General features: G+C 30.4%; 3 protein-coding genes across 24 annotated transcripts; 2 read left to right on the top strand and 1 right to left on the bottom strand.

Annotated features, from left to right (window-relative positions):
- Positions 1-29,922: 29,922 nt before the first annotated feature.
- Positions 29,923-61,267, bottom strand: LOC121117940 (epsin-2). Of its 21 annotated transcripts, none has more exons than XM_071888398.1 (12): positions 47,586-47,850; positions 47,277-47,367; positions 45,449-45,641; positions 45,293-45,380; positions 36,669-36,974; positions 36,412-36,588; positions 35,238-35,346; positions 35,071-35,182; positions 34,596-34,987; positions 30,910-31,125; positions 30,620-30,832; positions 29,923-30,387 (listed from the first exon to the last, which is right to left on the bottom strand). In XM_071888398.1, the coding sequence occupies exons 5-12, from the start codon at positions 36,945-36,947 to the stop codon at positions 30,203-30,205; spliced, it is 1,683 nt and encodes a 560-aa protein (XP_071744499.1). In that variant the 5' UTR covers positions 36,948-36,974; positions 45,293-45,380; positions 45,449-45,641; positions 47,277-47,367; positions 47,586-47,850; the 3' UTR covers positions 29,923-30,202. The 21 variants fall into 21 exon arrangements, with proteins under 21 accessions (XP_071744499.1, XP_071744492.1, XP_071744493.1 ...); XM_071888391.1 differs by having other exon boundaries at positions 36,669-36,998; positions 45,449-47,235; positions 47,302-47,367; positions 47,586-47,849; XM_071888392.1 differs by having other exon boundaries at positions 36,669-36,998; positions 45,293-45,641; positions 47,586-47,849.
- Cerk (Ceramide kinase) lies at positions 56,272-59,302 on the top strand. Of its 2 annotated transcripts, XM_071888402.1 has the most exons (4): positions 56,272-56,432; positions 56,951-57,897; positions 57,952-58,368; positions 58,624-59,302. In XM_071888402.1, exons 2-4 carry the CDS (start codon positions 57,138-57,140, stop codon positions 58,989-58,991), a joined length of 1,545 nt encoding a protein of 514 aa, XP_071744503.1. In that variant the 5' UTR covers positions 56,272-56,432; positions 56,951-57,137; the 3' UTR covers positions 58,992-59,302. The 2 variants fall into 2 exon arrangements, with proteins under 2 accessions (XP_071744503.1, XP_071744502.1); XM_071888401.1 differs by lacking the exon at positions 56,272-56,432 and having other exon boundaries at positions 56,728-57,897.
- Positions 61,268-63,493: 2,226 nt separating the features above from the next.
- LOC121118300 (glutamate receptor 1) lies at positions 63,494-70,422 on the top strand. The gene is made up of 9 exons (XM_040712875.2): positions 63,494-63,874; positions 65,323-65,561; positions 65,913-66,114; positions 66,946-67,424; positions 67,495-67,665; positions 67,727-67,938; positions 68,626-68,887; positions 69,356-69,778; positions 69,835-70,422. The coding sequence occupies exons 1-9, from the start codon at positions 63,623-63,625 to the stop codon at positions 70,334-70,336; spliced, it is 2,742 nt and encodes a 913-aa protein (XP_040568809.1). The 5' UTR covers positions 63,494-63,622; the 3' UTR covers positions 70,337-70,422.
- The last annotated feature ends 1,667 nt before the right edge of the window (positions 70,423-72,089 follow it).

Here is a 72,089-nt window from a genome sequence, read left to right as displayed (position 1 = left end):
AACTTTTCCACAACGAAAAACAAAAAATAATTTAAAAATGAGTGACCAATTTTAAAATTAAAGAAAAAATAATCATTGAAATGACTAATAAATTGCCAATAATGTGATTTGTATATTAATTAGAAAAAAGAGTTAAATGGCGCAAAAACACCGAAAAAATTATGGGTTCCTTCGATGTTTTGGTGAGATTTTTAAAGATCCATGGGTACACCCAAGTAAGCAAGAATTAAACTATTTTTTGGTTTTAGAGGGTTTCCTGGGATGTATTGACGTTGATTTTTAGCAATGCCACACTGCCCCTGGTCAATCCGAGGGTATTCAACAATAATTTAAGAGGCCATTAGGTATTTATTCCCTCCCCATCCCCCTTCCTTAACAATCCTCTCGATCCATTTCTTAGAAGATTGGATGAAATTTAAAAAAATGCGAGGAAATTTGTATTGCAATAATGTTACTCCCACTTGAAGGTCCTCCGCTGGGGGATGGAATAGACAAATATGTTTAGATATGTGTCATGAAATTTATAATCTGTTTTATTATTCATCATGAACCTTGAACAAAATACGGGCAATTTTCCTCCAGGGCAATCTTCCAAGGGTCATTTACCTAGTACAATAATAAGTCTATGTCAACAAAAGTAGATTTTTCTAATGAAGAAAAAAAAATTGACCAAAATCTTACGGGTAGAAAAGTTCATCTACTTATATATATATATTGGAACTCAATCAATTAATCAAATCCCTTAAAATGTCCTTTATAAATGTTGAATAGATGACCTCATGAATCGAAGAGGAGATTTATAATCATTTATTTGTTTATTATTAAAGTTGCAATTCTTTCTAACTCGCATATGGATGTCGACTTATTTTATCTACTCAAAATTTTTAATTTCAAAAGAATAGGAAAATTTAAAAAAATATATATTTTTGGTGCTTTCTGGTAGTTTTACAACGGTATCTTCAGGAAAGCAAATATGTATTAAAACCTTTTTGAATTCATAAATATATATATTCAGCTACTTTAAATCAGAAATAGTCAACAGACAAAAACAGCCGAAAATAAAACAAACTGTACGTGTGTTTGTCCCAAAAGCGAATCCTGGTATTCCCACTAACGGGAAAAATTAACCTAAGGGTAGTAATATTTCAAAATATTTCGAGTAAAATACAATGTCAAACTTTGATACATTTATTAATAAATGAAATGATATTGTAATTTTTTAATGTTGAAAAACAATATTATAATTTCAAGTTTAAAAAATACAACATCCAAAAAATGGTATTTATAAAACTTGAGACTTTTTTTTTTTTAGTCATTCAAAATGAATCTTGAAGACACAAAATTACGGTATCTAAATAAATAAATAAATTAGTAACTAGTCAACCCCCTCTCCCAAAGAAAAATCCTCTACACCTCCAACTACCAAAAAAAATCAAAAATTCCTTGATTTGGGGGATAGAGTCCCTCCAGGGCCCATGGACGCCCCTGAATAGTTATTTTGTAGTCCATTTTTTAAAGGAAAGGTTAAGAAATGCAGATAAGATTACATAAAATCAACATTTTAAAATAAAATCTAGAATCCCTTATCCCTATGACTCATATTAAATGTTGATGATCCTATCTATAGTTTAAGAGAGAAAATCACAAAGTGAGATATCCTTTTTAAAGCATAGGGATGATACATTAGACTAATGTTGGAGTAGATTTATTTTGGTCATTATGAAGATTTCTTCCTGATTTCGACAATAGATTTATTCAATGTTGGATCTTTTATTGTCATTTTTTGACGTAGTTTTTCTTTTCAACTATGTACATTGAACATTTACTGTATAGAGTTGTATAAAATATGACTTCAGCATGTAAAATATTTTTTCTAATTTTGTAATCTGAAGAGTATTTTATATTTTGCTCAGCTGTTATCATTATTTTACATTCCTCAAAGAAGAAAATCACAATGTTCTAATAACTTATTGGGTAGGAAATCTGCTCAGTACGGAGCTCTAAAAATATTTCCCCTTTACTAGAATCAAACGAACGAATGAATTTTGATCCTTGGTTGAAAAGTAGGGGCGAGTTCCTCAGAAATACAAGGTTTACCTCTGCAAGTATATATACATACGACGGGAGCCCCATGTCAAATAACTTATTTCTGCCCCATAGAACATGGCGGGTATTCTCACTACGATATTTCAAAAGTAAATTTCTGTGTCCTCCAACCCCACCTACATTACCTTAGAAGTATTTTCTAACATAATGATTAAGCGTGCTTCCAGTATTAGTATTAGCTGTGAAGAGAGGAGCCCATCATCTATGGCGAGGCAAAAGTTCGAAATACTTGGTCTTGGAGATTATGTGGATGCAAACGTCATTTTGAATAATCTATTCAGCGGTATGGATCAAAAATGGTTGAAGAACAGACTAGGAAAATCATGTATTTTTATAAACAAGTCCCGAAAAGATCATAAAGAGAGAAAATGTTATTTTTACTATAAACAATTCGACACCTTATTCCATCTATTCTTTGAATATCCCAAAATTTCACCGGTCCTTCAAGAGATCTAGAGAAACAGAGTCTCTTGGTTAGGCATATTGTAACGTCATAAATATATTAGGATATATGTAAAATGGAGTGGCTTATATCCCAAATACAGGCAATCATATACGCAGTGAAGCACAATTATCAAGAACTTCCGTGTAGCTCCATGATTACGTTTCTCCAGATATTCAAATCCTCAAATCAATGGGAAATCCAAAATTTAGAAAATATTTATGAACATTTTTTTTCTGACCCGGTTTCAGATCCTCTCGTCTCGATTATGTTCAGTAAACTGTGATCTGATTTGATTATGCAAGCTAGATCTACCCGTTTTTCTTTATTTTCTCTCTTGTTGTTGATATACCCTCCAACTTTATCTTTGTTGTACCACGCAACCTTTTCTCCGAAAAGAAACAGTATAAAGACGCTAAATCAGTTGGTAGCACTCAGCTTATTCTTCCAAACTCTAAAAATATTATTCAATATTTTTCTGGGAATTGTTCACAGCTTAAAAAGAGCTAATCTAATCAACGTTCAGAGCCTGATTATGAGAAATATTCTTAAAATATCGATTTCTGACAACAAAATACAAAGTATATTTTTGTATGAGCAAGGTGCCTTATTCGTATTAAACTTTCAAAGCTGCTTCACGCTCAAGTGATTTGAATAAAAAATAATAATTTAATTAGATTGTCAAATCAAAAATTGAATATTCAGGGGCGTTCATATAAACCTGGACCATCTTTTTTTTTTAACTATCTTACTTTTTAACTTTCCTGGACAATAAGGAAATCGTTTAACTCAATAATTTTAATTTTAAACTGAGAGGTTGAGCCATAGCTTTATATTAATTTTACCATTTTTAATTGAAAATTATTGACGATGTAGGAGACCAGGAGGGACACCATCATCGAATTTGCTTGCACGAGACACAACTAAGTCTATATCAAAAAGATGCTTAGACATCTAGAGAGCACAGTCCACGACGTCTATAACTACTGGAAAGGGGAAAGGGCATATAAAAGAAATGCCAACAAGTCACGGAGTGACAAAAATGTACTCTCATATTCTTCGTAGGCCTGAAACGTTCCTTGAATCTTCTGGCACTAAGATTAACGCTCTTGTCAAAAAGCGCAAAGTAAGCCGTACAACAGTCTCCAGAGTCATAAACACTAATCTGAGGATAATGTCATACCACCTCTACAAAAGACATATCCTCACAGACAAATTGAAGGACACTCGCTGCCCACAGAACAAAATTGCAGAGCCATTTGAAGTCCCATGGTAACCAAATCATCTTTTATTCGGATGAGAAACAATAGACTGTCGACAGATCCCACACAATCCAGAACAACAAATGGTTGGCCACTTATAGAGCTAATGCCCTCCACGTCTTTAAAGCCAAGTTTCTCACCAGCACCATGACCCTTGCGGTCATTTGGGAGTAACAGCAGTGGCATGCCCCATGTCTTCTTTGACCCAAAGGAGAGGGTGGGTGCTAACAACTGTGAACTCTTGCAGAAACTTGAGGCCAATGGAGTCGAGTTCCTGTTTCAACTAGGCTTGGACCCCTCTCACAAGGCCTGCAAGACCCAAACTGTTACATCCCTTATTGATTGGGATGTAACTAAAGGTAGTCCGGATTTACCTAATCGACACTGTAGTTTATAAATATAGACAAGTCCTTAATGAAATAAATATCAATAATTAAAAAATAATCAATTATAGTTTATTAATGTCGATAATTATTGTATAAACGAAATAAATATTAATAAATACTCTCAAAAAACCTCAGGAGAGAAAAAGGATGACACTGAAAGTGATACGTGTAAGTCTTTCTTGGAATCAAATAGAAATGAGAATCTATTTTGGAGTCATTCCTGTCTATATCCTTGCTCCCTATAACGTATATGATATTTTTGCATCGTCATTGTTGTTGTTGTTTTTGGGTGGTTTTTTTTTTTTTTTGGGGGTTTAATGCTGGTGTTTCCCTGAGAGAATTTGGAGAGGCACACAAAGATTGGTTCATAATAAAGAGACAGTCTGCCCAGGACCATAATGAAATGTAAACCACTCCTCTTGCCTCATATTATTTTTGTTATTAATAATAATCTGTTATGTCGAATGATAATTTTATAATTGATAAGGGAAACGGGAGAAGTGATTAGCACTTCTTCCATTCGAATCGCTGTCATATTTGTTATTTTTATTATTATATTGTGAAATACATTATTATTAATTATATAATGAGATCTCGATTGTATGGTTTGAAGTTTTGGGCATAGTTCCTAGAGAAAACAAGCATTAGGTGATTTTTATAGTAAAAACATTACATATTTTGATCTAAAAAATCAAAGGGAACATCAATTTCAACCTAAAATAAACAATAACCACGTATCCTTGATCGTTGAGGTACAATTACTTTAAGGTGAAATGATTAACGCCCAAATATCCCTAGGCAAAATAGTTTAAGACCAAAGTACCAGACACCATAATACGTGTATATAAAATGCACGGGTTGACGTTTAGCCTGGTAGTCGGATGGGATTGTGTGTCTTCAACTTGTAGTTTCAACAACGATCAGCTTATTCATCCCATTGTAGTTAAGTTTTTTGTTTCTTTTTAAATTAAAATGCCATATTTCTTACAAAACAAAAGTTTTCCTATTCCAGGTCTCTCAAATCTCATACAAATTCACTCCTTCTTAGGTTTCTATGCCACACATTGAACTTTTTTTTGTTTAGTAAAACATAAAAAAGTTAACATTGAATTTGATGGGAGAACCATTTTTTGGAAACTAACATTGGATGTATAATTGAGGGTGTCGGGTTCGGTCATTTCTGTGACAAGATAATATATAAATTGTGGGGTATAGAGGTTTCTATAAAAAAGGTTATGTCAAACTACAAAAAGTATATGGAAGATAATTTCCTTATAAGGGAAAAGGTGGATCGGTTTTTTTGTCTCCGCAAATTATACTGAAAGTAGTCAAAATTGAGCGTCACAATAAAACATGATAAATTGTTAGATTTTAATGTTGAAAAGTGGCCATATCGGGAACATTATAAGTCAATTAAATCAAACAAAGGTGTTTTTTTTAAATAAAGCTTAACTACTTGGGTATCTTATTTCATCTCACAATTATTTAAAACAAAATCTATAATACACTCAAATATGTCTATGAAATATTGTCCTGTATGAATATATGAAGGAAAAAATAAAAAAAATTGAAATTTTCTCCTTTCCTTAATTTTTGTTCAAGATTTTTATAGGGTGACACACCAAATTTATGCAACGAAAGAAAAATTTAAATTGAAACAATCTTGTAATAAATTTCTTAAGAAATTAAAATAACTTTTTGTACTAATTATTATTATGATGGCATAAAATATATAAATCAAGCAGAAAAATAATTATCTTAAGAAGCTAAAAAAAAATGTATATATATATATTAGTTTTTTTTATCTATTTATTTTATGTCATCAGAATTATAATAAATAAATAAAGTTCTTTTAATTTCAAAATGATCTTTATAATAAGGTAGATACCTGATCAGAAACTCAAGCTAATGCCTGAAAACTAGGCAGAAAAATGACTAAAAATGAACACTCTCCTTTAAATGCTTATAACTTTTGCATTTTTTGATCAAATAATTCTTATTTAAAAGAAAAAACACAATTATATCACTTTTAAGATTTTTTTTTCTTCAATAAATCATTTTATTAAAGATATATTTTCATTTAAAGGGGGGGGGGGAAGGCATCAACAAAAATTAAAAGAAATTTTGTGTAGACACTAGGAACGTTAGAAAATAGCTTTGAGACAGAAAAACCTGATGAATTTCTTAATAAAGCTATTCAGCCTTTAAAAAAATCTAATCGAAGTCATTTCAAATGGTATCATATTGTCGACAGTTTTTTCCTTTAGTTGCATAAGGAACCGTTTGATGAAGGACTTTCATTCATTTTATCTGGAAGATTTATTCAAGATGACAAGATTGGTTATTTTAAACCAAATTAAGGCAAATCAGGCTGTCTGTTCGGACTGTCTTAGTTTTCTTATTTTGAACACAAGTAATATTGGCCCATTTTTCAAAAACCCTTGGTCTAAAAGATTATACCAGCCAATCTTTTTGCCACTGTACAAGAAAGTCTTCGAAAATATATTCATTACAGCCGAAAAGCGATTTCACAACCTTATTAAAACTCAAAAATTTATGAAATATAATCAAAATTTTGTAAGATCTATTTGAAAAAGAAACAACAAATATATCCCTTCCCAATTGTGATAATATTAAGGCAAAAATTATTAGAAAATATTGACAAGTTTGTGTTAAGATGCACACAAAACTTTCACAAAAGAGACGAAAAGAGAAAGAAAGAATGAAGAACAACGTTCGGGCTAGTAAAAGTGCAGGTATTGATGAAATTGTGCAATATATGTCTTGATTATTGGCCAAATTGAATAATTATAATTCATTATTTAAAGTATTATTTCCTATTAATATTATTTAAGTTTGTACTATTAAATTCCCTGAAGTATTTAATATTTAAAAAGTAAAATCGGTTCTTTTTGAACTTAATATATATTTTTAAAATTTAATTTTTTATTGAACTCTTTAATAAAGATAATAAAATAAAATATTAACAACTATTTTATAAAAATTAACTATTTTAAATCATGAAAGAATAATAACTATATGTATATCAGTCGGTACAATAGCTGTAGATTGTTTGTTGTTGTTGTAGATTTTTTGTCGGTCTGCTCTTTTCTTTGAGTCCTTTAGTGTAATCCATTCACCACAGCACAAAAAAAAGATAATTATATAAGCAAATAAAAGCATTCAATACAATAACTCATTCTATAGTCCAGACTTGGCTCCAAAAGATTTTTGTTTTAACTAAAAAGAAAATAGATTAGCCGATGTTCAATGAAAATCGTCTACAGGGAGGGTCTGGAGAGGCTGTATAAAAAAATCTGAAGATGTCAAGAATGCAAATAAATAATGATAATAACGATACAATCACCCTCTCTTTACATGGTCTACGGAAACTTTATATAATATAACTATATGTTAGGTTGCGATATATTATGTTTAAACTTTAGTTGCATCGAAACTACATCAAAACAAACAATTTTCAATAAAATAACAGTTTTGTTAACCGCAATGGAAGCCAAGAGAGATACTATAATCAAGGAGTACCTTTAGGGCAAATCTCGACCAGCCATCTTAAGGAGCCTGAAGAGCCTGGAGGTCAACTTCATGTTTATTAAGAGAACCATTGAGAGGTAAGAGGAGTCCCAATCTATCAAGAACAGACCCAAATCAGTCAAACCAATGTCAAAAAGGACGCCCAGAATGGTCAAGGCAAGGGTTGCGAGAAATTTCCGGAGGAGCTTCACCAATATAGCCAGGGATTTCAACATAGGTTCAACAACAATAAAAGACCTTATCCGAGATTACCTTGGTATGTATACCTAAAAGTTGAAGCAATGTCAAGGCTAAAAGACTTTAGAAAAGCAATGTCATTCTTCGAAAGCTGAGGACTGTCACGGCTCCAGTGTTTAGTGATGAGAAGATTTTTACTGTGGAATGGGCTTTTAACCACAAAAATGATAGGATTCTGTCAAAAAAGGTGAACTGGGCTACCATGGAGTCAATGAGTGGATGAGTGTCTGCAATACGACATACAACACGAAATAATTTTAAACTCATTGCCCTATCCAGTTCCTACTCAAAATGCTCATGATTGTCTAACTACATTATTTGAATTGTTCATGATAAATGATTTAGTTAAGCATATTTACTAGGAATCGAATAGGTCCGCTGCTTAAAAAGGAAATAACAATTTTGGAATTGAGCCTCATGAGTTGAAATAATTTATTGCCGTATTGCTTCTGAGCGGATATGTTCCATGCCCTATACGATCTATGTATTGGGAAATCTGTTCTGATGTGAGGAATTCAATTGTAAGTGATCTTTTTTTTTTTAAATCGTTTCAATGAAAAAATGAAGTTTTTGCATCTAGCAAACAATGACGAACTTGACCTTGCCGATAAATTTGTAAAATTAAATTCCTACTAAAAATGGTCAACGAAAACTGCATCAAGAATTTTATTCCGGAAAGGAATGTAAGTATTGATGTATCGATGGGAAGTTATTATGGGTGTCAACAGTACATCCAAAACAAACCAGTCAAATTTGAATTATGGTTTGCGGCGACACCACTTGGTTACACCATACAATTTTACCCGCATGCAGGAAGAGACACTTATTATAAGAAATATATTGTACTTGGAGGATCTGTTTGTGTTACTGTTTCTTCAACATTATATCGAAAGGAACCAGTAAAAATGGCACGTGTGTCCATCAAAGAAAAAGGTGATTGATTCAACATAGAACAGCCAAACGTCATTTCAATTTATAATAAATATATGGGTGGAGTTAACGGATTAGACCAAAATTTGAGCAAGTATATGATTAATTTACGAAGTAAAAAGTGGTGGTGGCCTCTTTTCTGATTTTGTGTAGATGCATCGGTCAATAATGCTTATCAGCCATACTGTTTACAGCTTCTAGCCGAAAGACAAAAATAATTGATTTTTCTAGGATTTAGGAGAGAAATAGTGGAAGTATACTATAAAAGATTCAAATCAGTTAGGATAAATATTATGTCTTCAACACCCAAAACAAAATAAAAAGTAAACATTGATATTTGCTATGACAAAATGGACCACTGGGTTGTCAAAGGAAATCCGAGGTGATGTGCAAAATGTTTCAAAACCATTCAATATTATTGCCAAAAATGCAACGTTGGACTCCATACGGATTGTTTCAAAAAGTTTCATATAAAATAATTCAAATAAAGTTATATATAGGTTAATATGTATATAAATACCAATAAATAAATATAGATATCAAAATAAAAATAAATTTATATTGAATATCTAATATTGTTTTTCATTCACCTAAAAAAATATAGACAAAAAAATTGCATTTTTGGACTAACTTTTTCTCATTATTTTGTAAGAAAAGAGAAAGAGGAATATGTACCCTTATGTGAATAGTGTCAGTTTAAACTGACGTAAAAAAACTCAGGTCCTTAAGGCCCCCAAAAAGTCCGAACTTTACAAAAAGCATAATTTTACATTTAACACACCAGATGCATTAAATATTTTATAAATTTGGATAAAAAATCTTAGTTGGGATAATATGGGCTAACTGTCGACAATTTTTTGAAGCCAACTAGTATTATAGTTTTTACAGTGCAGTTTTAAAAAACTATGGATTTCTTGTATTTTTCACATTTTTGAATTACTGATATGATGGGCCCATAATCTGAAGTGAATGGAGTACTGTCGTGATTGTCGTCTCTACGTGTCACAGCGGTGGATAATACTTTTCTCCCATCATTGAATCTGAATGTCAATAAATACATAGAAGAATGATGAATCAGTCATTTGTTTGAATAATGGAAGACCATGACATAGTAATTCCGGTGATGCTATGAGTTAGGAGCACCTTAGTGAACGGAAGTATTTGTTAATTCAATGATAAATACCGTCTCCATCACTCCATATTTCTCTGAATTCATTTTTTTTTTAATTGTCTCGGAAGACTTTTTTTTATATCGGATTCGGATGCCTCAGAGGCATCATGACTTACTCATTTTGAAGTCGGAGCATTAGGACTCAGAGGCATGGGACTTGGACAAAGAAAAAGTGTGGGGTATGCCCATCTTTGTGCGACTCCGATAGAAAAAATGTTGTGACATATTTTTGTGTGCAAACTGATAGATATCATCACCATGAATTGATAATTTGCTATGAAGTTGGATAGTACCAGAGCTGTGGTACTCAAGTCATTGCATCATAGACTTGATAATGAATCAGACTCAACTCAGACAAGATAGCATGAGGACATGGAGGCATGGGGACTTTGAGTAGTCTCGGAGCAGTATATATAACTTGAGCTCGGAAAAGGTGAACTCCACTACAGTACCGAATATTATATTCATATGAAGGAGGGTTATGTTAAAAGATATTGGTTAATCCATTGGTTAAGTAATCCATCTGGATAAACTATTTGCTTTTAATAACACGCAACCTCTCTATCAGAAGTATTTCTCTTTTGATTCAATAAGTTAAATAAATTTATTCTTTTATATTCAATTAGTTATAAATAAATATTATTTTACATAGAAAATTACATATTATTTAATTATTTATGATAATTGATAACAAATAATGAAGTGATTAGCACTTTTTCCATTCGAATTGTTGTCGTGTTTGTTACTTTTTCTTTAATCTTATATTAATTAAGATTACTTATTTTAGTTATTTTGTCTCTAGTTCGAAACCATGAGTCAATAGATAAATGAAATTATTATTTATATTATAATATAAACGAAGACGAGTCTTCCAACCGGCGAACTTTATTCTAGCGTTCACTCTTTCATTCATTTTTTGAACGAATGAAGGACGATTGGAAAAAAATGAACGATAAAGGGGGAAAAATATGAAGGGCGTTCATTTTCTTATTGTCCATAAGAGGTGTCCGAAGATTACAAGATATTTTTTTCTTGATTATGGGTATAATTATAACTCTTATCTTTGATGGCCGCTAAAATATATTTTATTTAGTCTTTTTTTTTTTTTTTTTCAATCTGTTGCTTCGTTTAATTGTAGCATTCAATAGAAAATAAGTCATCTTAAGATAGCCATTTAAATCCCAAATAGGGTTTAATAGATCAAACAAAAGGTATACAGACATTAATTAGTTTTTTTGTTATAGTATCTTGTAAAGTTTTTATCCAATCTGTTCATTTAAAGTACATAATTTTTAACCCGACATTAGCACCTTCAATCTTTATTTCTACGCAATATTAAAGTACTCTGTCTTAATTTTTAACATCTCCTTTTTGTCTGGAGATTGTGGGAAGATATTCATATATTCAAATTTCATATTCTACAATTATATTGCAGGTATTTAAAAATATCAACTTTTGCACAAGACTGTACTCTGTAATTACTGAAAATATCATTCAATTATCTTGACTTTTAAAAAGTTGTGGTGTCTTACTGAAAATTCTTATTTTATTAGATGACAGATTTTGGTGTAGGAAATTCGAGTATATAATGGCTCTCCAGACCATAAATGAGAATTATTGGAAAAAAAAAGAGGTTAAAAATTCAGACAAAGGACTTTCATAATATGCAGTAATAAAGATTGAAGGTGCTTATGTCGTGTTAAAATTCATTTATATTGCATTTACAGATTGAATAAAAACTTTATAAAATACTATATAAATAAATGTATTAACGTCCATTATAACTTTTGTTTGATCTTTTACACTCAATTTGTGATTTTGAAGGCTATCTTGGGATGACTTATTTTGCAGCAAATGGTGCAATTTAACGAAGCAATGGATTGAAAAAATATGAAACCTTGGTAAAATATTAAGAATTTATCTACATTAAATATAAATGACATGAATTTGATTTCCTCATTTCAGTAATGAAAATCCAGCATTTCTATGGAGATCCCAAAACACTTCTATACTTCATGCAAGTTTTTTTCTCTCTGTAAATCGGCATTTTGTAAAATACCTACATTATTTGCTCTATTTTTGTGGGGAAGGTATTATATATAATTTACACTTACACATAGATTTTCATCGTGAACTCCAATCCAAGGTAATTAATTAACTGAAGCTCCAATACACTATTAAATCAAACCTTCATATTTTTGGGAAGTTGTCCAACAATAATTGTTTAATAAACTTAGAGAGAAGCATATGTTTTTAAAGCCCGATAGAATAAACAGCTTCATGAATGGGCCTAGCAAGCCGTGGAGGATTTATTATTGCAGTATTAAATTCAATTCATATGTCTTAAACTATAATTGCGAGTCTTTGAGGACATAATTCTAGTAGATTTTATAGCTTTATCTTCGAGTTAGTTAGATTTAGTTACTAATTTATGGGCCTCAGGCAAAGCCAGTTGAAAAATAAAAAAAAAGTGAATGGATGACGTTTAACGCTTCTCCCTAATCCTGCTTCTCGTATTTAAATTTCATTTTTAATGTATTGTGAGCAACCATGCAATCGAACAGGGCTAATCCGAATCAATTTGGCACCTTATGTAAAATATTAGCCAATAATATGTATATTCAATATGATACTGTTACACAAGGCTGAATATATCAATTGCATTAGACATTTATTATATTCTGAAATAATATAAATACCTTTAATAATATAATAAATAATTTAAAAATGTAAAATCCATAGCCAATGCAGGATATAAAAATTGATACTCTCTATCAAAAAAATAACTGTGGACAAGTGTTACAAAATAAAAATATTACAACTGCATGAATGTATATAAAGTGTATACTGTTGATATGCACTTATTATTTTTATACAAAGACATTCAGTTAACTGTTTGGAGCAGTGCATTCAGGTTGGGTTGAAGCCGAAAATATAGACAAGTGATTTAGGACCTATTTTATCCTCTCACACGGAAAGGACCTTCCCCCTCCCCTCCACCCCAAAGTCTTGCATTAATGGTTCTAACAACAAATAATAATAATAAAAAGAGAACCCACCTGTCTGGAGAAGTTAACACTATAGACAAACTAAGACCACTGTGGGTATATCAGAGATGAACTCATAGGAGGAATTTATAACCTTTTGATAAAATCATCCAAGCAATTAAAAACCATTCAGCTGGACTTTTTATACTAGATAAATATTAAATAAATTTATAAAAAGTCAAAAAGGAACAAATAAACGGCAAACAGAAAGTTTTTACAATATGATCGGAAAAAGTTTTACCGGGTTCAAGCCTGTTTCTTACAGATGACTTCTCATACGATTGGGAGTTCTCTAAAGATTTAATAATGTATGTTAGTTGCTGTAGCATTTGATGATCGAGAGGCGGATGTCAAAAGGTTTTTGATCTTCTTCATTTATGGATAAAACACAATCTCACTGTAAATTTTCAAGCGGATCAGGTGTGATGTCTCATTTGTAAATCTCTTGTATTCTATTAATTTATTTTAGATGTTTTTTTTGTAAATGATTACATCGCAACCAATTATATTTTAAATTTTACCAATTTCTGAATTTATGTTTATAATTTTAAACCTTTGACTTCATAAAGAATAAGATACCTTTTTGGGTCATCAATTTTATTGATCTTTCTTTATTAAATACATATATCAAAGTAAGTTTAAATGATTAGAAAAATGTTATTTATTAAATTCATACGTATATTTAAATATTTTTATTTTATATAAGAGGAATGATCTATTAGTTCTCACCAAACGTAGTCTTATTCCATTCTCCCTGGGTCTATTGACTTCAAACTAGTGTACAAGAATTACATAATTTGTAAAGGGGCCAAGATGTATCTTGATTCCCCATTGGCACTTTACAATAGGCCAAGTTAGTTTTCGGAGTTAAAAAATTTATATCACTCTTGTAACCCAAGGTTAATAGAAATACAAGGTTAGACCATCAAGTAATCGGGCTTGTTAAATTTTCAATCTGATGTATTGTACCGACTGCTGGGCAGTAGTACAATCTTTTTTATCAAAGATTTTCCACTTATTTCTATGCCGAAAATGGTCTTTCTTTTCTGCTCCAAAATTTCTCAATAGAGTATTTTTCCAGCAAATATGTTTGCATTGTTGCGGAAACCATGACCAAATGTGCATTTTGCTTTGATATTATACTTATAAGTGTATTTTATATTACTTAATATTAATACATATAACTATGTAGGACATATTACATAAATGCTCTTTAAATGAAAAAGTCTTCATTTTAGTACCAAAAGAGCGTAAAATTCCCTTGACATTTATGCTATTTAAAATTATATAAGTAGGAGTACTTATGCTTGTAGATATATGTGTCTAATGTGTCTACTAAAAAAGTCGAAGAGTCTAACTAGCTATTAAAAGATTTTAACATTTTCACGCTTTTTTAAGGATTTATAGAAATAAATGTGTTGCTAGGAATGAAAAGTACATTTATTTCAAATAATCATTAATATTTGGCAAATCTTCTACATAATTTATAGATTTGGGTATCTTGGCATGCTACAAGGTATGATAGTCCATCAATTTCAATCAATCAATTTGTATACAGTCCTTGTGAAATTAATGTTTCTAGAATCTAATCCAATGATTCTTATCAAAAAGACAATTTAAATTTTGTTTAAAAACGTCAATTAGAAATTGCTATTTCTAGATATAAATATGGATACATATAAACAGCGAAATTTAACTGGATCACCCAGACAATTTAAAAAGTATTTGGGAGAAGAGCATCTTAGTACGAGCACCTATAAGAAGAAGGAAATAGATACAAATCCCACTTCGTATCTAGATAGGACTTAGGTAGAAATTGCCACGATGTCAATCCTCGATCCTATTTCAATCCCAAGAAATAGGACTTAGACTTATAACTCCCCAAGAAATCCTCAGTGTTACTCTCCATCATCCTCGAGATCGCGCACTTTATAATAAGATGTTATTTTCTAAAGAACTATAAACAAAGGTGTTAATCCGGTGTGGAATGGGCATTTAAAAAAAGGAAACTGAAAATCCACATGGCAACCCTAACAATTTGGAGGAAAGAAAGAATAATGCTCATGACGTTTCATTAGATCAGCTACAATCAGCTGTAACAAGAGAGGAAGGAAAAAAGAATATAAAATTGTACATTTGCTTGAACTACTCCGATTTTAATCCCCAATTCTAATCTAAGTCCAACAAGGACCTACAATTATAATTCCGCTACAAATCCTCAGGGTTACACTCCTTCTTTTATGACACACATGAACGTCCCATCAGGTTTTGAATATATTTACAAAAGGATGTTCACTACTCAGGAATTAAATAATAAGGACAACTCTTAAGGAAAATAGAATTCGTTCTTTATACAACCAATTATAAATTAACGGGTCAGCTAAAAAACACAACGGGTTTGATTATAAAATAATGACAATCGCTTTCGAAAATAAAAAACGATACTGTTTTTATAAATAAAAAAAAGTAATGAAAAGCACCCCCAATTCTGTGACGTAATCAATATAAATCTTACCAATATACCATATATCACCCGCCATTGGACACTCAATGCAGGGGTGAAGATTAATTAGATTTTTATTCCTTATGTCAAGTCTTATATGAGTGATATATTTTGTCTCTAATATCTTGAAGATTGGACAGAACTAACGAAAAATCAAACTTTTTCTCTAATGTTCACTCTTTGAATATACTTTTTTATGCGATAATATCCAACTCACTTTTTACTCTTTGGTACATTTAATCCTTAAGTGTTTTCTTTTTTGTTTGTTTTTTTACTTTTTTTATACTTTTATCTTAATGGTTATTTAATGTGTTATAGAATACGAATTAACTCCCAGTATGTGGGTATTTATTCATTCATTTTCTTTTCCCCGACTGAAAAAGAGCTTAAATTGATAAAATATACAAAACTCATCATATAATGTATTTGCATACATACATGGAAAGAGGCTGAAGACCTATTCAATATGCACTTATTTTATTTCTTGTACTTTCATTCTAAGAGTTGTAAATCGTAAGCATTTTCGGTATGTAAAAAAAATGAACATTAACATGATAACCCAGACAATTTAAATAATGTTTGAGTGGAGAGCAGGATAGCTGATATGGCGTTTCATTATGTTAGCTGCAAGGAGCTAGAAGATAAAGGAAATAAATACAAGTTCTGATCCGTATTAAGCAAGGGCATGAGACGAAACTACTCTGTTTTCGATCCTCAATTCTACTCAGTTTCCAAATTATAAATCCCGAATAGTCAGCGCTGCTGTCCTTCATTAATGAGCACACCACAGATAATTTTAGATTGCTTGAGGTCGCTGATATCACATTAGATCACCTCAACTGTTGTTCCCACAACTTTATGATATAACATTTATAAACTTGAATATTAAGAAAAAAACAAAAGTAAAAAAAATATCTATATGAGTGTATATTATATTAATAAAGCAAACTTTGTCTGTTTATCTGCCGAGGACAATTTTATAACAAAAAGCAGGTGTAGCTAAATTTCAGTGCATTATATTAAAAAAAAAGGTGATACCGTTATAATTCTAGATAATTCGGTCCGTTTTCGGTCTTTTTGTTTAATATGATTCCGTGTCATTTTTTTTTTTTAGAAAATAAATTTGAGGAAAATGACGGTTTTTTTCTGCAGGAAAAAGAAGAAACAAATTAGTTTTTCAAAAGTTTTAGATTACGACATGAATTTTGATTAGTGATTTGAATTTCAATCCACGGTCTGAATTTTGTTCTTGACCGAAATATCGGCCAGATTGCCCTAAAAAATGAACAGAATTAAAAAATTAGATCTCAGACCCAGTCTCAACACTACCTTAAATGAGGTTTAGTAGCAAGTGTTTGTCATTAGAGTTCAGAGGGTCATATTAAAGCGCTACATAACTATGACAAAACCCGGGTTAAATATAATATAAATCCCCCAAGAACATATGATGTGAATTTATGCCATCAAGCAACACGAGAGAAGCTTAAGGAGCTTTATTTATTCTCTATGGAGAACACATACTCTTAGTTACACCTTGTACTTAGATGTTTTTTCCTCAAAAATGAAAGAATAATGATAACAGCTTGAGAAAATAAAAAAAACACTATTCAGGTTGTCAACAAAAAAGTTTTGCACCCTAGAAAAGCTTAGGATTAACAACCCTATTCATAATTAGGTATGTACGTATGTTTATGAAAAAATCTAACTGAGATTAATGTAATGATTTTCAATAAATTGAATAATTTAATTCAAAAAACATATTTCTCTACATTGATATGGTGGATATTATTTCATATGATTTTATTTTTAACCTGTATGTATTTATGTATCTCCAACATATATATATATATATATATGTGCCAATCCATATGTAGTGAGATATGATTTCTTAAAATGGCCTTACCTCCGAAATTTGTTCATTCTTATTGTAAAATTAGTGTAGTGAACTAATCGAAAATATAAAATAGCATTTAGAGCTCCCTTTATACCTTTAATGTTAAGAAAATCAAGAATATTTTTCAAAATTTCTTATTTTTCTTTCAGTATCATCCAACTAAATAGAGATATATTTTTAAAACTTATTATGGTTTAATAAACAAACTAAAAAAGTATTTCTATAAGTTTCCTGTTATAAATATATAATTTTTGCCATTATAATGGAAGGATAGTATAAGAAGAAATATTATTTAAGGTCCGAGTATATTAACACAAAAAATGGAAAAAAAATGACGTAAAAAAGACAGTTTCTGGCTTTGCCTCCTCTTCTTCCTATTACATTCTAATTTTTATTTTGTCAAAATTTTGTTAAAATACAAGTATACATATGTTATTCTTTCATTTAAGACAAAATGAACACGAATTTGACACCCTAACACGTATATGTATGTCTATAAATCATACAATTTAGAACATTAATGCATATCGGGATGGATTACCTAGCATTTACCTACTACGTACATAGGTATTCTTATTGGAAAACAATAGTTGCTGTTTTTGTTAGCTAGTTTGAGAGATTAAATACATACTTACATTGTCAAGATATCGAAATCCTTTGATATCTTTTGTGCGTTTTGTTGAATAGAAAATATTATATGATATATATTGCATGACAAAAATTATAAATGAGATTTTTTGACATTGGATTGCAAATAGTCATTAGTAGAGTTGAAATGTTGATAATGAAGAAACTACCCTAAAAAATTAAAAAAGGACAAATGTTTGTTGCGTGTGCTTTTTCTTATTTTTCGTTCATTATTACAAAGGTCGTCGTGGTGATAACATCTCCTATCTTTGTTGTAAATTGTTTTAAAAATGCATAATAAATAGAAATATATATGTATTTAAATATAATTAAAGTATTTTTTCCTACACTAATGCTAATGTTGAAGGTTCTCCTCTTTGTGGCAGTAGCTTATTTTATACCTTCAAAATCATATAACAGAAAGCTAATACTAAAAAAGGGCCTCAATTCCCGTGTACCATATTTATCGCTCCCACCTTCTCCTCGCGCTCTTTCTTTCTAACATAGATATTAACCCTAGTCATTAGCAGTAGATAACCATTCATTGGTGAATAAATTTTGAAATTGGTGATTCCAAAAATTGAAATAGATTGCTTAATAAGGTGTTAAAATGTGAAAGTATGTTGCTTATTTTCATTAGTTTGACAAAAATTAACAATCAATAAAAAGACCATGAAATGACATTAGTTTATTTTCTAACAAAAGGTACTTTTTTCTTCAAATTTATTTCATAAAAAACTATATTCTTCTTCTTTAGATTTATTGCTGAGATGCAATACTAAAGACTAGAAGTAAAGTTTGATCTCCTATAATTTAAAAACATAAAAAGGCGACGAATATATAATGGGCAAAATTCCCTGGGGCAAAAAAGTTCGTGAAGAAGTTATTAGTCACAAATATATACCTATATACATATTTTCGTGAGAGTAGAAAATACATCATATGATGATAACTTTTCGTATTTGTAATATCGTCATTTTTTTTTTTTTTTTGTCAATATAGATTTATCAATTAATTGGATAATAATATTTGTACAAAATATGAAGGTATGTACAAAATATATTACACATATATAAAGTTATATTGAAAGTATAATGAAATTAATTTTTGTCACATTTAATAACGTTAACACCCCATCTTTAATGAAAAACTTCAATGTACATAGATTTTTGTAGATGATTACTAAGAGCTTTAAGCTTCCATACAAAAATATATGTATTAGGGTGTTTTTTATTTTATTGATATGTACAATTTGCCGAATCAAAATGGGTTCCTTTTGGTAAAAAATACAATTGGCAAGTTGGCATTACATATAGAACAAGTTGAGTGTAATTTTTTTAACATTTTCCCCCTGCAAACAAGATTCTTTGTTTTTGATTGTATCAGTCCTTAATTTGGGAAAATCAGTTCCATTATCGGTCCTTCATAGGTGTTGCAAATTTCAAACGTCCCTCTACAAAGCACCATTGCTGATATGCACATATTCAGTACTTTTGTTTAGAGTTTAATTCCATCCGGTATAGAACTATCCTCGTATTACAATTATTAGTTATAATTGTTAAAGAATATTTAGTAACAAATACTACTACTAAATACTTTGTAGTATTATATATGATTCACACTTACACATAGATTTTCATCGTGAACTCCAATCCAAGGTAATTAATTAACTGAAGCTCCAATACACTATTAAATCAAACCGTCATATTTTTGGGAAGTTGTCCAACAATAATTGTTTAATAAACTTAGAGAGAAGCATATGTTTTTAAAGCCCGATAGAATAAACAGCTTGATGAATGGGCCTAGCAAGCCGTGGAGGATTTATTATTGCAGTATTCAATTCAATTCATTTGTCTTAAACTATAATTCGCAGTTGTGAGTCTTTGAGGACATAATTCTAGTAGATTTTATAGCTTTATCTTCGAGTTAGTTAGATTTAGTTACTAATTTATGGGCCTCAGGCAAAGCCAGTTGAAAAATAAAAAAAAAGTGAATGGATGACGTTTAACGCTTCTCCCTAATCCTGCTTCTCGTATTTAAATTTCATTTTTAATGTATTGTGAGCAACCATGCAATCGAACAGGGCTAATCCGAATCAATTTGGCACCTTATGTAAAATATTAGCCAATAATATGTATATTCAATATGATACTGTTACACAAGGCTGAATATATCAATTGCATTAGACATTTATTATATTCTGAAATAATATAAATACCTTTAATAATATAATAAATAATTTAAAAATGTAAAATCCATAGCCAATGCAGGATATAAAAATTGATACTCTCTATCAAAAAAATAACTGTGGACAAGTGTTACAAAATAAAAATATTACAACTGCATGAATATATGTATAGTATATACCGTTAATATGCATTATGTACTTATCAACTCGTTGGAGTAGTGCAATTAGGTCGGTTGTAGCCGAAAATATAGACAAGTGATTCAGGACTAATTTTATCCTCTCACATAGTAAAATTCATGAAATTGGATACCATTTTATAAAAAAATAAGAGTATCATTTTAGGATCTCGGGAATTGGCTGGTTTACTTTTACTAAGCTACCCCCTTGAGGCTCATTTTTATGTATTACGAAACAAAAATGAGTATTTTTTTAGGTTGGACTTTTTATACTAGATAAATATCAAATGAATAAATAATCATTCAAAAATGAAAGATTGAACGAAAAAATGAATGATTGAACGAAAAAAGAGTGAACGGGTACCAGCTTACTCGTTAACAAATGATGAATCCCAGCTTCAATTCTTATTACAAGTCGTTGACGGGCATAAAAAAATGGGTATCCTTGCTAACTAAGTTTTTCAGACATATTAGTCAAGAAAAAAAAGATAAGCAATTATAAATATGCATGTATATTGTATAATAACGCTGCGCATAGAGTAGAAACTATTATTTTTATAGTAATAAAATATGTATGGCACAAAATAAAACGAAAAAAATATTATCAATAATTGAGTATGAAATTTTTTTTAATGTATAAATAATTATTTTTTAAAGTCGTTGAGCTACATAGCTCAATTTGTCATACAATTCATCAAACATATTTTTTTAATCAAGAATTAATAATTGTCAATGCAAAATTTTAACAATTAAACATAATGAAAATATTACATGAAAAATCTTTATATTTTGTAGTAAAAAAAGGGTAAAATATAAAAATATTCTGCACAAAACGTTATGGGGTAATTATCGAACCGTTGTACACATCGAAAATGTGTTTACGTTCATGTATTTTATATAAATATCGTGCATCATATTTGAGATTATTTTTAAATAATAACATTTAAAAGTATGTTAGTAATAAGTTTGTAGCATCATATTTCCATTAAAATATTGAACAAAGATTTAAAAGATTTAAAAACACAAACAAAAAATACCCAAAATTCATAAATTAAGACAAGTTTCATATAATAATTTTTTGTTTTGGACGTTATTTGAATCATGTTTCTTAATTTAGCACACCATGAAATAGCAAAAATATAGGAGGAAAATTTATATACGAGTGGAAATGCTGTTTGAATATTTATCTCTTAGATAGATAAAAATCAAAATAAAACATACCTACTCTTGTAAGGAATGGAGTCCCTGATTATATGGCAATCCTTGAGATGAAGGATCTCATATTATTTTATGAGACCGAAAAGAGGAGGAGCAGACACACGGTAATCAATTAGAAAAAGAAGCATCATCAAGGAATACAATGGACCCAGTTCTGCGATATGATACCATATATTCCATGGATACCTCCAATATCCGATTCACGGTTAAATATCTACTCGGGTTCTAACTCTAGCCAAGTATCGTATGGTGTCTCTTCGAGTCCGAGTCGTTTCCCTTCAACTCATGGAATCTTGGGAAAATATCAACTTTTCAAACCTCCGATTATTTTGTAACTAATTTTATCATACGATTTTCCTTTTGATATAATTATTTCTTGTATATATTTGTTTGTCAATTCCATTTTTATTGGGGGTTCGCATGAAATTGAATGGTTGCAATTCTAACTTTTCTAACCGTGTCTGAAATATTACTTTCTCTGCTTCCAATATCCAATGCCATCCAACTTCACGGATTTGGCTTCTGGCATCGGTTTAATCATTTATTATAGACATCAAAATGTTGTCGGATCACAAAAGTAGCCATTTCGTTGTATAATTGGCTTGACAATTTCTAAAGTTTGAGGACACAAATATCTTAGTAGTTTTATCGACTCAAATAGGAGTTTGAATTTGTTTATAATAGATGGTTTAATTTTTATTTGGAAGCAAATCGGACCATACACATCCATTATAAAAATAACATTTTGTTTCAGGTTTTTAGATCGATTTTTTGTAGAAACAAAAAAAAAAAAAGCAAATTTCGATTTGTCAATTTTTTTAAAAAGTAAAAGATGGTCTTCCCATCTAAACAAATGTTTTCATGCCTGTTTATTGCTATGTTATTGGAAGTTTAAAATGCTTTTTTTTTAAATTAATAATAATACATGCACATACTAAATATATTTTGTATTATCACTAAGTCAGTGTATCCCCCCTCTCAATCTCTTTTAGTATCTTAAGCGGTTTTATATATATGTGTACTTATATTTGTATTTACCTATAAATATTTTGGCAGGTAGTAGGACCTTTGTACTAAAGTGTTACACATGCCAAGGCTTATACATAGAAATACAACATTAGACTGTAATAGGACTTGCTAGAACTTTCAATTTGGTGTATCGTACTGACCTCTGGGCAAGACAGACAGATTTTGACCAAAACACGCAACCACTCATCTACTATGATGCCAATATTCAAAGAGTGGTGGAAGTCAAACATCAGTCGTACACGTGTTATTATATATTCTTGTATTTCTATTAACAAAGTCTCCTCCCCACATTTCATTCTCTTTCCATCGTCAACGTCACAACAAAATAATTGTGCCATATTTATAATATTATAATGCTTGCCTGCACCGAAGGTGTATAAATATTAAGAAGAAATCTCCTCGGCTTGAGCAACGCCGGGTTCCCCTTTGCTAGTATGTTCTAAAAGTTCTTAAAAAATGGCGAGATTTGTAATTTTTCTTTTCTCGATTTGGGAAACTACAGACTAAAATATAAAATCATCTTAATTGATTAAATGTATATACATGCAGATCAATATTTCATAGCCATATTTGAGTCAATTACATTGTATTCAAATTTGTGGATGAGTTAAGAGTCACAATAATTTTAGCCAATAGTTTTAATTGCCCCATATATTTCCTGCTAAATAAAATTTATAAATAAACTTATAAGAGAAGAGAGTGAAGAAGAATATATAAAAGAGGGCTGACGTCCAATGAATGCTTATTATTGTAAAACTCCGGTTTAAAAATGAGTAATATAATAAATAGCCTAGACCACTGGGGTGTCATCCTTTCTTGATGAATTCATTAATATCGTGACAGTGGGACTTGTGTTTATTTCCTTTCTTCATGGTTGTTTACAGCTGTTCTAATAAAACGTCATGAAGGTCATGCTGCTCTCCTCCCAAAGATTGCTCAAACTGTCAGAATTGCCACGTTAACTTTCAATTTCTGTTATTTTTACATTAAGTCACTCTAGTTATGATGCCTCTGGGAGGCAGGAAGAAATAATATCATAATAGATATACATAATCATTGGTTATTATTGAAGGAAAAGCAATGAAATTGATTCATAATTTATTTGAATCAATATTAATGTACTCTGCAGTCCCCATAAATATATATACTATAGGTATATTGGATGAAAGCCAATGATTTTGAGCTATAATATGTATGCATAATCATAAATATTATAAATATATTCGGCATGCATTGAAAAGGGAAGAAGAATACACCAAAAACTTCTTAATCTATCATGTTGCAAATTTCTTAAAGTAAAAGTGTGCAGAGAATGAAGTGAAGTCACAGTTATTATACTTTTTAAATAGTATATAACATCCTTAAATGAGTTGAAACTTGGTCCAAGACAGAATTTCTTTTTTTGGTTTCGGTTTAGTCATAAGGGATTTTTTTGTTTTTTCAAGACCGATTTGAACCAATATTTTGATCCAGGCCACGATCTTAGACCGTAGATCGAAATTTAATCTTTTTCAAATCCGATTTTTTAGGCTTCAAAATATAGAATTATCAATTTTTCGCCCTTCTTCATCTAGGGACCAATTTTCTTCATATCCTGATTTATGAGTAATAATACAAATATGATTTATGCAACACATTTAGCTTCATATTTTGCTTTTGTGCTAATGTTCCCACTTTTGAAAACCCACATAAAGTCATAAACAATTAATCTATAGAATCGGTCTACATAGACCGAATTTTAAATGAAACCGATTCAGACCGAACTTCTCTAAAGGACATAATTAATTCAGTACACTAAAAAACATAACTGTATAGGACCAACAGATATCCCTATTCGGTACCATTACTGTAAAGTGCACTTTTTCTCAAAAAAGAACCAAACAACACATACACAGAGAGAAAAGCAGGCCCAAAATCAATTGTTAGTTTTTTGCCAATTCTTCGCAACTATGAAAATATCAATTAATATTAATTAATTGTTGGTAAATGTTCACAGTTTCATTACAAGAACAAATTCAACCAATCAAATTTTGCAACAACACTGATAAGCCAAAAAAAAAGTGGAGCTATTGACAGCTGACAACAAAATACAATTTAAATTTTCATATTGAAGGAATCCCTTTAGAGAATGACAATTAAGCAAAAGACAAGGATGAGATAACGCGCTATATTGAAACCACATTCTGTAATGATAAGGAAGATATCCTCAAATTCTGTAAACTACAACCAAAAGTGGTAAAGATGATTTTTTTTGTGGCTAATACTAATTCATCTAGTGAACGAACTTTTAGTTCTGTTTACCTGATTTTTGATTCAATAAAAAATAAATTAAAACTTCATACTTGTGATACAGAGACAAAATATTGCCTAGGCCATAAAATTTAGGGAGAGGGCAGCTTTTACGTCAGCGGGCATACACAAAAACTATACCGAATGACCAATTTGCCAAAAAAAATAATAAATATATTTGATGATGACTCATGCAACAATTTCCATTCATGTTAGACCCATTTTAAAAGGTGCAATCTTATAATCATTTCACTAGACTTGCAATCATTCAGCGTTCATTAATTAATAATTATTGATTCATTTCATTATGAGGATTATGGGGAAATGTTGGATATAGTATTAGAAAATAGACTGGAAATATCAATATGTCTTGATTGGATATATTTCCTAGTTATTCTTTTCGTCATTTATTCTTGAACCTTTGGCATGGACAACATACTACATAAAATCTTGGTAAATATTTTACCAAGATTTTAGTATTTTATTATTTAATTTATTTTAGTATTTAAATAGACACACATCTATTTAAAGAATTATTTTGTTGGGATTCAATTGTTAATTAATAAATTATAACTTGATTAAGTTTAAAATTCAAAGTGTTCTGATTTTAATGGACCACTCGGTATGTGCATTATGATTTATGAGATAAAAAAAAATGAGTGGGATTTTCTCCTCCTCTTGATTTTTGTTCAAGATTCTTTTTATGTGGACTTCCTACATATGTGCAGAGAAAGTGTAAAGTTTCTTATTACTTTTGAAATAGACAAACAAATAAGAGGGCTTAATATATACAATAAGATGTAGGTACTTAGTTATCACAAATGTTAGTAGGAGAATGTAATTGTATGTAGAGAGTAACTTTTTTCTTCTCTAAATATATTTAAGGTTAAAGAGTAGGACTCTTTTCTTCAGGTCTCTAACAGGATTTAATTAAATATACTTTTAGGTAAAAAAGATTCTACTGTAGACTACATAATATTTTGAATGTACATTAGTAGATAGAGAGGCAAATAATATATTACATAATATAGCCAAATTTATTCAAATTGTCTGAAGGAATTAGGATTTGTATATATATTTATTTAATTTGACCTGCAATACATATTACATACGATTGTATATCTTAATGGATAAAAAGTTTGGTTTTGCTTAAATAACTTTTGATTTAGGGGTAATTTGAAAGGATGTAATCAAGTCAAAGTTTGGGTTTGAATTGTCCACATCATTAAAAGCTTTAAGTGTGTAACTTCATGATTCAGGCATGTTTAGAAAGGGTTAGCATACTAGTACTATATAAAAGCTTTTTATATCGAAGATTTTTTCAGTGATGCTCCTTATAGCGAAGTTTTTTATATCGAAATTTATTTTGGCGGCCTTCTTTACAGCTAGGATCGTTCCAGTGAGGATTTAATCATTTATATTAGAACAACACAATACCAATGATGAGTGATGACTAATGACGTCATTTGATAAGAAACTTTCAAATGATATTTTACATGAACATCTACATATGATATTTTTAATTTTGTCGTCGGTTTAATCCATACTCGTCATCTAATCCGTGTTTTGGGATTTAACAAATTAATATTTCGAATAATAAATTGAAGTAAATTCGTTTCCTGGATCACTTGCCATCCAAGAACTCCAAAAAAACCATCTCCTCTGAGTCTCAGATTCTGCATTAAAATATACAATCACGACAATGTCTTCATTTTGCTTAAAGGAATTAAACCCCTTTAGGTTCTATAACGTTGTAGAGAAGTAAAGGTATGATTCAAAGAACTTGTAGTTCCTCAGAGTGGAATATATATTTCTCAATCATGCAATCCAAGAAAAAATACTGTCAATTCATGGGTATTTTATTGACCATCAACCGAATGGTCATAGATATCAAATCATAAGGCATCTTCATTAAAGTGAGGATAGATATTTCGTGACATGTAGAATGAAATTCAAGAAAAAATCTTGTTTTAGTTGTCATTCCCAATCCCCGGAATTAAAGAAGTAATCATAATAAAGTCTATATATGTAGCAAATTAAATTGGACTTAAAATATTGCTGAAGGTTGTTTGAGATTCGTAGCTCCTCAATGGGTAAATGTTTTTTTTTCAAATTTCTTATTAAATTTGCTTCAATGTTGTAGCAACAATTCAAATCATGTACATCCAAGGTACAAACTAGGTGTTCTAGTCTAAAGGAGCACTTCAATGATATTCTTGTTTGATATAACATATAACTTTTTGAAGTAGCATTGACACTCATACACAAGCTTGTAGCTTCAACTAAACCACATCTTCAGAGGTCCAGAAGACTAAGAGAGTCCATGATGAAATTGAATTCTGTCATCTGAGATCCAACGAACTGAGATGTCAAGTCGTTCCAGAGGACTTGGATTATTAAAATTGATGATAAATTAAGAAAAACTTATGATAATATTTAATATAATAATTAATCCATTAAATTCCATAGAAAAAAGACATGAAGGATATAGTTATCATTATTTTAAAGAATTTAATAAAATTTATTTATCTACTAAAGACATCTACGTATATTCTGCCCTTGTTTTTCTCTGTTTCTTTTATGCAAATAATAAATTTTTGGGGAAGTATTGAAACTCCTCCACAAGCTTGTAGCTTGAAACTAAACCACATTTACAGAGGTCTGGAAGATTAAGAGAGAGTACATGAGGAAATTGAATTCTGAGATACAATCATTTCAGCTATCCTTCTAAGATTGCAAGGCTATTAGGAAGTATTCTCAAGTACTGAAAAATAGTTGAACCGACTTAACAGTCTCATGCCCAAGGATTCATTATAATAGGATTTTGGTAGTATTTAAATAGAGCCTGGGTAGACATTAGACAATTGCATATCAAAGCCAGTCGTTTATTATTTATTCAAAGGAGCGAAATTAAGTCTTTGGCTTGTACGGCACGAATCTGGAAGAAATATTTATTATATTTCATGTAAAAAATAACTTCAGGTGATCACACTCATAACTTATGAGTACCAAACACCATCATCAATCCAAGAAACTCAAAAATTAATACACCGTTGTCACTTGAATTAAGTATTTCTTCTCGTAAGAATAAATATGACGTAAGGCTCATTCGAACATAGAGAATGATTTGTAAGGTTTGTAGAGAGACACCAAGTCACTTGCTCGCAGAATGTGAAGAGACAAGAGAGATCCGTGCTAAACTGTCCCTCAAATTAAAACATAGTCACTTTTCTTATATATATATGACCAGAACAAGACATAATAAAGTATATTTTAGTCACATTTATATTAATTTTATATAAATTTAGATCCACAAAGACTCCCTACTAGAAAAAACAAAGAGACCTTTTTGATAAACATCATAAAAAGTATTGAGTAATAAATGTGGAGTTGTTCTTTTTTGGTTTTTTTGTTTAGTGTTTATATATATATATATTTTTTTTAATACAAACATGCCATATTTTATAAGTCTTCTCTAGGAATGACACTCAAAGCCCCCCTATGTATACTTAGTTTTACAGTATTTTAAAATCCCCAAATGTTATTTTGATAATTAGTATTAATGAATTTCAGTTTTGTTTATACTTATGATTGTGTATAATGTATTTGAATGGGGATATTTATATTGACGTCTTCCTGTATTAAACCAGACCGGAATATTAATAAAGTTGTACCTCGGTACAAAAAAAATAATACATCTATATAATTGGTTTACAACAAATTTTAAATGAGACGAATCTGAACTTATTTAAAGGTCATAATTATTTTGACTCATTAAAAATCCTGATGGGTTCATACGAAAATCCAACACTAATAAGATACATACTGTATATAATGTTGGTAAAGTAGATAGAAAAGCTATTGAAATATATAATTCAATGGTAAATAAAATAAAAATAAAAGTTGTATTAGTGACCCTGAGGCTTCTTTTGCACTCAATATATTGAGCAAAAGCTGTATGTGAGTCTTACTACTACATAGTCGTACTTAGGTAGGTATCTTAAATTGAATTTCAATCTCTGATACATAAAATGAATAAAAGTTTTATTGAACAGGTAATATATATTTATATTATTTAGTGCTTGCGTCTAACATACATCAGTATGTAGAATGTTTGATATGTATCTTATATGTATGGGAGGATTGAGGAGGACGTGGACCTTTCCTCTTTGATAAATTGTGTAGTACCAACACAATTCAAGATGACATCTTCTTATTATCTCTCAATGCATTCCATCCCTCAATGAAAGGAGCTGATGTTGGTATATTTATATATGTGAATTGTGAATGGGAATTTACTTTTAATATAGGTATATTTATTTTTGTAGAAGGTATATGCATTCTTATCCATTTATGCCGTGCGTAAACATAAAAACAATCTTGAACAAAAATCAAGAAAAAAGATAATCCTATATATTTGTTTACTTTAAATATATTTACACTAGAGCTGGTGCCCGGTATTGCCCATACTTAATGGGCGTCGTTGAGCAGACAAAATTTGCTTAAAAATATAGAAGATAACTACTCAAGAAATCCTTATGTTTACTCACTGTTTTTCATGAGCACACTCACCCGTAGTTACTCAGTATCTTTCCATGAATATTTTTTAGTTCTTCTATATGATTTTTATCGGAATGTTTTATATGTGTCCCCTTCCAGTCACTCGATCTTACAAGAAGTTATGTTTAAAAGAACCCATTTATTAGTTATTAGAGGCACTTCTATATTTTATTTGTATTATAAAATTAATTTATTTTCTAGATATATTTAAAGTCCTGTTAATTATTTTATATATTGATATTGAATTAGTACGTGTTAGATTCCTAAAAAAAACTTCCTAATAATTGTGATAATGAGAAGAGATTAATCATATAAGTATTTATTTAAATTACATTAATTTAGAATGGTTCAACTTAAATTTTATATGTACGCATAATACATATATATATATATTTTTTTTTTTTGCTATGATTTGAAGACAATTAGTTAAAGAAGAAAAATAAACACATTAACAAAGGTATTATTGTCATTATTGTAATATACATTCATACAAACGCATTCAAATTCATATACCTATATATACGTAGGTATGTATGTGTAAAAAGCCTTTTTACAAAAAAAAAGGAGCTTAATGAAATAATGCTTTCAAAAGAATGGACTGTCTTCAAGTGTATGTGGTAATTGCTGTTGTTGCTGCTGATTCCCATGGTTTTTGGGATAATGAGAATTATCAAGCTGATTTATATTGTCCTTTGCCAGTTGTTTCATGGGTGTAGATTGTTTTGCCGGTTGAAATGGATTCGTTGGCTTTAATTCAAAAGGATTTTTACCTTCAATGTAAATATATTTAAGCACTTTAAGAAAAGATTGATATATGTCTTTATATACATATAACACAAAATATTTTGAAAAATTTTAAAACTATATCGTTTGTTTTTCTGTTTTTGTTTTTTACTATTCTTTAAAACTCATTTAATCTACATCATATGTTATATTCTATGAATATATATATATAAGTTCATGGTTAGTTAGCTATTCAAGTAAAAATATAAATATACTTACCACCAAAAGGAGACCAATTGTCAAGGTCAACGAGATTCTGATGTTCATTTAGAATGGATCCCACGCCATGCTTATGACTTGAAATATCTTGAAAAGAACTTTGAAAGGGATCCCCTCCATCTGCTCCACAAACAGCAGTTGTTTCAAACTTTAACTGAGGAGATGTTGAAGAAGGATCCAACTGAACAATGAATGGATCATTTTTTGAGTCTTCTGTTCGTATTATGGGATAAAACGTATAGATCATTAAAAAGGGAGTTATTTAAGAAAATATAAATCATACTACTAACCTCCACTCAAAATGGATGATTCTACATCATGGCGGATATTATCAAAGTCTGCGAGAATATTTTGAGACTGGGTTGAAAATGGATCCTCGCAGATGGTACCCTCCCCCTTATCACCAAATGAGGTTTCCCATGGATCAAAACTATTTGTCATTGATCCACTAGTTGTAGCCTCTGCTTTACTCGGCTTGGATGATGAAGGAAGAAGGTTACCCTCATCTAGATTGATGAATGAATTTGTAAATTAAAACACATTGTAAATAAAGATTAAGGTTAAAATAATCCAGTTTTTTTACATATTTTCATATTTTATACAATGCCTTTTTCAGTGAAAAAAATATTCTTGTCAAATATTTTTAACCCCTACTTTCTTTTAACAATAGAGAAAAAATATAAATAATATATACATTTTTTTTAAAGTACTCTGAAAAAAGTGCTTTTATGAGTTATAATATTTTTAATTTTTCCATTTATAATATACCTATTCAGTTTTACCTGAATCCCAAATTAAGGGCAATATTCCATTTTAAAAAATCTTAGTTGATTGCAATAAATGATAATTGGTTCATTATACTAATAGAAAGTAATTGCAAAATGGACACTCACATGTTTATACATATACTTTTTTTAAAGATATGTTGCCGATGCCACAAGAAGGCTTGAATTAAGATCATAATAATTATGCATAAATGAAGATAAAAATAAGCAAAAAAATAATTTTAGTATAATAGTAAAATCTGGACATAAGAAATTCGGAAATAATAAAAATACACTTATAGTCAACGTTTTTTAAGATCAAGCACAGGTTGACTTGCAATGGGGAGTAGAAAATTACTTATTTACTAAAGTATTCAAATACTGTATTTTTTATATACTTCGGTTTTAGAAACATTTGGGGATTGAAACCCCTAAAAAGGGGTTAGCGACGCCATTGCGATAACAGCTGCAATAAAGGAAAAGAACGACAGTTCCAAGTCTCAAAAAGAATAAACAAACTATTTTAAAATTATGTCCAACTTTATAAACAAGGGATATCCTATAAACTACTCACATTTTTTTACAAATTTTCAACTTCTAATCAATATTATAAATTATTGTAGTTCAGTTTTCTTTTGTGAATCTATGTAAAGCATAAAATAAGTTTAAAATATAAACACGTACGTAAAATTGACTAAATTGGCGGAGAAAAATTACCTAACTTAGAGATACCGCCCTGGGATAAAAAGCCAATACTATTTTTGGCACAGTGATACCCTACATATGTACGTATAACATGTTTCCAAAGTTTCATATTAATAAGAATTCGGGAATTTTTTTATATTCATGATCAACTACTTGCTAGTGTATTTCAGATTTTTTTTTAAATCAAAATTGAGATCCTAGGAAAGTTAAATAGCCTACTTTGACTTCATTTTTGGAATCCTCACACTTCAAAATATTTAGAAAATTTTCAAGAGGATAAAAAAATATACAAGAAAAAGTAGTGTCCGGTAATAAGACAAAAAAGGCAATGAGACGATTATCTATATCTCATGAACGACTCAGACTTATGTGGTGAAATTTGGCACAGTTAATCTCCTCATAAATTTGAGCTTGTGTGCCAAAAATCATCCAAATCTGAGTGGGTCAGGTGACATTAATTTTTTGTTTCGGTCGATTTTACATGGAATCATCCATATATAAATAGAACATGTCACTCGTTACATTTATAGCTGACAACAACATACCCCATATATGTTTGTGTTAGCGAAGAATAGCATGTGAATGTGTCTACAATACATTATCACACTAATTTAACATACATACGTTTGTATGTATTACCTATTTACAATGTAAATATTCAGAAAAAATAAGTATTTAATTATATTCGTGCAAATTCAATTAAAAAAACTATTTCGACCACAAAAATGACCTTTTTTTCATTTTTAAATAGCCAGCATCTTAGCAAAAAATGTTTAGAGCTACCTCATATATTACTTATATGAATTGAAAAATATATGGGTTAGTAAACTAAATAATACCTTTAAAACGGGATACTCTAAAGTAAAGTAGTTACATACCAGGTTTAGAAAAAGTAATGAGGCCTTCTAAAAATACCGTTTTGAATAGGTGTAGTTGATTAAATCTTAAAGTTCCGATTAATTTTGAATAGCTTAGATTCGAAGCCTTTGATTGATGTGCATATTATTTAAAAAATCTGTATATGTCGTGATGGAGACAAAAAGAGCCATAATAGGCAATTTAATCCGCGCCAGGAACCCGACCTCGGGCATCATGAAAGCCTTAAATGTCAGCAAGACCACAGTCTGTCGGATCATAAATTGTTTGGCTTATAGGGACAACCTTAAGGACAAACTCAAGAGTGGAAGACCCACCAAAGTGAAGCCTGAAGACATAATGGAGGCCTTTAAGGTCAACTCAACGATAAAGATGTCAGAGTACGCCACGAAAAAGAAGTTGCATTAGTCTACTTTAGGCAAGAGCATCTTAAATGCTGGAGGTAGGTCGCTTAGAAGAGTTGAGAGGCCACTCCTGTCCCAACGTCAAAAATAACTACGTCTTCAGCTATGTCAACAACTTTTGAATTATCTGAAGCACAACAGCAACCGGGTAATTTTTTTCTTTGATGAAAAAACCTTTACCGTTGATCCCGTCTACAAGAAGCAAAATGATCGGATGTTATGCTTTGGCAAGGATGATAACAGCATTAGGACAGTCACCAATACCTAATATCCAGGTCTCTGTCATGATATTGGGGATTGTGGCATCAAATGGAGAAAAAATGCCTCCAATTTGTCTTCCTATTGGATACTGGACACCCACGGCCGACTACTTAATGGTGTTGAAGGAAAATGTGGTCCCATAGATCACCAAGACCATGAAGAAGTCCAACAAGGCTACGTACGTATTTCAACAGTATGGGACTCCGGTCCATACTGCTAATATTGTATTAGAGTGGAGTTAGCAAGATGAACTTCTGTTCCAATAACCTTTGGTCCCCTCAGAGCCCAGATCTGAATCCACTGGATTACTCCATTTGGTGGCAAATTGAGAATAAGTCCTTCAAATTCCGCCACCCGAATATTGATGCCCTGAAAACCTCCGTTAATCAGCAATGGAGGATCATGAAAAAGAACTACGTTGTCAATGTGTACAAGGCCTTCCGGAGGTGGTTGGAGGCGTTCATTGGGGTTGATGGTGGCCAGATTCATAATTAATGTGCATTGTAGGTGTAAAAAATAATATAAATTAAAAAAATTATGGACAATATCATCCTGATGAGTATTTTAGTGACAGGTTTCAATACTTTTTCTACACCCAGTAGAGTCAAGTACTTGTGAAATATTGCATTAATAGTTACAGTCAACTTAATCATCAATTTAGTCATCAAATATAGCACTTTGAGGACGTAAAAAGGCGTTTGAGCAAGGAAATATCGCAATTTGAAGCTTTTTTCATGAAGTTCAAGTCAAAAATGGCTTAAAATGACCAAATTTTCCGAAAAAACTCCAAATTTTGGCTGTAAGTGCATAATTTGTATTTTGATACATTTTACGTTTGTAATTTTTTGGAAATCAAACCCCCCATACCCCGCCGCCCCCCCAAAGTTATTTATTTACACATTACTCCTTTTAGTTTTGCTCATTGCCAAGAAAATTTAATTAATTATAAAAAAATAAAATATTTACCTCGTGGGTTGAAAACATCAATGGCGGAATCAAATCTTGTTGGTGGATGTGGAGGTGAACATTGATTTCCCCAAGGATCCAGACCTTTATTTCTATCGAAAATAGACACATTGGGAGTTGAAATACAAAGAGGATCCAAAGAAACAGATTTTATTCCACCCAGTGATGCAGTTGGAGGTGAAATAGAATTTGGACATTTATAAATGGATGCAGTTGTTGTAAAAGCACTCCCTTGAAGACCTGAGGCATTACCAGACAAAGGAGTTGGATCAAATTCTAGATCTACCAGATCGAATAATGAAGATTTATTCTGTACTGTTTGATTCTCATTCGCTTTGTATAAACCTTCGATGTCATTTTCACTTTTATGTGACACAAACTTGAAATCTTCACTGTAAATAATAATTAATATATATATGAAAACGTATTTACATATTGACAACTTCATTTCTATTAAATTGATGTTCTTAAACACCTATAATTTCTTCGAATGGGGTTTTCTCCTTGCGAGTCTTGATCACATTCATCATCATCAACATCCCCCCTTGACATTGCCAAGGCTAATTCAAGCTGCAGATCTTCCTCACCTACAAATAATAAATATTTTAAAATTATTTATTATTATTATTTTTCTATAAAGACCTTTAGTATGAGGTCTATCATCTTCCAATTCCGAAAGTGATGTCTCTATCATCGATTGGCTATTTCTCATCCAACGACTAGCTTGATGTTTTTCTCGAGTTGTATTGAACTAAAAGGATCAAAAAATAATTGAAGAGCATTTAATCATGAGTTAAGAAACAAAATCAAATTGGCTTGGATCTCATTATAGTTATTGTTATATCCATAGAAATAATTATAACGAAACAATTGAGTTAATAGACAAGATGTAGGGGAGAGTAAGGATAGTTGTTACGGAGGAGAGATGTTACACTACCAATAACTTTAAAATGTAAAGTTATCTAACCACCCTGTTCTTATACTTGACCTAACGCTTACAGTTATAGAGAATTTTGACATTGACATTTTGAGACAAAAAGTAATCATTTTAGGTAATTGTTTTTTGAGATATATTTCTATTATAAAACATGAAACTTTAATTTTATTTTATTAAATATCATAGTCTAGAATGTCGTTCAAATAATTAACATACTTGTAATATATTATTAATTTCAATATTCAGTTGACACTATTTATTCTGATTACAACACTATGGAGGAGACTTGTTACAACCCATTTTGATTAAATATACTCGTACTATATATATATATATATATAATATTTAATTATGTTTTTTTTTTTTTTGTCTAATTTCATGATAAACTTTAATTATTAATCACAGTATATAGTAAAAAAAAAATATTTTTAATTTTATTATTAACTATGCTCTATTTCTGTAAATGTTTTATTTGTTTATCTTATATATGTAATTATAAGTATAAGTACTTTATGCTGACAAACGGTAATTAAAAGTAAATAAATGCTTGAATATAACAAATGACAGTTTTTACATGTCTCCTCCTACCCTGTACCATGTCTCCTCCTGGTGAATCAAGTATCCTACTTTTGGTTGGTTTCGAAAATACGAATAAATGGCTATTAATTATTACTACAACAAAAATGATTTGAAATTATTTGTCATAGGTAGCTACCTCTGTCAAGTTGCCTGGGCGTTGAATTATCTTTTAAATTGTGAAACACATGACAGCTTCAAAAAATATATATATTTTTTGTAACATGTATCCTCACTCTCCCCTACTATATATTTGAAGGTTATACATATAATAATTGTGAATAGTTAAAACAAATACTCAACCTTGGACTTCAAGGCCTTCACCCTCTCACTTTTAAGCAATTCATCATCTTTTAGTAATGTGACAAGGGATTTAGCCTTTTCCCTCACATTTATTCCTTGGTCTTTATTATCATCCAAATATTGAAAGTCAATCAATGACTTTATAATAAACAAATTCATTTTACTTTCCTCAATTACCTGAAAATAAGATCGTATAAGTCTAAAAAACATTCAAGATAAGTAGTGCAAAGCAAAAGTGTGTCAATCTTCAATAATACCTTGTCACATCCAGTTTTGAGTAGATACTCCAACAGAACTAGAGCTTTATATACATGTCTCCAATTCTTCCCTTGATCATTCAGCCTTTTCCAAATCATTTGCATAACATCTGAAAAGGCAGCAATATTGTAAGTTAAGTCAGCAACTTCCGACATCATGGTTGAACTGGGACCCCATGGATCATTTGATGTGGCTTCCCTAACTTTGACTTGTGCCGGTGAATAACTACAAGCGACATTTTTAATATTTCTTCTCAAGCCGGATATGTTCACAGCCATGTTTTCAAATTTTATAAACTGTTCAACCTTTAAGGAGGGGAAATAGAGGCTCTGTAAGGGAATCATGAATAAACTGATGAAGAAAAACTTGGAGCGTTTTAAAACTTGAAAAATAAAATGATTTCAAAGACACAATAAATTTAAAAAATACATTTTTTTGCGAATTAAGCTAGTATTAAATAGTTTTAACAAAAGTGAATAAATAGAATCTCTGAATCATAGCTAAAGCAATGGGTTTCTAATTCATTGTCAACCCATAATTCTTAAGAGATGGATTCCTTATGTAATTAATTCAATGCATGAGTATAAAATTATATCAACATAATTTACTTACAAATGAATACCGTATGATAGATAAGTTATTTGGACCTCTCTAATATAAACAGATCATCCTTAATTTTATTAAAAAGTTCAAAGTCAAATTTTATTTTTCTCTATTCAATTATTTTTTTTATACTTCTATAATTTGAAAACTTCCATTCTCAAGTTATTAAATGAGTCAAGAAAAATAAAAATGTTCCAACTAAAATAGAAGCATAAGAAATATAATTTAGGGAAGGAATGTACATAAGTTATGTTCAAAAATTTATACCAAGTAAACTAAAGTAAAAGGCCTAAAACACTAAATTTAATTGTTTCTTAGGTTTAAAAACAAGGAAAAGTACATCCATCCGATGAGAAGATAATTTATTTTGGTTAAATTCCTACAAAGATGTACAGAAAATATATGAATTTTTCACTCTTGAATAAAAAAAAATAAGCCTCCTGTATATACTTGTGTGTTTCTTTACAATAAATTATTAATAATGGCTTTATGCGTGTGTTTGTAATAAAGCATTTTTAAGTCCTTTTAAAATATGTATATTCTCGTATAACAAAATATGTACAATGTTATTTTCTGCAATTTTTCTTTATTACTTTTTTTCGCTAAATAATACTGTAAAAAGTACTTTCTTTTCCTTTGGCAATGCCATTTAAGGTAGCCTTTCAAGAATATCAACTATTGATAAATCGCTTGAGTTTTTGTTACTATAACTAATGCAGAAAGGAAAATATTCAAATAATCGCAATATTAAAAGTATCAACAGAACCTCGAATAGCTCTTTTGTATTTTATTAATAAATGTATGCATATTTTTTAATTGAATTTTATTACTTCGATAAATTATGATCAATTTTTTTTAGAATATTCCATGAAAATGTACTTTCAAAAAGTTGCACCAAATTGGTTTAAATTGTAGTAAGCTTAAATATATTGACGTCAAAAGTTTTTAGTATAAATTTAAGTCAAATTGGGGCAACCGAGCATCGATGGTGTATTCTACAAGCAATTACTACCATCAATTAACGGATTAGAAAGCGTCCGAGTCCCCGTTGTTCCTACTCTATTGAAATGACATAGTTTCATGATCATTTCATAAATATTAAATTCGTCGAAATCAAATAAAAGTAGACTATTTATTTATCTTTAAATTAAACTTTTAAGATAATGAATTACATATTAATACCTTATTCGAGATTCACATATAAGTTAAAAATTATTCTTTAATCCAATCATTATTTTTGAGTTGATGATAAAATTTCGACTCTATTTAGTAGATAGGATACTATATTGTAAATAGCTACAGGAAAATAAGGATATGTGACAAATGGGTTCTGACAATCATGCACAATCTAACAATTGAAAGGTTACATTATTTTGTAAAAATATATTCTAATTTACCTTAACACTAGATGAACGGCTAAATATATTTCAACGATGGAGAAGCCATTTAAACATAAAATTACATAATTTATAATAATTACCAAATCTAGCAAGTTATTAATTACTTGCACTGGCGACCGTCTGAAACTAACTGTAGGGGTATATAGCCCTGCCATTTTATCAATATTGTCAACTCTACATTTTGTTTTATTAGAATATATTACTTAGTCAGGTAATTTCTTTTTAGTTATGTCAATTTGTAAGTTTATGTGAATAGTATACGGAACTTTTATATGTTTGAAGATTTCCCTTCATAAAATGTAGGGATTCATGTCTTTCTTTTTCTTTTTTTTTTTTTTTTTTTGACGTATCTGTCTTTTAGGAAGAACTTTGCATGTATAATTAATTAATCAACATATTGATTTCAAAACTTAACCACGTAATTTTGAGCATTAAAAAAACTTCAATAAATTAAAATCAAATTTGTGAAAAAGATCAAAAGTAAAAACGGGTCAAAATGACTTCTTTAATATTAATACAATGCATAAAGTATATAAATCAAATAAAGTACTTAATTGAGATTAATTTTCCCATACTCATTGTAATAAGAAAATGATATGGCAAGGTATAAATGAATGATCATTTAAATACCATGAACGTTCTTACTTGATCCTAAAGATGCAGATATAATTTTTTTATATAAAAAGACAGCAAGCCTTTAAGTTAGAACAGTTTAAATCACTCACTTTTCTTAAGTATTCAATGCAGATGAATTAATTAATAGTATATTATGTTCCCTACCTACTACTGCTGCTTTTGAATTATTTGTATCACAATCAATAATGTCGTATCATCATTTCCTAGAAATAACCAAGGGAAGCTTCTGTTTAAAATCAACTAGAGTATGAGAAGAGGCATTTTAAAATTATACTGGCACGCATTTTCACCTTGAAACCCTACAAAATCTCGAGTATCGTGGAGCAAGTATCCTACTACACATGAAGGGTTTCCCTTCCTTCACATTTGTGTACCTACATATTATATCAATCAAATTCTATGTTACAAGTATATGTAGCTAGCTAAATGTCAAGATTCTTATGAGCTTTGGCGAAAATAATAATTATTAAATGTACAGTGCGTTTAAAAAAAAAGTGTAAAATTTACTTGCTCTCGAAAATTTACCCTTAATTGAACAGTCTCTGATCTATAAAGTTAATGCGTACTTCATTTTAAAGAACATAAATAGATCTTTCAAATGATGCCACATTAATTTGGATCATCCTTCTGGTTGGCCCTTGAGATCAGGATGAAGTTGATTTTCTTATTATCAACGGATTCAAAATTCAATTTCATGCAGTGACCATAGACTAGGATCTATCCGACTGAAACTTTATTCGAGAGGGGAAAATGTCATATGCTACTAATTCTACCATTCTTAGTACCTGGAGTCTGATTCCGATGACACTACGGTAAAAAATTTATCAAACATAGCATGTTAAAATATAACCCTAGTTGATATGATAATTGTTGGACCAAAAAAGGGAATATTATCTTGTGTTTTTGTTTGATAAAACAGGGAAACACATGGATCATTAATTACCACATCTTAGACTCCTTAAATTATTAAACACAAGATGCTCAACATTTTTTTTTATAAATAAACTAAATACTAAAAAATATAAATATAATTGTTTACTCATAATATCCTATTTGGGGTGGGACAAATTCATAAATATGGCAAATTCTGACCCGAAAGTAACGTTTTTTTTTCAAAATAAAATGCCCTGTGCCACACTAAAAATTGTTTGAGAGACCTCAAACTTTGCCAAAGTAATTTTTTTTAACCCTAGCAGAAAAGGTACCTAAACCAGGAGGGGGAAAATATTAACTAGAAAGCGGGACAGTCTAATGTACATCACATAAATAAAAACTAGTTCTTAAACTGATATACGTTAAAAAATACATTTAAAGTATTTTAAGTGTTAGTTCTAAAGAAATAAGAGTTAAGAAGGGCTTTCTCTTTGATGTTTAGAGTAAATTTATACATGTGAGTTTGTTTTTATCTAATTTTTATTAGTTTTACAGATATTCTTGGAAAGAAAATATCATATCATATATATTCTACATTCATCTCAATTCTCAGCAATATCTAACGATACGTACGCTAACCCCACAATTCGGGACGAACCACGTTACACCCTTCACGGTAAGCGGTTAGGTACGGTATTTTGTAAAAAAAAAATATTTCATAGAATTAATGTAGTTTTTCCAGCTTTTTTTGATATTTTATTCTCTAATCATTTCTTTCCTGTACAAATAAAATTAACTCCTCTAAAAAAATAAAGCTTGATATAAAATATACACGGATATATAATCCTTTGAAACATGAATTTATATTTTTTTTTTTTTGCAAAAAAAAATTAGCTTTATCCAAATGTCCTGGTAATAAACAAGACCAATTAGTAGTTACAACTATGACGCTTGATACTGATGTACCTGTATTTGCGAGGTATCGACAAGCTAACTGGAAAAAATGGAAAATTAATTTAAATTATCCCTCCACCATACCAATGGGTTTGGGTCAACTGTGATGTGTTTTATCAATTTTTTTATATCTTTTTATCTCTTTTTTGTATAAACAAATATATAAGTTATTTCTTATATAATAGGATGTTTATGGATCAAAATCTTACCACAATATCTAAATCTATTAATTAAAAAAAAAGTAACAATAATTTTATAACATAAAAATATTTAATATATATACGTATCGTCGTACTGCACCAAAGGTAAAAACGTACCGAACCGCCGTACAACCCCGTACCGTGTTAGCCCTAATATATATATATATATCAGGTATAGAGTCGTAAAAAAATATGAACATAACGCATGTGAGATTTTTTTTAAGTTGACAATCTAAAGAGTGTTTTTATTTGCCAAAGACGGAGAGTAATACTGGGAATTTATAAGAGATTTTGACAAAACACACAACCACTCATCTACTATGACGTCAATATTAAAAGTGTGGTGGAAGTCAAACATCATTCGTACTTCCTTTATGGTAAAGTCTTGCATTTATATTAACCTTGATCGAACCTTGAAGAATTATCGTCTAATTGATTTAAAACTGCATGATAAATTTGAAATTTTAATTTAATTTAAATATAACTATAATATTTTCCCTGCGCTAATGTCAATTTTAAGTAGAAAGTTCTCCGCTTTATAGCAGTAATTCAAAGGTAAATTCAGGTGTATCACATATATCGCTTCCCCTTTATCCTAGCATTCTAAGAAAACCCCATCTTTATTAATAACATTTGGGGGGGGGGGCACAATTAACCTCGAGATTTAAAGTATCTAGAAAAATATACTTAGTATCTACAATGTACTAATCTTGTGTTTCTGCTGAAAATTCTAGAACCTTTATGCTTTTTAGTGGACCGAACTGAATTAAAAGAAGTTGGGTCTGGACCGGTCTCAAAGAAAAATTCAATCTAGATTGGTTTTATTTAAAATTCAGCCTAGGCCTAAGTATTAAGACTCCATCCAAGACAGAACTTTCTGATTCAGTCTTAGTAAATTTTTGTAGACCAATTTGGACCTATTTTGAGGAAAAATGAAATAAAGATCACAATTTTGAAAATAAAAATTATCTTCAGATTGTCAACTAGAAAACATACTTCCATGCGTTAATTAATGGCATATATTATTCATCTATAGTTAAGGTAAAAAACCAAATCTATTGAGTCTGAATTACACAAGTATTCTGAATCTAATCATCTTAAATTACTATTAATAAATTATTTCGATACATCATTCATAAATGTCACTTAAAGAACGACAAAATTATATTCAGTTATTGAAAAAAAACACTATTTCGAAGAACATATCGGAACTTTAAAAAAAGTCTCATAAATCAAATGAAGGCTCCAGATTATAGCTAATATTCCTTGGTAACTCAACTGATTCCACAAATTATAATATGAACCCTATAAATGACCTAAATAACTACTAAACAATACAACTATTGTTGTCTTATTATTAAAAAATGTAAAGCTTTAAAATTTAGAATATGAATATGATAGGTTTTTTGGGATATGATGACGTATTGTATATAAAAATAGATAGTACCTACCTTCAATCGAGATTACACGAGTACACGTAGTTTTTTGTTGTATTTTTTGTGTTAGCGTGGTAACGTCGTGATCAATCAAGATTACTTTATACCTATACCGACTCCTAACGACAAAAGATCTATGATTATCTAATGCACATTATACAATCACGCACTTGACATCTACACACAAAAACAAGAAAAACTTACTCATTTAAACTTGGATCAACACTTTTCAAACATCTCATTACAAAAAAGCAGGGACCTCAATGTATAAATTACAAACCTACATTTGTACGTGTGATGTATATGTTAAAAACACATTTGATGTTAAAGGATTTTTTTAATTAGTGTTGTGTTGGTCCTAATTTCTTCGGTTCAGTCCAGTCTAAGACCGGTTGTTAAATACAACTGAATAATATTAATTAGAAAGGAGAAACATCTCAATAGGATCAGAATATTACAGGGGATCAAGATTTTCTCATCTTAAGGACTACAAAGTGAGATTGGACTGCTTCACACACCTCGGTTCTAAATAAGGACCGACGCCACACTATTTTTCCTAATTTATGTATTTATCGTAACATAATCATCATTATGCATATAATGCACATACATACATTTGTAAAATCATACGATAAAGCACGCTAATTAGACTCAAGTGAATACAATAATATATCCTTATTCCTGTATGAATTTTAATTATAGCTTTAAATTTTGAAAAGTTTCTTTCTGAATATGGACAAACCACAAACCACGTGGCAACTTAGAAGAGAGGGAAAATAAAGCCTAAAACTACGTCTATCCTCTTTCGGAAGTAGTGGGGCATATTTAAAAACACGTAGACTGGAATATAATGTAAATATGGCTTAAATGACGTCATAGGGAACACGTAAAATAAATGTGAAAAGAACCAGATAAGTCCACATGGGGGAGAGAGGGAGGTAAAAATTATGCTTAAAAGAACCTCGTGTTTAATAAATGACCCCAAAGTTGTATTCGGGTTCACTTATTTCGATTACATATAAAGTACTAGTCCAGCTCTGATTAGATAAAGTATTAAGTTGTAATATATGTTCTATATTTAATTTTAATTGTAAACTAGTTTTACAAAAATTATAGACATTTCATTAGTTAGATAGTCAGCCTGGGCAAAAAAAAAAAGAGGAGATTTGTACGTACATAATGAATTAATTTGAATAGCTAAGAGGGACTTTGTACTACATATCCATATGTATATGAAAAATACAGCATTCCAGGCGAGCGATAACTTATTACAAACCATCTTAGTTAAAGTGAAAACTGGTCAAAAAGCAACCCTCCGCCTCCCACCCCAAAAAAAATATATAATCCGGAGTGGGTACTACCAACCGTCCTTTTTTACACGAAAATGTCCAATTTTTGAATTTTGACGAATAAAAAATCAAAAATAAAATCAAACGAAAATAGTATAAATTTCAGAACCTTGACTTCTCTCTCCCCCCTTCCCCTAAAATTGAAACTCATTATGGGGCTACGTGTCCTCATTCGTGAAAATCAAAATTTGACCTGAATTTTCTAGCTGACCATCCAAAGATTTTTTTTTTTGTTTCTGAAGCTGTTATAATTTCTCTTTTAATTCATTAAGAGAATATAAAATAATAGTTTGTACACGTGCCCATAAATGACGGAAGCAACGGTGTTATGGGGGAGTTATAAGTTTAAGTTCCTACTAAAATCAGAGCAGAATTGATTGGATTAATTCATGCCTATATTCTTACTTGTAGGAGTTGTGTTTTTTTTTCTTTATATCTTAACTAATCGCAGTTAATCTTATAAAACTCATGGTACGAAACCAGATCTTCTCCCAAATATTATTCAAATTGTTAGAGTTACCTTAAGTACATTATACTTAGGGATGGGCATACGAAATATATGGTACAATTGATTAAAGTTTATTTTAATAAAACAAGCTGCCTATAATGTTATTGTTTTTGATGATACCCTAACATGTGATTTTGGTAGAGAAATGAGAATCTTCCATATATAAATAACAATTGAAGAATTAACATAAAAAGTAGTTGAAATTTTCAAATTCAGGAATACCTGATTTACTTCGTCAAAATCAAGAAAAAACTTCCAAATTTCTATATTATAGATCTATTAAAACGTATTTATAAAAGTCACTAATTTGATAAATCATACAATGAGTAATCAAAAACTTATGATTGTTATCACTTTACCCGTAGCAATAGATTACTAGTAAAGTTATTAATGAAAGTATTATAACATATATTTGCGATACTAAGTTAAAAAAATATGTGTAAAATAAAAATAAACGATTACCTATTACAAAAAATATTAATTAGAAATTTTAATTGTAGTTATACACGGAAAGTCAAACAAATTAATAATGACAACTGATACGAAATTGAAGTTATTAATAGTAAATATTACAAAAATAATTCAACAAATTATTAGAGACAAATTTAAACCTTATATAAAAAAGTATAATGATACATTTTTAGACAGAAATAAATATACCTACTAAGTAGAAATGAAATCGGTATATTTCCTATCATACTTCAAATTCCATGTAGAATCTTCATTCCTCGTCATGTATATCATTTGTAAAGCTAAAAAATAAAAATAAATTAAAGGGTTCAGTATTTAAAACGACTTATACTTATCTTCAATAAATTACATAACAACAAGTTGCAATCCATGAAGCATACCCATGTATATACTCGAAGAAACTGATGTTAGACAAACTACGTGTGCGTCATTTGAAACTAGGACACCCTTTGAGACCATTCAAGCAGTTGTTTTCGCCCATATTAATGTATATTTCCAACACCTTATCTAGGAGATTATGAACATTTAGCTTTATACTAATCCTAAATTTGAAAAAAATAGTTGTTTAATTAATTTTTTGAATATTTGAATACATCAATAACAACTTAATCGAAAAAGTTACAGGTTTCTAATACTATTAATACTAGAAACCTTTAAGCGAAGGCTCAAGTGCTCTCGCTACAAATAGGGCAAAAGAACTGAGAAATTAGTAACTACTACAATGTCAGGAAACCTTTCAAAAGTAAATGTTTGAAGGTTATTGAGAAAAACTGGGGATACATCAAAATCAGAGAATTGGCTCCTGAAACCATCAAGAATGATAGCAAATTATTTATATTTAAAAACACCACTATCGTAAACTGTGATGCAGAAAGAGTTTTCAGTATGATGAAGGACATAAGTGTACCAAAAAAGTCACGTTTGACAGTGGGTCACATCAAAGATTTGATGCTAATCAGATGGAATTCGAACTTTATCAAAATTGGAGATTTGTTATAAATATATTTGAATGATTCCATAAATCCTAAAAGTAATTATTGTAATATCTACATAAAAAATAATATTTTTGATATTTTATAGGTACTTTTGTTTTAAGTTGACCAATACAGCGATTGTCAACTCCGATTGATAAAAGTGTTTTTTATGGATCAACTATTATAGGTACTTAATGTTATAAATTAAATTAATAAAAGATAATTAAGTTATTGACATTAATAATTTTAGGATTTTTATGGTCTCAATCAACTACATATTTGTAAGATCTCTAATTTTGTTGATGTTCAAGTTATATCTGATGATAATCAATGCCTTGATATAACCCTCCATTAAAAGTGATATTTTTCTAGGGTTATGTCCCTCATCGTACGGAAAACTGCCCCAACTTACGATAAGATTATTTTATAAAGTACTTGCTATCGTTATTAATGGGTTAAGGAGACAATTCTTGCAGTTTGATGTACCCCAAGGTTAATAGAAATCAAAGGTGAAAATACGGTATAGAATGAGCATGTTAAAAAAAAAAACCGAAAATCAACATAGTAACATTGAAGAATGTTTTGGAGGAGAGAAAGAATAATGGTCCTGACGTTTCATTAGACTGGGATCTAATAAAGAGGGGTAAAGTCCGCCTCACACTATAAAATTGCTGTGGGGAAAGGAAAAATTATTTTGTTCTTTGATTTTTCCTAAAATGAATATCCCTCCAAAGAGAAGGTAAGTTTTCAATTATATATTTAGGATTTATTAATTGTTAGTATAACAATAAATGTATAATTTAAGATACGATGGTCAATAATTGCCAGAGGTGGGAACTTGGACTTGAGACTTGCGACTCGAGTTGGACTTGAGTCCATATTTTGAAGACGATCTTACATTCAAAGACTCGAGACTTGATTTGGACTTCAAAGCTAGTATATTGCAGACTCAGGAAAAGGGATAACACTATGGACCCTATAATATAGTAATGGACTTGAAATGAGCTTGAATGACATCTGAGGACTCCATGAAAATATTCAAGGACTTGGACTTGACGTGAGATTTGAAGTTGACTCACAGTATAATGAGGTTTTCCCTACTCAGATTAATGCTATATTGTAAGCTGCAGGAGTGGAACAGATACTTCTAAATCTTTGGAGGCTATGGATTAAAGATATCTGTAGAAAGGATAAGACACTTACTATAATTCAAGTGTAGACTCATTACATTGTTGAATAAGAACTTTGAAGACGACATATCGGATAACAAATCATCCGTTCTACATGTTATGGCCTATTAAAAAAAGCAAACTAAAATAGATATAGTTCCATCAATCTTCGTACACAAAACATACTCCTTAATCTTACAAAATGTGAAATAGAAATTTGGCATTTTGTGAAGAAAGATACAGTAAATAATTGGAAATATTAAATGAAAAATAGACGCATTTCACTTTTCCAATCAACTCAACAGTTTGTCAGACATCCAATTAAGGTTGTTTTAAGTTTTACTTTTTATCCTTATCAAAATCATAAGAAGCTTCAAGTGTCAAAGTTTGTGTATATTGTGAGTTCAAATAAAGTTAAGATGTTTGATGCAATTCATAACGTTACAACTTATTTGAAAGTTATTCTTCGGCAGGAAGACTATAATGTGGAACCAAAAGAGATTTTTACAAAATTCAGAAATTGATTTCTTTCTAATGCTTCGTATACCAATAAGTTAAAATTTACGATTTTTTCTCTTTTCACCATCAATGAAGACAAAGGAAGACTATTATATACAATACCTGTTCATAAGTGCTATATGCGTAGTAAAATTATATAAGATTTTTAAATTGATTGAACTTATAGATTATAAACATCTAATTTCATAGTTCAAAGCTATGGTCCCTCTATTAATGAGCAAGAGAATAGGAAGCGAAAAAGACATTATGATCCTGGATCAAATAGAAGAGTGAATAAACTATCAAATGTATCTTGAATTTAATGTCCAAAAATATTGTATTTAATATTATAGTATTTTAAAATATTGATATAAGTAATTGTGCTTTTCATTTCTGTATTCCGGGTGAAATATTATTTTTACTGCACTAATTTTTTTTCTGTGAGGGCATATTGGGGCTGTCGTAGCAATATATTGCGATGAATATTGTACCTAGCTAAGTGAGGGCAACCTTTTATATTTAACAAATAAAAGCGTATAGTAAATTAGTAATTTATAAAGGAGATTCGCCAATTAAGAATCCATTGAATATCAATTGAGAAGAAAGTAAAGTTTTTATGGCTCAATTAGTATTAATAGATTAATGAAGGACAAACTATAAGAACTGAATCAGAACATTAATATAGGAACTGCTGAGGAAGAGACAAAGGTCAAAATGTTTTGATCTTAGTAATTTATATACAATCTAAACCGTCAATTGGAATCATAATGCTTTGATTAATTTATTTTATACATTCGTTTGTGAAAATTTCAATTGAATGCAATTCTTTTTAATATGGGACCAATTTCTTAATATATGTTTTAGAATTTCAGCCTGTAATTTTCAAGAAAATAGGACACATATTTTGATAATCAACTTAAGAATATATTTATATTTAGAAAATATTATTAAATAAGTTTAAATGGATAATTTTACTATATCTTAACATTATAAAATACCTAAATAATAGTCCATTGCTGATTATTTTATACATTCGAGAATATTCTTAAACGTTCCCAGAACGTTTTAAAATGCTTCCAAACTCTTTCAGGAAGCTCTTAAGGCGTATATTTAAATATTTTTTGATGACAAGATGAGTAAGGCTCCAATAATGATTATCTGCTCATATTGCAGTTTCTTATATAAGTGACTTTATAAGATTTAGAAAAGGGAAAAGTGTTTCAGCCAACAAAGTCTTTTGCCGCAATTTGTCCAGAGCATTTTTGTTAAAAGTTGATAGCATCGAAATATTTTCTCCGAGTGATACAGTAATTGCACATACTTCCTGAATGATAACGTAGTCCTTTATCACTCATCTTGGAAAAGACGGCATAACTCTTGAAAATAATTAACGATTCCTCCTTGCAGGGATCGCCCTCCCAGTTAATAAGTGCTAACTTACAAGTAGGACATTTAATTGACTGACTTATTGTGCGTGCCAAAAATCCAGCAATGTGGGATAAAGATGCTGTACATACTTTGCATCTCAAGTGTTTCAGTTCAGAGTTGTTGTTCTCATCTGTTTGTTCTTCCTCTGGATAAAATTATTCAAGAGTTGGCATCCCATAATTCAAAGTAGACGTATTATACGATACATTTAGTACAGCAATTTCATCAAGAGCCGTACAGTTAGCAGAAGAACTTCTGACAATACTTTTACTTCCATGTATTAAAAGAGATTGATATGCACTTCTGAATTGTCTGCAGGTAGGAGTATACCCCCATCCATTGCGTAATCTCACAGTATTGAGCCAAATGATCCTGGCAAAGTTTATATGGTGCAAGGCACGAGAGCTCTACTGAATCCAAATTTGAGATCAAAAAACGAATAGATTTGACATAAACAAGAATGCCAAGAGGGCCAGTTTTTCTCATTGAGAGTGTTACTTTCATCCCACTTGGATCAAAGAGATTTTCGTATAAATTTTCAAAATCATTGTTTCTTATTCAGTGCCTTTTTATACCCTAGAGCCTTCATTGAGCGACTGTTGAGAATGCCAAACACTTTATCATGAAGAAGAATAAACTCAGCTGTAGCGAGTGTATCATCTGTTTGAAATCCAGGAATTCCTTGACTGTGACAACATTTTAGTGTACGACCAACACTTTGGCTTTCTATAGCTTGCAATGCTAAAGCAACTTTCATTTTATTCTGAGGAAATTTGATGTGCTTCTCAGTTAATTTATTTCCCAAACGAAGACCGTGTTCAATTTGAAGTTCATGCAGTTTGGCTATCAAGTTCCACGGAACAGTTCCTCTCCCATGCCAATACAGTTCTTTGAAGTGTGCTAAAGCACCACGGATATTTTTGAAGCATGAGCCACATCGACTATAGCAACTACATTACTATTGCAATCCTCCTGTGGATGAGAAAAAGTCATCGATTGCTCATGAATAGACTTCGTTAAAATATTAAGTCCAAGCGAAGACAAAGCAGAAATATTAACTCTTGCTCCATCCATTGTAACAGATCGGACTGTGATACCGACGTAAAATGCACGTAAAATACATTCACGTATTGTTCCAGCAAGCACACCTGATTATATGTCCTTGCAAAAAAATAAGTAATTGACAGTTTCCAATAAGCTCGATAACCAACACGCATATAAACCAAGCCCTCGTTTGATTTCTCTTCCGCGTACCCCAAATCACATTGTCCGCCGTAATCAACAAATCCAAAACCACGGCCAAAACTCTTGTCATACTCTGCAGCTTCTTTTGAATGTATCCCTTCAATAATAAGAGCTGCATCTTTATACGCATCCTTTCCCTTGTGTGAAAATAGTTCACGAGAAGACGCTTCTTGTAAGTCTGGCAGACACTTGATGGTACACATGTATCGGCGTAGACTGGATTGTGATGGCAAAAAAGAAAGTTCGACGACAAAACTCATACGCACGAGGTGAATAGAAATGAGGAGTTAGTGCAAAATCCTTGAGCATAGCGAAATAATGGTGAGATTTTCCGTGATTTTCAACCATCTCCTTCACAGTCTAAAGTCTAACATTCTCAAAATGATTCAAAGCTACTACTCCCTCTCAAGATAATAAATTATTTTTCTGCAAATCTACCATTACATCTCTCAATTCCCGATTCGCTTTATTTGAACGACTCAAACGATTGAGAATATTTGCTTTAATCTTGCTTTTAGTCGTTAAAATAGTTTTTAAGCGATTGCATTGAAGACGTAGAGATTCTTGCGTTGTATCTGGTAGAAAGCAATAGTAGTGGTATTTATATATAACTTAGTGTAAGATATGTTTATGTGAAAACTAGTAAAAAAAACATAAAATATGTAACCATGATCTTTTCAAGTTTTGAATACGTATGCAATGTATATTCAGATATATATATATAAATAGACAACTACATTACTTCAATGATTGTATTTGATTCTAGAACATCTTAATTGCATTGCATATCTTTATTCGTCTTTTTCTCATTCTTAACATGACAAACAAGAAGTCGGCGTCTTTTCGGACAAGGAGGACATAGTCTATTTGGAATACCTGGGAATACTGACGGAATACTTCCTTGTTTGAGACAATGATTTTGTACAACACCATCACAAACAAAATGCGACTCCTTAAAATGTTCTGAACACAAATAGGTGTGTAATGATGGCTTAAAATTTTCACGGCGAATTACCCGTAGCCATTCAACACTTAATTATCGGATCTTGTGGAATCCGATGAAATGAAATATGGTGTTATCTCACCTTGTCCGATCCATGACGATTACTACATTTTATTACATGGCAACTTCGAGCCATTTTGCCTTGTTCCACTTAAGTAAAATAATCAATAGATTATTTATTAATGCGCGTAGTTTCAAAAATATTCCTCTGGCTCTTGCCCCACACAAGTCGAGCCAGGTCAACAATTTTTCATATATCGTTCTTTGATCAATGATAGGCCAGTAAAGAGGAGAGTAATCAGTTCACTCTACTTATGTACATATATTCTCTATTGTCTCACCTTTTATATATAGTCACCTTGCGTTATGATATTATAATAATTAGTAAATAATAACCTAAAGAAAAGAAAGAGCGGTCAAGGGAACAATAAACAATTCAATCTAAAAAGAAGGAAGACTATGTTCGTAAGACCGACCTATAACTAATAAGTTATAACATCGTATTATTGTTGTGACGTAGTATCCCTTATCCTTCACTTTTCACTAGGTTGGATACGGCCTGTTCAAACTGACTACGTGTCTGGAGGAACATGTAGCAACTTCTAATTTTAAGGGGATCAGAATTGAGAACTACTAAATCCTACCTTCCTTACCTTGAGTGTCCACTCTTTGCCTAGAGTCCTTTAATATAAGTTATAACCTTATATTTCTTTTAACCTTGGATGTACCCTTGTTTTCCCATATCACTCACAAACATTTACTTATGAGAGGTTCCAATATAATAGCTTCAGATAAATGTACTATAAATATTACACTTGTGAGTTGTGGCAATTTATTTTTCAATACTTCAATAGTTTCTTGGATCTGATTCAAATTGTTTCAATAACAATATTTCCGATAAAAGATAATTAATCATTCTTTAAAAAATACCTTTTTTTTGGATGGCATCACTGTTTTCATCCATTCCATTAAAAATGAAATGAGCGTAGTAAAAAATCGATTTGATCACAAGAATTAATAAACAATATTTTTACTTAAGAGGTAGTAATGTTGGTATATTCTAAGTAGTTAGAATATAACATTGCCATTCTTTTCAGACCATGAGCCGGACTGGTGACATGCAACATCTTTGAAAATGTTGCTTTTGGTTTTTGACTACTTTTATACAATGAGATGCACCATCAATAATGAAAACCTTCAGTCTTATGCCACAGAAATCGGAACTAAAAACGTAGTTGATACATTTGACTGCAATACTTTCCATTGTTATGTTGTCAGTCTTCTTAACATCTTCCAAATTTATTAAATAAGTGCAACCTGAAGATGACCATACAGAGGACTAATCAACACTGTAGTCATGGATAGTATTTTCTTCTAAGACAAGAAGAATATCATTTTCTATAAGTTTTCCATAATCTTTGACAAAACTACTTTACTTTGGGACTCTATCGACTTTGTGATTGCATAGCGAGAAGAAATGACTTTGCCAGTATAAAGTTCCATAAATTTAAAAAAATTGAATGACTAAATATGGAGTGGGACATTGTAGGAGACATCCAACATACAATTATAAGCATCTGGTATTGATTCAATTTTGTCCTGGAAATGAATTTTCAAATTTGTATCGTGAGTACAACTTTTCTTATGAGGCTTAAATTATTATTTTCTAATGAATTGACAAAAATATGGAAGCCTTGTCTTAAATATAAACTTTTTCTCACAACTTTAAAATAATATTTTTTCTTTTTTAAATAATCTATTAAATAATAAATTTTAATATGAAAAAATGAAATAAAATTATGAAATTTATTTGTTCTTGTTTCATGGATAATAATTTATTTTAAACAATTAATAATTATTAATGAGAAGAGTAAATAATGTTATAATTGTATGTACAATAAGTTTTAGAATAAATACACAAAAAAATTAAACTACCTATAATATATACGCATTTTATTTTATATAAATGTAAATATATTTTTATATCTTAGATAAAGGAAGACCTCAACCTATAAAATTAGAATTTTTTTTTTTAAATTAAGAATAAGTTTTAATCAAACTTCGGTAATATCCATCACAACTATACATTTAAACAATTTGAGGTTGTTTTTTTTTGGGGGGTTAGATCATGACAATGGAATTTTTCTTTGACGTCTTACATAATATTGAATCCGATTCTTGGCAATAATATTTTTGTAATTAAGAAGCTAATATGAATCGAATATTTAGAGTACATGACAGTCTAATATTGTAATTTCAAGGATCCATATCGTCTACTCTTCTCATACCTTTATTGAGAGTTTTACCATTTTAGGACAAAATGATATAGAACTGGATCATTTTCTTCACATTTGAACATTTGGTTAGTTATTCCACCTTGATACAAACTGAGTGAGATAACGGATTAATATTATAACCATTTGTAACTATACAACATTGGTTGGGAAATTATAATTATGGTTATAATAAAAAGTAGTTGTTGGACTAAGACCAGAGTTAAGGATCGACTCCGAAGTAATTATTGGCAATGTTTTTAGTAGAAACAGAGTTAGAGTAGGCTTTGTGTTTACTTTATTTCCTACCCTCTCAGAGTTGTCCACAGCTAATCTAGTATACGTTATGACAGCTAAGCTGGTCTTCTCCAAAACATTTTTCAATTGTCAAGGTCACCGGTAGATCACATTATTTTCCACTCTGATTATAATTTATCTCTTGGTTGAAAAGAATAAATTTATTTGAATTTATGAATTTAAATATTGCATATATATATATTTAAATAAATTATGGGGTTTCTTCATACCCTTTCTTTTTATAAAACTTTGAGCATATATTTTTTTAGTTTAAAACTTTAGAAATGACGTTTTTCATGCACTTATATTAAAAAAATATTCACTATTATGTTATTTATATTAATAGATTGTAGGGTTTTGTAAACACAAACCCTACAATGCTAAAAGGAGTAAATTGTGTTCCTATAGGAAGTATATGAGTGTATGTAACCATTTATTTATCTGCTTACATTGCCTTGGAATATAAACATAGAGCAAATCATTGAAATTATTCAACCACATCATTCTCTAAAAATTAACATCAAATTTATTAATTAAAATAATAGTACCGTAAGTTGTAATAAAATATAATATGACGGAACGGAACTTTTTAAAGGCATAACTCACTGAACCTATGACTACAAATCCCTTTCATGAGCAGAGATAATAATGTATGTATTAAAAGGGATATTATATTTATATCATTACCGGGAAATACTGAAATGAATATGAAACCCGCTCTTTTTTTGTGCTAGACGGAAGTGCAAATATTTTTATTATGTTGATAAAGTAAATACAGTAAATTCAAACCTAATATCTAATTTATTTAAAAAAAATCATTAAATGTATTTTTATTGAAAGTTTCACCACTAAACAATTATAATTGCAATGACACAGAATATTCATTTATAATTTAACCCATTTTTACAATAATATACATATACATGTCTATTACAGAATATATATGCAAGCCAATTTCTACAAATGAGCAAGAGCAAATCATATTTCTTTTATTTAACGTGTTCCATGAATATGGAACGATATATATATATATAAATATTTTTTATATTTTTTTCTTACACAGGTCAAAATATTCCAGAAATAATATACAAATTTAATTATAGGCATGAGGAACAAAAAAAAGTTCATATTAAGTAATAACATTAAGTATCAGAGAAGAACTATCAAAGTAAGATGATATCTATTTAATATATCACTTATTTTAAATGTATCCTCAAACTAGAGCTTACTTTCATCGCTTGATCTGATGCATTCAGTAAGCATTTTGGGCCTGGAAATATTAGATTTTTTTTTAAAGACGTTGAAGTTTTGGAAGGATACTTAGTAAATTATAAATGATAATGGATACCCTTGACGACAATCTTGTTCGATAAAATCCTCAATTTCGCGCTGTGTTTTCAATATAGATTTATATTTAAAAAATCATGGATTTTTTTATATTTAATGACTGAAATATATTTTTAAGGACTTTATAATTACTTTTTTTTTTTTTAAAACATCATCAACAATATTTGATGGTTTTTTCAAGCCTTTTCTGCAATTAAATATAATATTTACTACATAGAGCAGTTGATTTATTAACTTATTTCTGTTATTTCTTTCTATCCAGAAAAAATATAACTTTTTTTATTATCTATCACCAGTGATGATAATCCGGTTTATTTTTTAGCTGGCCCTTTTTTTGGAATTAGTAGTCTGAAGAATGAATTTTCTTTCGTATAGCAGTTGCCATTTTATTTCATTCCTAAGTAGTGAACACCCTTTGCTCAATAGATTCAATTTTATTCAAAGCCTGATTGAACATTCGTGTGTGCTCATAAAAAACGCTCATTTTTGGACTCAGAGTAGAATTGGGGATCGACATCGGGGTAATTCTAGCAAATGTAGTTGTTCATATCATTTTCTTCTTCTTCTTCTCTTGTCACAGCTGATTGTAGCTGATCTAATGAAACGTCATGAGCATTATTCTTTCTCTCCTCGAAAACATTCTTCAAATTGTCAGGGTTATCGCTTATCAATATGTTGATTTTCGGTTTCTTTCTTTTTAACATGCCCATTCCACAATAGATTTTAATAATTATCTATCCCTCTTTATTATCTTCTATGTCTTTTACAGCCACGAATCGCCAAGGCGTGTCAGTTTTTAAATGAAGTTTTAGCAACTAGAAGCTTGTGGAGTTAAAATTAAAGCTTCTTTTTTACAGGAAAATAAAAACAGAACACGTTATTTATGATGACGTAAATAACTAAAAATACGCAGAAAGGACATTTTATGACTTGGATCTAGCTAATACTACTCAGTGACTGTGATTGTAAAAAAAAAAATCTTACAGATGCTCATAAATATGTATACTGTTTTTTGATTGAGCAATTAACTATTACGAAATATTTTATTTTTACTTCTTTCTCTATTAAGTGTATAGTACTCACTGTGATTGCGTACTTGGTAAAGTATATTTTACAAGTTAGTTGTTAGTATTCCTATTTTGATTATGAGATTTAGAGGGTTTATGTGGATGTATTGATTGTAGCGTATTATATATATTGTATTTCAAAATGAATTAAAAAGGAATTCGGATGTCTAATATTCGGTTATTTATGATGGTTCCCTTTCCCCTCTTTAAGAGCCTGAGCATACCAAAGAAGGATTATAAAATAAAATAAAAATAGCATGCCTTGCAGTATGTGGAATCATCCACTTGCTCTTAGTTATAATATAATAGATAAATATGTATTTGGTTAGTTGTGAAAAAGGAACGTGATTGCAAGGAGTGTTATTGTTGTAGATTTATTTAGGTAAGAATTAGTGTTATTTGACAAAATATAATGATGTCGATGAGGTACAGCTGATGAAGGGAGTCTAGGAACTAATAATCCTGATGAAAGCAAGGGATTAAGTGAAAAATGATATCTTAAAGTAATGTTTGATTTGTATTATTAATAGTATCCCTCTTATCATTAAAGACAACGAATAAGGTAATTTGACATTCCCTACCTTCCCTGCTTTCCGTCAAATAATACTTTAATATAGACGATAAACACTCTCTCTTCCTCTCATGCTCTCTCCTACTTATCCACTCCAGAGTGAAATGATTCCATATATAAGCTTGATGTCTTGATTCAATTCAATTTGTTCTAAAAATGAATAATCATGACAGAACTTCCAACTAAGACAGCAACAACCACTTTTAGATCCCCCAAAGGAAAAGAAATCCAAGTTAGTATACTTGATGAATGCAAACTTCATCTCCTAAAATGTGGAAGATGCCAAAGAAAAAGAAAGTCTCTTGAAATCTCCATGGAAAACATCCTTGGTTTGGATTCTAAAAGAAACATTCAAAGACGAACAAGTCAAGTATCTATAGAAACCATTTCCAGTGGGAATGAAGGTCCAAAAAACTCACAGCTTATCATTCATTATGTAAATAAATTATCGCAAAAATGGACCCTCTCCAAAGTAGAGCTCGTTCACACTGATGTAAAACTCCTTGTGTCTCTTAAAGAGAGGATTTGTGCATTTCTATGCTCCATTAATAGGCCTAAAAGACTCCTCTTTTATATAAATCCATTTGGAGGGGAACGAAAAGCGGAAACAATATTTGAGAAAACAGTGAAACCTCTCCTTGAAATTGCGGGTGTACAGTATGATATGGAATTAACTCTAAGAAGGAATCATGCCTTGGATTCCATTCAGAGTCGAACTGATTTGGAAAACGATTTTGATGGGGTCGTGAGCGTTGGAGGAGATGGAATGTTTAGTGAAGTATTTAATGGTGTTTTACGAAGAGGAGGATCTAGTAATAGAGCAAGTATAAGAGTTGGAATAATTCCAGCTGGTAGTACTGATGCACTCGCCCTTAGCCTTCATGGCACGAGGGACGTACTAACCTGTGTTCTTCACATCCTTTTAGGTAAAAATGTAAACAATTTTTTTTGTAAAGATATGTATTCATACATGTACATAGGTGATGGAAGAAACGTGGACCTGACAGCTATTTATACCAAAGATCAAGAAGGGTCATATATTCTTGATCGCTATTCTATGGCGATGGTATCTTATGGATACTTTGGAGATTTGCTAAAGAGATCAGAAAATTATCGTTGGATGGGTCCAAAGAGATATGATTATTGTGGTTTTAGAACATTTCTAGCTAATCAAAGCTTTGATGGAACTTTAAATTTTGTAGGACGAGAGGAGAATTATACGGATTCTATTATTTGTTCCGAATCTTGTCAAGTATGTGAAAATACAACTACGATGGATTTGGATAGTGGAATAATCTCTAAGATGATTACGGGACGTTTTATGGCGATTACGGTAGCTACACTCACTTGTGCCTGCGAAAAGACGCCCAATGGAATATCTCCGTTCTCCCATTTGGGTAGGAAAACTTATTAGTTGGTCTTTAAATGGTATTTTTGCGATTTTTTGGAAATACACTCATATACGTATAGATAAATGCATTTCATAGCTCGAGGGGGAAAAAAATATCAGAATACATATATTATTATGTGCCCGTTTGACTTACATAATATTTAAACTCAATCAATGATAATAACTGGTTTTGTACATACATCAATTTCACAAAATTCCAGGTAGCATTGTTAAATTAACCGAACACTTAAATTTTTTCTAGGAGATGGATACGCAGATGTCATACTCGTTGATATTTGTTCTCGCTTTCAATATTTTAAATACTTGATCCGAACTGGATTTAAAAATACTCCAAGTCCATTTAGTCTCCCTTTCGTCCGTACTTATAAGGTCAGAGAAATGACATTTCAACCATGTAATGTGAAAACAAGTGTTTGGAACTGTGATGGAGAAATAATTCAGAACCCAAGTATCCGTATCATTGTACATTGTCAGATACTCCCTGTTTTTGCAAGGGGTATAGCGCCGAAAAAAGTCAAGCCAAGGAAGAAATTGAGCTTTTGTCCTTGGAGTTTTACTAAAAGAAGACGGCAGGAGCAAGTCAGATCCTCGCTTGTATCTACTAATTGAATCTCTCCATCGGATAGGCCTCACTCTTTATCTGCACTGTGTTATTTTTTTTTATGTTGGGTTTACTGTAATTGATCGTTTTATAGATGAAAGAAGTATATTTGTATATTTATATATCTAATTAAATTTGCTAAATAAAATTAATCTGTATTATTTTAATGGTATTTTTATCACGTTTGAATATTCCACCCTTAATACATACTTATTACTTCCCACCTCTAATTAATTAATAATTGATTATATATATAGTAAATTTGTATTATAACGATAAGATAAATAGACATACGAATAAATTCACAATATTGTAAAAAGTTCTACCAAGATACATTACTTGTGGAAAACAATTGACTCTTTAAAAAAAAAAAAACATCAAAGGGGATTTATATTCTCGTTATAAACAAAATCAATATTTTTCTTCCATAAATTAATACTCTCCCTGTCTCTAAATCACAATTGGGCATGAGCTTTGTTTACTTATATTAATTAGTCAGGGAGAAGGAGTATGCACTCTTTTTTGATATTTTGCAAGTTGTCATATAAAATATTATTCCAGTTGATCCAATTTATTTTAATCATATTGATTGAATAAAAGTAGATAATATTATATATTTATATTCATATAATTATAGTTGTTCGATGAATGATCAATTAAGGCACCTTATACTAAAAATCCTTTTTAAAATGATGGGGAATTTTTTTTCATGAATCAACAATATAGGGTTTAAATCATTATGGTTAAAAATAACGGAGAATTGTAAACTTACATCGAAACATTTTCATATAAAATTAAGGGATGGCAATAAAAACCAATATCTAACGAACAAAGAACACAAATATACTATCTAATTTCATTTAGAGAATAGTTATTGAAATGTAAAACAATATCTGGTAAACACAACAGTTTATTCAATTAAACATTTCAAACTGCAATTCACGCAGTTAAAGGATTGGCCTTGGACTTATCTTCTACATATAAGACACATTAAGTTTATATCAATAAGAACAATAAATTATGACCCAATTGAAAGGAGATTCGGATGGTATTGTAATTTCTTTTTTGAGTTGCATACATTTGTTAGAGAGTAATTGTTAGAAATAATGAAATGTTTACAACAAAAAGGTTGTGTTGAATCGGTCAGTTCATTAGAAAATAATCTTATTTATGTCATTGAAACTGGGACAAATTATATTTTAAATTCATTTTTGGATGCCATGGATAGAGGTGGGCTAAAAAGACCAACAGATGTCATGTACTTGACTAGAATTCATCTTCCTCAAATATTACAGAATATTTTTCAAGTAGATACTATAAGAAACACATTATTTACATTCAAGAATCCAAGACATGTATTTGCTGTAACTGTAAATATTCATTAAAGCCGAAGAACATTTGTCTTCCTGAGGGCAATAAACTAAAAATGTATCTTCTAGTTCGAACATGGCAAAAAAGGAGTCACTAAAAAAGAAGCACATTAAGGTCATGGAGTGGCCTACCAAGTATCCGGACCTCAATCTCACCGAAAATATTTATAAGTGGGCAAACCTACAAAATCGACAAGAGATCAAATATTTAATTTTTGACATTGTAGATTTTTATTAATAGTCATAGTGAATACGACGTATTATATTCAACCATAGAATGTCAAAAATGGAGTTTTTCTTACCAGTTATGACTCAAAATTATTCTCGTTGAAAGTAATATTCTATTATAATCTATTTATTATAATTTGTTCTGCCAAAATTTTATTAACGAACAATAAATTAAGAATTATTCTCACACTAATAAAATAGTCAATATACTTACTAAAAAAATGTAACGCAACTTCATGAATATTAGGACGTGTAAAATATAATGCAAACTTCAGTACTAAGGTACTCCTTGAATTAGTATACTAAACGATCAACAAAATAATACAGCTTCCTAAACGATAATATTATTAATATAATATATTTCCTATTTGTAAATTTAATCAAATTCAAAACTGGACTTAAGTACAAAATAAATAAGTAAAAAATCAATTTATTTATATTGCGTATATATGTATATATATATATATATAAATGTAATCATTTTAAAAATGATAAGGAAATAAAATGATGGTGATAGAATTGAAGTACATAAGAGATACGTACCAGTTGGTATGATTGACTTATTTGGCTAACTACCAAATGATTGTGTGTCTTCTTTCTGGTTCTTTTCGGAGGAAAGGTTACATTATACAATAAAGATAACATACTGTCACACCACTTTGCAGATAATGTATATTTTTTAACTTGCCATTGCCAAGAGATGTTTTTGTATTTCTATAAGCACGAAGAGAAAGCGGGAGTGAGACATATGGTGCACCTGAATTAAGACCCTTATTAATATCAGCTGCCTGTTTGATGATTTTGGAAGGAGAAAATGAATTACTGTCATTAAGTGGAGAAACTGCTACATTTGAAATAACATTAGTACATGAAAAATATTATAATTATTATTATGCATTCTTAAATCAATTTACAGCAAAGATAGGATAAGATTCTTCTCTTAGAAGGAGATATTAAAACACAAACGAATAACTAAATAATGAACAAAAAAGAAGAAAGAGCACATGCATCAACCGTTTTTCCTTTTCTAATCGATATACTTTGTTTTTTTCTTTACACACATCGCCTAGTGTGTAATCATAAGTAGGGGGGAGGCATTTTTGGGAGTTCGAAGAGAATGTAGGAGTGAGACATATGGTACTACTAATTTAGACACTTGTTAACATCAGCTACCTTTTCAATGATTTTTAGGAGAGAAAATATATTACTGCCATAAATAGGAGATTATATTATTTTATTATGCATTTTTTTTAAATTACACCTAAAGAAGGCAGGAATTGATCATTCAGAGTGAAATGTTAACAACACGACAATCTATTAAAATTAAAGAATGCACCAAAAAAGAAAAAGAGAATATTGCTACTATTTTTCCTTTTCTAATCTCAAAACGAGTTTCTCTACGTTTTACCAGACCATATCCATTAAATTATTAATTTCGAATACAGTTATGTATTGAAGCTAATATTGCAAATTCAAAAATCTTAATTTAATATTGATGAAATATTGCTTCTTAATAAGATAAAATATCATACAATAAATAATGTTAAGTATTAACCCGACTCTACTCCATAGCTCGGTGCAAAAACGGACTACAAAAACAATCATTATATAGATATATATATATATGGATGTATATTGTATATGAATGGCCAATGGGTGGTCATGCCATAGAAAATTGACCCTTATATATTTTTTATCCCATTGAAATAAAATTTGGAATGTCAAATAACCTATTCTTTGGAAAGTCAAAAATGAAATTTCAGATCTGTTACTCAATCCAGGTCTGAGTCCCAAGCTCAATTTCATGATGAATTTGATCAAAAATCGTCTTTAACACTCTTGCGTTTTGGATTGTAGTTTGTAAACCACTCATCTGATGGAAAGCATAAAATACATCATTTGATAGCTATTGAGTTATGCAACAAGATATATTATTTAAAAAAAGTATGGTTGACCTTCACCCTATTTTTGTCCTTAAATATTCATCTAACACTCTCCAAAGTCATATCTCCCGTTATACTACATGTTAGAGTTGTATAAAACGCAAAAACGCATGCAAGATTTTTTCTAGTTGGCAATCTGAAGAGTGTTTTATATTTTTTGAAAGCTCTTACCATTATTTATTGAAGAGAAAACATCTAAATATAAAATAATAACTAGTACAGGTGCTCATGAAAGTAACTCTTGAGGTGTTTTTTTTTTTTTTTTTTTTGTAAGTAAAAAAAGTAATTCTTGTTATACTCAGAGTAGAATTGAGGATCCATATCGGAGTTGGATTTGTGTTTATTTCATTCCTCTCATAGCTACTGGCAGTTAATTTAATAAAATGTCATGACAGCTAAGCTGTTCTTTTCCCCAACATCCTTCAAATTGTCAGGGTTACTAATTTTATTTTCGATTTCTTTTATTCTTACATTCTGGCAGGTCATATTTGAAAAAAACTTTGCTACGTAGAGATAATAATATTGTCTCAATTGGGGTGAGTGTAAAACCAATTTCGGCATCCCTAGTGATACATAAATGTTTAAGCACCCATAAATTTTAAAGTTTTAAAATAATTCATTTTATGTCAAATAGAGATCACACTACATAAATTTAAAGAGTACAAATGTAGAGTAATAATGGCATAGTTCGAAACTCAGAAATCCTCAGTATTTTTGAGGAATTACATACTATATATGTATATAGCTTATAAGTAATTGAAGGGAGAGAAAGAAGGAGGGCCATCCAATATTGGCTTTCTTCATCATTTAGACTATACGTCACCCAAAATCCCATCTTGTGATTTTCTAAATAAAATAAGGATTGCTCAAGTGGGACGTCATATGGCGATGCTTTCTAAACGCAGAAAGAGAGGACAAAATATAATATCCTTACTTTTTTATGGGGGAGTATAAAAAGGAGAACGCTCGCCCAATATTTATTGATCACAACCATCTCCTGGATGGTATTCTCCTTGAATATTGGCATTGTACGAAAACAGTAATTAGAATTCATTGAAAAAAATTACTATGAAAAACAGAGTAGTGCTATAATTCGAAATGAAAGAGTGTTCAAGTGGGTTTTGTTTAGCTTTACTTCTACTCGTACTTCCATCCGTGCTCTGTGAGGAAGTCATTCCTCTGGGTACAATTTTTAGTAAATGGAACGATCATAAAGACGTATATACAGTAATGCAATTCGCATTAGAGCAACAGCATAATAATAGTGGCCGACTCTTTAAATTCAAACTCTCCGCGGATAATATCAACACTGTAGATGCTTTCAAACTCACTAAAATCATTTGTCGACAGGTAATTGAAGGTTTTCAAACCTTTGTTGATTGTAATCAACAAAAAATAGATGATTATTTCTCTCTCTCTCTCTAATAAAGAAAACTATTGTTATAGTTGTAAATCCTATGCAAAGTTGGATTTAGGACTTATGTTGATTTTCTTCCTCTCATTTTTTTTTACTTACCGAAAGTGCTTACGATTTACATTCCTAACCATTGTACCTATGTGTACTTTTCCCAAAACTTTTAATTAATTTCTTAGATCTTGGTGACCCATAAATATGTACAATGTACCTATACTAGATAGTCCCATTTGAAAGGTGATCTTTTAGTATGTATTGATGAAAGAAGATACTTTCAAAGTTTCAGCCTTCAAGAGCTCTAAAAAAAAGAAATATAAATACTTTGGCATTTTTCTCCTCACAATCCTCGTAATAACGTAGAATGAACACCGACAACTGAATTTTATGACAATCTGATGCACTTGTCTTATTCAAGTTTTTTTTTAATAATTCATAAAAATCCAGTTTGATTTAAATCTTTTATTCGATTTGGAATTTTAAAAATCGGTCAACAATTTAAGGAGAAATAAATATTTTGTCTCTCAACACTAAAGCAATCTTGGATAAAAATTAAGAAAAGTAGAATTTGCCAATTAATTGTTTTACTTCCTAAATATAAAAGGCCCATTATTTAATTGACTTTATTCGCTCAATTATCGACGTCATACTATATTTTTTGGGATGAATTCAATTACTTAGGAATATTACCTATAGTGTGGAGTCTTCATTTGATATATAAGACTTTGCTTAGTTTCGATATGGCCTTTGAAATAGAATCTATGTGGCATTTGCAGCATCTCCAAATGATTTATCAACATAGTGCATTAATAGCAAATATAATCAAACCCAAGATGCTAACATACTCCCGATTTACTTTCAACAAAAATTATCGCAGGTTGATTTTCTGTTGAGGAGTTACATATATTGTATTTCTCACTCCAGATAACTTCGTATATAGGCATTTTTTGTCTTTCAGAGGCATACGTATTCTATCTAAATGGAAGGAAATTGTTTTTACTCAAGTGTATAACCTTTATTTGGTTTAAGAGTTTTTTATTTACCCCTTTATGCCCTTTCAAATAAAATTTCTCAATTGTTCATTTTTTATTGTAACGATCAATTTTGGCTACTTTATGTGCATTTTGCGACACACACAAAGGGTTAATAAGAATAATTTGATAAAGCATCGAAAAATACAAATGCAATTCAAGCTCTAATAATGGAAAAATCATTGTTTTTCTGTTGACAACCCACATATTTAGATCTGTTGAAGGTGTTATCATTAAGTTATCCTGTTGTAAACGTAGATATTTGATATAAACTGAAACTTTCTTTATTAAGGAGAGATTAAAAGAGGATGTTACCGTAAAAATAAAGTGTAAACCCCTAATATTTTATTCCATAGTTTGAAAGAGGGATTTACGCTCTCATGGGCTCTGTTGATCCAGAGTCCTTTGATACTCTCCATTCGTTTGCAAATGCCTATGAGATGCCATTTGTCACACCTTGGTTCCCAGAATCAATTCATCCTAGACCTGTGGATACATCTGCGGACTATGCCATTCAAATTCGACCCGAGTATCATCAAGGCATTGTAGATGTCATTTCATACTATGGTTGGAATAAAGTAATATACATTTATAGGTAAGTCTTATTAATTATTTTAATATATTATGCGGCAGTAGGCTTTACCCCGAGTGGGGCCTGGGGAAAGATACATCCATGGGTCCTTTTTTTTCCCTTTAGAAAATTCTAATCTTATTTATGAATCATATTTAAAAAATAAAAAAAATAGTATTTTTTTAAATCACCTTCCTCTTAAGAAATATCTTAAATGACTTCTTTTTAAGAAAATATTTGTTGGCCCTTTATTTATATATATAAATATATATTCTTTATTTATGTCCAGTTAAAAATATATATCCTTTTAGATCAGGAACTCATAAACCAATGTGATTTGTATTATAATAAACGTTATTCCCTATAACTTTTTAGTGACTTTGATGGTCTTCTTCGTCTACAGCGAATATATAGAAGCATTCCTAAAACAGTTTATGGTTCTTATCAATTTAACATTGAGATGGTCAAAAAGATTTCTTCACCAAAGGAAGCCATTGATTTTCTCTTAGAAATTGAGAGATTAGACCGTCATTCTGTCAAAAGGATTGTGTTGGACTGCTCTGCCTCAATTGCTAAGGTTAATTTCTTCATTAACTTGATTACAGGTTATGAGTGCATATTCCTTTCTCCTTAGAGAGAAAGGTGAGATAGGCAATAAGCACTATTTATGCTTCTTGATGAAAATATAAAATCATCTATTCACATCTTGGTTTCATTAAACTTGGTCAAATACGTATGAGAATATCTTAAGATATTCTCATACATAGTATATATAATGTTGTTGTATATCATTATAAATGTGTGGCACGTTAAAGCAGGCTTGAATGAATATTCCCGAAATCGAGTGTCGATTTAAATTGTATTCTCTGACGCTTTATTATAAATTTCTATTTAGAAATTATTTTGATCAACTCTTTGCATCTGCCAAAGATTGCACTTAAAGTAGCCAAAAATTTATTGTAACAATAAGAGAATGAGAAATTGATAGATTCTATGTATTTGAAATGGGCGTTTAAATCAAATGAACTTCTTATCCATAGTGAAAATTCTTGGGTATCTTAACTCATCCCACAAACTTGAATAATAAGTTCATTATGGACTCAAATACGTCTATGAAGACTGCCTGTATATATTATATATATAGTATTTTCATTTTCTTGATTTTTGTACAAGATTATTTTGTGTTGATGCACCACACATATACATATACCTTTGTACAATATGCACAGATATATATTAATTTGATTAAGACTCTAAGGAGTTTAAATTTCTTCCTTTGTATTAAAAATCATATCAAATAGCAAAATGCAAAAAATGAATTCAATACTGTATTGTATATACAATGTACATAATTATCATTAAGGAATAACAATCAATTATGCTAATAATTTATTAATTAACAAAATAGGAAATCCTTGTGGATCATGTGAGGAATGTACATTTAGGTCGACGAAATTTTCATTACCTCATGTCAGGACTTGTCTTTGATGATGAATGGAATGAAAAGGTAGCAGAGTATGGAGCTATCAATGTAACTGGCTTCCGTATTGTTCATCGAGAGTCGGATCACGCACGTCGATTCCTTCGTAAATGGAAGCAATTAGATAGGAGGAAATATCCTGCTGCAGGAGTTGATGGAATTTCAAGTTCTGGGGCACTTGCATATGATGCAGTTACTGTCATGGAAGAGGGGTTTAGAGTTGTAATGAGGGAAGATCCTGGTATTTTTAAATATCATCGAACTTATGCGTCTGGTTCCTCTTCACGAAATAAGGCTCTCTCTTGTGATATGATTGGGGATGGAAGACAAACTCCGTGGGAGCATGGAGCAACAATTTCTAGGGCTCTAAGAAGCTTAGAAATTAATGGTATTACAGGTCAAATAAGGTGATTAAAACTATGAATCCCTTTGAAGATTAAAATAAATATTATTAATGCTACATATTTACACATGTAGATTTGACTCTGCGGGGAAAAGGACGAATTTTAGTTTGGACTTAATGGAAATGACCTCAGGGAGCCGACTCCTTAAGATCGGAAGTTGGGGTGATGAAAATGGACTTCGTGTTAATAGTAATCCAATGCTGAATTATGCTGGAGGTTATATCACAAGATCCAAAAATATTCAGTAAACATAATATTATTACGCCGCTATTAATTAGGTAATAACTATTTGTATATTTTTCCAGCAATAAGACCTTCATCATGACTTCAATACTGGAGGAGCCTTATCTAATGTGGAAGAAGCTAGAGGATGGCGAACTAGCTTTGACAGGAAATGATCGATTTGAAGGATATTCGAAAGATCTTGCAGATCTTATTTCGAAAACAATTAAAGCTAAATTTGAAATTAGAGTAGTGAAGGATGGAAAGTATGGAAGTCCAGATCCAGATTCACCGGGTAAGCTTCGAATAACATTTTACTTGATGATTAAATGCAAAATATATTTATAACTAGGGTTGTAAATCCTAAAAAAAAAAATTAGCGCGCGAGTTTTGTTGTTGTTGTTGTTGGCAACCTAAACAGTACTTTTATTTTATGAAACTCTTTAGGGATGTGAAACCATCGTGAGGATACATTTTAGGTAAAAAGTATAAGTTGGTGGGTAACCTCCAAGATATTAGTACCTTTATTAGTACCTATTTCAAAATTCAAACGTATTGGTGAGCAAAGGAGCAGACATGTCGTCTATCAAAGTTGGCAGCATATAATTTTCTTTTTGATTTACACTCACGAGGATTTCAACAATTTTTACATCCCTAGTTATCCTTATGATTTCATTCTTCAAGAGAGATCATCTAAATATAAACTATGAAGTGTGTGTTCATGAATGACAGAGAGTAACATTGATGATGATTTGTAGGGGAGTTATAAGTGTAAGTCCTTGTTGACCCCAGAGTAGAATTAAGCATTGAAAAGAGCGTAATTTCTGCCTAATTCTTTGCTTGATACTCGTAGCTATTCTAACCAAATGTCATGGCAGCTAAGCTGCTCTCCTTCAAAACATTATTAAAGTTGTCAAGATTACCTTGTATGTTAATACGATTTATAAAACTACTTATGTGATTACTATTAACTTATTATTAGGTGGCTGGAATGGAATGATTGGAGAATTGATAAGAAATGAGGCTGAAATAGCAATTGCTCCACTTACCATCCACTCACAAAGGGAACAAGTTGCGGACTTCTCCAAGCCCTTTATGTCTCTTGGAATATCCATTATGATTAAAAAACCTGCAAAACAACGCCCAGGAGTTTTTTCTTTTATGAATCCCTTAAGTATGGAAATTTGGATGTGTGTTGTATTTGCTTACATTGGAGTGAGCATCGTGTTATTCCTCGTCTCTAGGTCAGTTCCATGATAAATGTTGCCGGTCCAAACAAAAGCAAGCTAAAAGGATTTTTCTCAAAATTGAGTGTGAATGAAATTTTGTTTTCCTTGACAAATTATTCTGATTAACCCTTTGGGTGTGCCGCAATTTGCTTTTAAATAAGTCAAAATTGATCGCCACAATAAAAAAAAATGAGAAATTGACATATTTTATTCGAAAGGACAAAACGGGGTTCATATAAATCTCTTAAATGAAATAAAGGTTTTAAACTATTGCTTATACTCTCTGGCGTTGAATACAGAGCCTATAATTGAATTAAATATGTCTATAACACATTTGCTTGTATATAGGGAGTAAAAAATAAATTCTCTTTTTCTTGATTTTTTTTTTTTTTTTTTTTGAGATTGTTTTATGTTGACGCATCAAAAATTGATAACTTTAAAGATAGAAACGATTATAAAATGAGTATACAATTTGTATTCCAGATTTTCACCCTATGAATGGAAAATAGATGAGAGTATTGCTGGTACAACAGTCAGTAATCATTTTTCCATCACTAATTCCTTATGGTTTGCACTTGGAGCCTTCATGCAACAAGGTACTGATGTGACTCCAAGATCTGTTTCAGGGAGAATAGTTGGAGGGGCCTGGTGGTTCTTTTCCCTTATTGTCATTTCTTCCTACACTGCCAATTTGGCGGCCTTCCTTACCGTCGAAAGAATGGTCACGCCTATCGATTCCGCAGATGACTTGGCTAAACAAACAGAAATTGAGTACGGTTCACTCTTAGGAGGATCCACAGCAAGTTTTTTTCAAAACTCCAAAATTTCTGTTTACGCCCGAATGTGGGAATTTATGAGTTCACATCCGCATGTCATGACAAATAGTACTCGCGAGGGCATTCAGAGGTGAAACGAATATATTAATCTCAAACTCCATATCCTCATTTCCGAATCCTTTTCAGAGTGAGGGAATCCAAAGGGAAGTATGCTTTTCTTATCGAGTCTACTTATAATGAATATACAAATGAGCGAAGGCCTTGTGATACAATGAAGGTAGGTAAGGATTTGGACGCTAAGGGCTATGGAATTGCAACAGCAAAGGGATCTGGTCTTAAGGAGGAAGTCAATTTAGCTGTTTTACATTTGAAAGAAAATGGGGATTTGGCGAAACTTAGGAATACGTGGTGGTATGAGAGAACGGAATGTGCTGAAAAGACAGAGCAGTCGGGACGGAAAAACGAATTGTCTTTGAGTAATGTGGCGGGTGTATTCTTTATTTTGATTGGAGGACTGATTACAGCAATGGCAATGGCATTACTGGAATTTTGTGTAAAATCTAGGACTGAAGCTAAAAGGGCAAAAACAACACTTTCTGATGCTATGAAAAATAAAGCTCGTTTAGCACTCTCTGGAGGTAGAGACTTGGATTCTATTCGATTCTATGGGGACTCTTCAGCACTTTAAATCCACAAAGAAATTCATCATTATAACAACATGATAACGACTAATCAATTATTTTTTTATATAGAAATAAATACATAATAATTATATGTAATATATATCCTTTTTTATATACATTTTTTTAAAAACAATATTCTTCATGTGTAAAACTTTAAATCTCATCATTCTCATAGTACAATTTATCAATATTTCCTTTCTTTCATTTAATATTGTTTCCATATGTGGATCTTTAATCCAAAAGTAAGCTAGAATGAATTATCTCAAAGTTGAGCATACATTACAGTTGTATTCTTCGAAAAATTATCCTCAATATCTATCAACAAATTATTCGTATTAATCCTCTGGATGTGCTGGAAATTGCACACAAAGTAGTCACTTGATCGCTACCAATATATGAAAAATTGACATATTTTATTAAAAGAGACCCTATTGTGGCCAATATGAGTCTTTGAAATCAAATATAGATTATAAACTTTAGACAAAATTCTTGGATATCATAAGTAATCCCAAAAATTTGAATAATAAGCCTTTAATTGACTTGAATATGTCTATGAAATATCGGGTAAATATGAAGTAAAAAAATAAATAGGGATGTTGACGCATCACATATTTATTCATTCATTTTCAGTGCCAATTTGAATTTCGATTTTATGTATTACTGTATTGCATTATTGTTTATTATTATAAGTGTCAGTATTTTTGGCAGCATGAAGGTTTTTTTTTTACCAGATCATCTCATCTCAACTCTTATTATGTTATAATTTGTTTTTTAATGCGTGTGTTTATATTTATTTATATATATATATATTTTACGAAATTATTATTATGATTATTTGTGTCTTATTCTTTAACTAGAGTTGGTACGAAGCATTGCTCGGAGTAATTGGCTGTTGACGAAAAGACATACATTCTTTTAATAATATAGTATTTACAAAAATCCCTTTGCTACTAATGAGTTAAATATTCCTGAATTATAATTCCTCCCTTATAAGGTATTATTTAAGACTCTAACATCCTCAACAAATAATTCCTGTTGTTTTTGTATTATGGTAATAGCAATACTTAAAACTCATACCATACCTAGAGTTTTGTAAATAATATTTGTACATGGTTCAATGGACTTATAATCGTTATTTAGTATTTGAATATCCACCAAAATAGGTATAACAGCAAAATATCAATGCAGAAGTATTTGTATTTTTAGCCTATAAGAACATTAAAGGATGATTGACGTCCATAACTTCTTAAAATGAGATAAAGGAAGTACTGATATTTCCAATCATAATATTGTTAGCAGTTTTGTGAATCCTAAGCATTTTTTCGTGCGCGAGTTTGTTGTTGTTAGCAATCTGAACAAAGTTTTTTTTATTTTCTAAAGATGTTATCATAATTTTTTTCATACTTGAGGAGAGAACGTCTAAGTATAAAGTGTAACCACAAGTGGTGTACTCATGAATGACAAAGAGTAACACTGAGGAACTGTTGGGAAGCCATAAAGGTAAGTCCATGTTGAACTTGGAGTAGAACTGAATATCGAAAACGGAGTAATTTCTGCCTATGCCCTTGCTTAATACGGATTGGGACTTGTTTTTATTTCGTTCATGTCATAGCTGCTCATAGCTAACGTAATGAAACTTCATGACGGTAAAGCTGCTCTCCTCTCAAATAATTTCTAAATTATTACTATTTTACAAATTATAAATTATTATTATTTACCATGATATGCTACCACGGTTTATTTTTTAAAAGTGCAAAT

The sequence above is a fragment of the Lepeophtheirus salmonis genome, chromosome 5 (genome assembly GCF_016086655.4).
Source record: "Lepeophtheirus salmonis chromosome 5, UVic_Lsal_1.4, whole genome shotgun sequence".
Taxonomy (NCBI): Eukaryota; Metazoa; Arthropoda; class Copepoda; order Siphonostomatoida; family Caligidae; genus Lepeophtheirus; species Lepeophtheirus salmonis.
This window is presented reverse-complemented; position numbering and strand designations above follow the sequence as displayed.

What these genes read in the sequence shown, in the direction of transcription:
- LOC121117940 (XM_040712472.2), bottom strand. Translation starts at nt 38,827, where the DNA reads ATGGCAGGGCTATATACCCCTACAGTTAGTTTCAGACGGTCGCCAGTG. An exon ending in TGAAGGCCTTGAAGTCCAAG is followed by an intron (nt 35,347 to 36,411) that starts GTTGAGTATTTG and finishes TGATCCTTTTAG; the next exon opens with TTCAATACAACTCGAGAAAA. An exon ending in CAATTGGTCTCCTTTTGGTG is followed by an intron (nt 30,388 to 30,619) that starts GTAAGTATATTT and finishes TTTACATTGAAG; the next exon opens with GTAAAAATCCTTTTGAATTA.
- Cerk (XM_071888402.1), top strand. Translation starts at nt 57,138, where the DNA reads ATGACAGAACTTCCAACTAAGACAGCAACAACCACTTTTAGATCCCCC. An exon ending in TGTTCTTCACATCCTTTTAG is followed by an intron (nt 57,898 to 57,951) that starts GTAAAAATGTAA and finishes ACATGTACATAG; the next exon opens with GTGATGGAAGAAACGTGGAC. An exon ending in ATCTCCGTTCTCCCATTTGG is followed by an intron (nt 58,369 to 58,623) that starts GTAGGAAAACTT and finishes AATTTTTTCTAG; the next exon opens with GAGATGGATACGCAGATGTC.
- LOC121118300 (XM_040712875.2), top strand. Translation starts at nt 63,623, where the DNA reads ATGAAAGAGTGTTCAAGTGGGTTTTGTTTAGCTTTACTTCTACTCGTA. An exon ending in ACAAGATCCAAAAATATTCA is followed by an intron (nt 67,666 to 67,726) that starts GTAAACATAATA and finishes ATATTTTTCCAG; the next exon opens with CAATAAGACCTTCATCATGA. An exon ending in GTGTTATTCCTCGTCTCTAG is followed by an intron (nt 68,888 to 69,355) that starts GTCAGTTCCATG and finishes TTTGTATTCCAG; the next exon opens with ATTTTCACCCTATGAATGGA.